Here is a 72,089-nt window from a genome sequence, read left to right on the forward strand (position 1 = left end):
TTCAAAACATATTCCTCGTTGAAGACAACCCAAATTGGCTAAGAAGCTTGCAGTGTGATTGCTAGTCCACCAAGTATGATACATGATAACATAATTGAGGGATAAAAGTAGTTGCTGAATTCGATAAATCAGATTTATAAGTCTCCAATTCTTGGATTTTCTTTGTACTGAACCACCTTCTATTAAATTTTGGGTAGTTCTAATAACTAATTCAGAGTCTCAAGTCTATTTTCTTTTTTTCCCACAAGCACAATATTTTTTTCCAAAGAAAAGACGCCTGTAATTCTATTCATCTTGAAGAAAAAATAAAATTATATTGTGTGTATGATGTAAGAATTCCATAAATATGCCTCACGAGATTGAGCTAAAGAGGAAAAAACAACTGCAAAAAAACTATACAATAAAAAAAAATGAAAGTTAAGTGTGTACATTCTCACTTAACTTCAATTTTTTTCCTTTCTTTTTTGCCCTTTTTGCCGACCATCCAAGTTTGGTTCAACAATAACCATTGCCAATTATCTTCTTGTTTCCATTTGTGAAGCTTCTTTGTCTGAGTTTGAGCTCTCAGATGCATGAGCTCTTTTTATGCCCCCATACCCATCTCGTGCCTGAAAGCCATTATATTTAGTACCCTTGTTAATAAGGGTAATGATTACTGATTGTGTCGCAACATCCCCTCCATTTGTCTCCATGTTGATCCAATGCATCCACTTCTATTTGGACAAGATGGATCTCCATCCTATCTTCTTCTTCCTCTTCTGTGAGGTGAGGATCTAAAAACTTCCATCCTTTTAGCCTATTGGCCTGCTTCTTTTTCTTTTTTGGGTTCTTTTTAGCCTTAGGCCATGTGTGTTTTCAAATGTCCCACTTGGAAACAGATTTGGCATCGAAATATCATGTTCCCATAATCTAACACTTGGGACCAATGCAATTTTTTGTGTTTCAATATTATGTGATATGGTAGGCCTTTGCTAATGTCTATCACCATTCATATTATCAAAAAAGTAAAAATGCATTTCTTTATTCTTACAAGGTCCATTTCTTGAATTTGCCTAGAGTATTTCGAATATCATCTAGTACCTTATAATGCCAAAAAGGAAGAGGAAGGTTTGGAAGTATGACCCATATCATCATAGTTGAGACCACCATATTTTTTGCATGAAACTTAGGGAACCATGGAGTAATGAAGAACCGAACTCTACCCCAAAACCAAGACCCTTCATTTAGAACATACTCCAAATCTTTATGTGCATCAAATTGGACAATGGAAAAACCTTTGGAATATAAATAAATGTCACACTTGAGTGTCCAAGAAGGGAAAACCCACTAGTGTAAAGCTTGAGGTTTTGGGAAAAAAAACCATTAAAGCTGCAAATAATAGCCTTGGAATGGAGGACAGAGAAGAGGGAGTTACCTCTAGAAGATTAACTTCCAAGACTATCACTTCATCCATTTTTTCTACAATGTATGGTCATGGAATGTTTTTAATTTGTTCTGCTAGGATAGAAGAATTCCCCTTCAATGCATCCTTGAAAGAGACAAATGTTCCATTATCTATCCTAGTTCTTAGATCTCCTCCACGCAACCTTGAGTTCATGACTATGGTTGAGTTACTTTTGATGTTATAATCTTTGATTTGGGAGGAATCTTGGAGAAACTTCTCTTCATATTGCGAACTTTTGAGATTTGTAGGTATGCCCCATTTATACTCTATGCTCTACTTTAGAACAGTGACAGGGTTTTTTCTCCTTCTCTAAAGAGTAGAGATATTTCCACTAAAATCTTGATAAAAAATTGAAAGGTGTTATGATCCTTCTCTGCCATAGGGGCATACTGATCAGACCATGAAGAGTGGATGGGTTCTCTTAAAGGATAATGCACCCATCTATGCATAGGGAATGGAGCCACCGTTGACTCCACTAGTCATGAGACAAATCACGCTACAACAGTCAGGGTAGAGGGAACATCGAACTCGAAATAAATACCCGTAATGCACACCCGTCACACTAATATATGACCAAATAGAACCCAACCCAAGATGACAATGTTTGAGATCTTGGTCATACTTCAGACCTTGACGCAACAAAGGAGGGACCATTCTGCTGCAAACCTAGAACTATGCCCCCGTCTCTTGACTCTTAGGATAAAATAAGAGGTAAATCACCGCGATGCGGCCCACCCTCAAAGGTAAAAATGCAACCCTAGCCAATGGTGGTAGTTTGGAAACATACACAACTTGCAAAAACCCTAGCAAACAACATGAAATCCATTTTTTCCTTCACTGCCCAATTCTATGATTTCCAACTTGTGATGCATTCACATGTTCAATGTTGTATATAAATACTTTCAATACCATCAACATTTATCATGTCACTTGCGAGAATTGAACTTAGGTGGGAAGGATTCGATTATTTTCACCCAACCATGTGGGATAACCTCAATTCACAAATTTAATATATAAAAAGTTTACATATATATAGAGTTCTAAAAATAATATTAAGATGTATGAAATTGTTGAGATGTTAAAAAGTTTTAGCATAATATATTATTATTATTATTATTAATGAACAATATGATAAGAAAAATAATAAACACATTTTTTAAAAATTAAAGATTTTTCGTGTAGAATTGGATTTATGTATCTTTCTTAAAACAATTAGGTTTATTTATGTCAGTAATTATGAATATATGGAACATGTTATGTTAGTTTCTTAATAGAATACATAGGAGAAAAAACATTGAATTTGTAATAATTTGTGTATTTCATAGGTCTAAAAACATTGAATTTGTAATAGTGTATGTATTTCATATGTCTAAGTTAGAAGTAGACATAGCATAAATAAGATGTATATTTGTAATAGTTTAAATTTACATAGATTTTTGAATATGATATCATAAAAATGTGTATACTTTTAAGCCATAGTATTTTGTGTGCATTCTTAGTTATTTAAAATAATTATAATGAATAAGAACATGTGCAAATCTATAGTGACATTAAATATTAATACATATACCCATTACACTTGACCTAAACTCAATAATAATATCATTATGTACTCAATGTATAATATAAAATAAATACACTTAAAATAATTATATTGAATAAGAACATTGCACATTTCTAATGATTTTAAACATTAAATTTATTCCCATTGCACTTGACCTAAACTCAATAACAATTGTGTTATGCACCCAATGTATAACCTAAAATAAATGGACATAAAATGTTGATTAATTTTGAGATAGTCAATAAGTAATTAGTTATATTAATTTGTTATGTGTAGGATTGGAGTTTTAAAACTAAGGTATGGAAAGGTAGTTAGACTTGCTTAAAACTAGACATGTTGATATTTATAAATTTATTATTATTCAAATTTAAGGACTTAAACATGTTTAGGGAATTAAAATTAGGCCTTAGGTTCTGAATGATGCTTCTAAGCATACAAGGACAAGAGCATGCCTTAGACCACACATGATCTATCAAGTCTTATCCATGGCCTTCAATTCATGATATGGGTGTTGTTTAGATGATTTGACTAGTAGGCATGTGCCTCAAGGCTTTAGACATGACTAGGGGAGGAACCATAAGGATTAGGTCCTAAATGATGATTCTATGTATCCAAGGAAAGTAAATAGGTTTTGAACCAACATGAAAAATCTCTTGATGGTATCCTAAATCTTTGAGTAGCATTTTTTTTTACTTTTGGATGCTTTGAGAATATTGATCGTTCTTAAGGCCTTGAGAATTGTCATGGGGGGGACTAAAGCCTTGTGACCTAAATTAGTCTTATAACAATCAAAGGACATCAATGATGCTTGAAAATACTAGGCACGACACATTAAGGGCATCCTCAAACTTTGTGTAGAGATATGATAACCATATGAATATTTTAATCACTCAATATATATATCAAGGACCGTGGACATGGTTGGGGGAAGAAACATGGGAATTGGGTCATAAATTATGATTATATGCATCTAAGGAAGGTAAAAAATATTTAAAGAATCATGCATGACCCCTTTAGGGAGTCGTAAGAATCCAACTAGGGATATGGGTTCCATTTGAATTTGATAAATTGCTATTGAGGCCTTGAACATGGTTAGTGGAGGAAACCTAAGGATTATGATTTAAATGGTATCAACCATGGTGCATGAAGCATCAAATTTATTGCCATATACTACTCATATATATGCAATTCCCCCTAGAGAATGTCTATGGTGGTTTATCACCATGTACATTTCCCTTGAGATATAAAATAAAATATTGGGGCCTAAGTACTTAGTTTTCAACACTGAAAGGTGGATTAGGCCATGATAGGCATTTATGCTATGCTAAATTTCAAAATTTTACATGTATCCCACTTGTAGGCCAACAAATCCCTCAATATTTCTTTTAGAGTAGGATGGGATCATGTGCATCAACCACTAGCCATAGTGAAAATTATTAGGGCTTATGTCTCTAGGTATTAGATTTAAGTTATGGCCTACATCACAAAATCCATCCTTGCAACACAAAATGCCAAAATCCTAATCATATCCCAATTGGAGGCTAAATAATGCATCTGTAAGAACTCTTTGAAGGTTTAAGGCCATATGTAGGGCTTTTGATTTATAGAAGAAACTATTAGGGCCTATGTCACTATTTTTGTATCTAAGGATGACCTAAGAAATGAGACTTGACCATGTTTTTCCAAACCTAAATATTGTTCTAATAAGGACATTGTTCTCCCTATACATAATTTTTGGTTTTTTAGGGACTTGAATATGGCCCATGATGATTAGGAATACCTATTAGGATCTAACTATCTAAATTTTAAATTTATACCATACCGTAGCCTATGTGACCCATATATCTTATGAAAACATCAAAATCATTCTCATATATAACTTATAGGGAAAATATCCTCTTTATAGGGAATTCGTATTGGTTTTGGCCCTATCCATGTCCCATGATCCCTAAACCCAATTATTGGAGCCTAAGAAACTAGCCTTCATCCCCAAAACATAGATGTAGACCCATGACACATACATGGTGCACCAATAATCAAAATAAATCCCATATCTCACATAGAAGCCATATATTTATTTTATATAGCCTTTGAGATAATATAAGTCTAATGCATAACCTATGAGTCCTAACAACAAATCTTATTAATAAATTCATTAGTTTCTAGCCTTGAACCATGCTCCAAGGAATGAGACCATTCTTTGTAAAATATCTGAATTATGTCCATCCCCCACATGTACATCAAAGATTACTTCAATAGGATCTTTGTGGTGGTTTGTGACTTGACACATGGCCCACAAAAAATGCATTTATATCCTAATCATAAGCCAAATATTGTCTCTAGAAGGGCTCAATGATGGTTTAATGCCTTGTGGAGGGCTCATGAGCCCTAAATGAAACAATTATGATATACCCCTAGTTTCCATCATGGTAGAATATATTAGGACATTAGACCCATTGATGTCGTGCTACATGTTTTAAATATTCCATTTATAGGAGAAGGATTACCTTTAGAGGGCCAATGACATCATATGTTCCGCATAAATGTCCCATGAAACTTAAAGGGAATTATTCAAGATGATGTCATAATAAAAAATTTAAAACCCACAAAAAAATGTATTCTAAATAATGAATAGATTGAGAGGTAATTAGAATGGTTAATCACTCATAAGTTAACTATTATTCCCTCTAGACAAAAAATTTAGTTGCATAAGAAACAATGTGGTGTTAACTCTACATGAGAAATGATGTATCATTAATGAATGTAACACCTTAGTTTGATCCCCGTGATATTATTTAATGTATAAATGTGAATTAGGCTATGAGTCTAATAGTATGGCCAATGTATAGGAATTGTAAATGATTAAAATTAATGTATTAAATGTTTAAAAATGCATCATTGATTGTGAGATAAGAGGGACTATAATTCCACAAGAGTGGGACAAGAATGGGGCTAAGGGGGTCCAAAGGTGCCATAACTAAGAAATATAATCATTTATCCAAAATCAAAGGCTACATGAGAACTTTCAGCTAAGTTTGGGAATAGGTTTTAAAAGTGGTCCATTTGAGTGCTAAGTGGCATATTCCAATCATGCATAAATAATAATGTTTTTTGGGAAGTTGAGTAGAGACAACTTTAGGGGCTAGTATTAGTAGATGGGCTAGTGTTACATGCTAAGATTCATTAATTTCCAATTTTCCTAAAGTGATTTTTCCCAAATTTTATAAGGGTGCCCTAATGTATAAATAATTGGTGCAACAATGCCTATAGTTGAGAAGAATGCCCCATGCTAACAACAAATTTTGTAACCTTTTTTAAAATATAAGGGTTATGGGTATATATATCTTTTTGCAAATTATTTGTGTTTATATGCTTAATTAGCAATCATAATTCATGAATTGTTTGCATTTATAGATTTTTATGTTATTGTCTACATGGGGTAGTTCAAGTGGCAATGGCCGTGGAAATGAGGTCTCACGGAACCTGAGATCTTGAGTTCGATTCTTGTGCTACCCTTCCCGAAAATTGGGTGAATAACAGACATGTAAAATTGAAAATGAGAGGGTACTACCAAGCTTACAAAAAAAAAAAATAGATTTTTATGTTATTATAAGTAATGGATAAATTGTAGCATGCTTTTTTGTTTGCATATTAGGTCTTATTCAGAGCATTTATATGTGGTGTTAGAGAATTTGTGAGCCAACTTAAGGAATTTTGAGATTATAGAGTGGAAAGAGACATAATTACTATATTGTGTCATAGATTGGTGTTTGTGTATGTTATAATTCACTATTTTGAAAATTTCATAAAAATATGTTAACATTCCGAAAATCTTTTATTTTCTCGTCATTTTGGATTTACTCAAAATATATGATTAACTAAGAAAAATAGTATTTTTGTTTCTTTGAATAAGCTATTTTAAAAAATCTTATAATTAGAACATGTTAGATAGCCTTTATAAGAGAACACATCAAAACAATTTTACAGAAGAGTAAATCCAATACCCCACCTGAATGAACACTATGAATGCCATGAAAGAACCAAATGAACACAATGAGTACCATGAAAGAACCATTTTAACAAGCTAGGTTAAATTTCTTACATGTAAGAATGAAAATCATCTCATATGCAATTCCCAGTAAAGTCAAATCATATGACATGTCAATCTTTTGGAAAAAAACTATGGCAATCTGTTGGGTCCCTATAATACTAGTGATTACCCCATTACTATTGTAGTTATACCCCTTATTTATATTGTTGTGCCCCCATTACCCCCATATTGTTATTAATGTGCCCATAGAATCCCTCTATTGTTATTTTTGTGGCTTTATATTATTATTGTTAGGTCGGCTGGATTATATTGTGACTCCATAGACTCCTATATATAGAAAGGAGGTTTTGTCATTTGAATCATCCAAGAATTGTTCATTTATGTAATGTAAAGGAGGTTGCCCCCTCGAAGAGGCTGAATTCTAAGGCGTGTATCTCTCTTTTCTATCTTTTTGTGAGCTGGTTTCATAACTTACGTTATATATTTTAGAAGATATTTTTGGTTTAAATTTGATTGTATTTATGTATATAATTAATCTTTCGAGATACCTGATATAAGAAATTGCTTATATGATACAAATTTGTGTTTATAGAAAAATAATATGAAAATATAATGACTTCAGGCTCAATTATTTTATAATATTTTGAATATTATTTTTTTAAAAGAATGTTCTAGATATCGGTGGCTATTCATTGGAATAGATACATGAATTGAATATATTTTGAATGCAAAAAGATACAATTAATTTGTAGAGCAATCGTTGAAGTTATATCATCCGTTTATGTTTTTCTTTAATCCATAAACGAATATTGTTTTAGGCAGTGGGATGATGTGGATTTCATTAAATAATTTAAAATGATTTTTTGGAGAGCTTTATTTATTTTTTTTACTTAAATTATGCGATGATTGAGAATTTTTATTTATTTATTTTCTTTTCTTAATGACTTGTTCGATTTATGTTGTGTTTTTTAATGATAAATAAAGGATAAATATTATATTAATACAACGTTTAATTTTATCCTTAATTAATTGATGAAAAAAATTCAAAGAGTTCTACTTTTGTTCTTATGCAAAGCTAAAATTGTAGCTACAAGGAGAATAAACTTGAAAAATCTGATATTATCTAATGCTTTTATTATATTTATAGAGAGTAAACTTGAAAAATCTGATATTATCTAATGCTTTTATTATATTTATAGAGAGGATTTATTTTGCAGGGTTACCTTCCAATTCAAAGATCCCTGGTGTAGTTTGGTATCTCATTTCGACATCCTATCATGATTATAGTTTTCTTCATATAAATATAGTCATGGAATACATATGCTAATCCATTGTCACATATAAGAACAAAAGTAATTAGTACGGGAAGGTTTTAGGAATATATTTTTATGAATAATTGCTAAAGAGGATGGTAGATGATAAAAACAATTAGAAATGAAGTTATATATATGAATGAGGATTAAGGTTACGATAATTATTTAGAATTTCTAAAAGTAATTGTTAAAGTAATGATGATGCATTTACCAATAATAATATTTATATTTAATTTAATTATAAGAAAATAAGAAAATAGTTTATTAATTTTGATGTCTATATTATAAGAAAAAAAATTCCGTAATAATGACATCAAGGAATATTTATCGATATGTTTCGAACTAACAAGTATGGTTCATCGTCAAGATAAGATGAAGAATCAGATCATGGCTTGCACGTCTCCAAGTTGAAATCAGATCTTACATCCTTTAAAAGATGTAGAAATTCTTACCACATTCCTGTGTTCGCCCGAATTAAACATCCCCTCAATATTCTCAAAAACCATCAAGTTTTTCTGAAGGCAAGTATTGCCTTGTTATGGTCTGAGATTTGCATAATAAGAAGTGGTCTTGATCGACTCTCTCAACATCTTCTCTCTTTGCATTTGGAGCCCTCTTGTATAATTTCCACCACCCTGTGGGCAAAGATCGATGCATGCTTAGCTCTTAAATCTCCACGGATGGAGAATATATGGAAGAAAAAACAATCTATGAAATTTCTCAAGCTATCAGGCACCGCTGCTCATAATGGTCTTTCTAACCACTCTGAACATTCTTCCAACAACAGGATTAATTTCGATCAAATTGACGCGCTTCGTTCATGGATCAATTATTGTAAGGACCTGCAGTCCTAAACGCGTTTTCCCAAAGTGCGACCATGACCTACGGAGGGCGCGTGGTTGGAATAGCATGAAACAATAGTGGAGCGAGCTTAGACTTATGCGATGGCGTATAATGTGTATGTATAAAAGGAGGGCAAGTTGTTTATAGGCTTGGGAGCATGGAGGAGCACCCACGGGCTGACCACACTTGGAGACAAAGCTGACGGGGTGAATTGTGGAGAAGTGTGGGTGCGTAAGGCGTGGAGGACGAGTTGGCCGGGTAGGCTAACTCGCCCTGCCACCTGTATAAACAAGTGATGCGTTGGAGTCATTTGAACCATTATCCATCGCTCGTCGCTCAAACATGTGAAGAAGGCGCAAAACAAGAGTGTGGACGTAGCTAAGGAGAAAGGTGCAGATTTGGGTGATGCGCCCGTTCTTGGGCAAGGCCGCACGAAGGTGAACTGCTTGTCCTGGTTTTGGGTGAAGGGCACGAGCAGGGTCGCCCGCCGGTTGGAGAAAGGCATGCACAGTGTGTGTGGGCACCTGGTTTGTGCAACGACTTGGCATAGGTTCTTGGGTGGCTCGGGTGAGCGCCCGCCCATCATGCAAGTGTGCACAATGTGACTTTTGGAGAAGTGTCGAGATTGTGAACAGAGGTTTGTCTCATGCAAGAGGCACCCATGTGTGGCGACTTGGAGGGGCGCCCAAGTTGGGAAAAAACCACGATAGTGCGACAAGGTGAACGAAGGGTTGATAAGTCGTGCGGCGACCGTGCAGAAGCATCGACAAGCTAGGCAACCGAGTTTGCCGAAGATTGTAAAATTGGCTAAGTATGAAACTAGGTGTTTCCCAAGTATACTTGTAAAGCTTTGTAACTGATGTAAAAGACTGTATAATATATTATTCGGGCAGACTCATTGTTCGGGGAGTTGCCCCTCCCTTTATACTGTGCAATTGTGTTCTTGATTTATAATTGCTGATGATAATGAATGTGTATGGGTGTTCATTGGTATAAATGAAACATTAATAATTACTTGGTTGAGAAACATAAACTAAGTAGGATAAGTGTTTAGGCGTAGTCCACGAACATAAGTATTGGTGAAAAGAAAGTGTTTGGTGGTGCTGCACCTCGCCTAGCACGGTTGGAAGACTACTGCAGGCTTGGGGGCATGACAATTGGTATCAAAGCTAGTCTGAAGACTTGGAGGAGTCTTGCAGGAAGCTAGGTGAAGCAGGTGTGTAAACACTTGACAGTTGGTGATTCAGCAGGTTTGCTCGTGACAGCTACTTGCAGGTGAAGGAAGTTGATTTCACATACAAGTGGAACAAGAGCTAGTTCATGTCTTGTAGGGAACTTGGAGAAGACTGAAAGGCAAACATGGTGGATGAACCTATGGCAGGTGAATCTAGCCATGATGCAGGTGAAGTCTTTCGGTACAAAGTGTTGGAACAAATGGGTCGATGGAGTTCTAACTGGGTTTCGATGAAGGTTGAGAACATGAAGATTCGGGAAAGCTATTCGGAACTAAGGAGGGAACTTGAAGAACTCAAGAGCCAATGTGGAAGTACGACAAATGTTGAACTCAAGGAAGTTGATGAGGAGATCCGATGAAGTGGTCTTAGTCTTCAAGAGCTCTTGGATGAAAGAGCCCGGTTAAGGAAGAAAAGAGCCATGGTGGAAGCCGAAATCAAGTAAATTGAGGAGAAGATAAAAAAGAAGATTCTTGGTAAGAAGATCATTGTAATTGAGTAGGAAGAGCTCGACTACATTGACAGGCTGGGAACTCACTACTGAGACAATCCAGAGGATGTTTGGAAGCTTAGTTCTATGGAAGTAGTCAATGGCTACTTGGTTGGTGCACTTGAGTAGAACACGATGGAGGACAAGCTTGAAGGGAGTCAAGCTAGGCCAGGATCGAGTTGCTTAGAAGAGACAAGAAAGGAGGTGAAGTACCTTAGGAGGAATGTCAAGTTGGAGCACAAGCCAATTGACACTTCTGAGGCCGAATTCTTGAAGAAGGTCACTGATGTGAGACACAGGATAAATCCGACAGAAGGAGGTGATGCCTTGAAGCTGAGTTTTGTGCAGGTGACCGTGAAGGGCAAGAGATTTGTAGCGTTCGTGGATACAGGAGCTAGTCATAGCTTCTTAAGCAGGAAATCAACAAAGTCTTTTGGGAAGAAAGCTGAAATGGAGAGGGAATGGAGTGCTTTCAAAGCAGTCAACTCTACTATGAAGGCTATTATTGGTGTGATGGATAACACTCAGGTGAGAGTGGGATCGTGGCTTGGAAAGTTGGACTTGAGGATCGTGGACATGGATGATCATTCTATGGTGCTGGGGCAAGATCTCATGAGGCTTGCACAAGCCATACCAATGGTGGACTAGGAAATTCTCTTGATCACAGCTGAGGGAAGAACAATGATGGTTCCGATGAATAGAAGGAGTTGCTTGGGGTATAGACAGAGGATGAATTCTATGATTTTGTATCCCAAAGATTCGAATGTGAAGCATGAGGATGTGGAGCAAAGAGGACTTGGGAGTATGACTCAAACAACGAAGGAAGGGAAGGTGATTGACTTCATTGCAAGAGCGAGGAAGAAGGAAGTAAGTGAGAGGGAAATCTCATGAACCTTGAAGCACTTGATAGAGACATCTTCTACTGATGATCTTCACAATGGAGTTCCAGATGAAGGGAGTCCGAGTACTACTTCAGAGGCAGTGATTGATGAGGATTATGAAGGTAGAGATCCTACTGGTATAGTGGACTTTTGCAAGTATGCTATGGGGATATATGACTTTCAATTGACAAAAGCCAAGCTTGGGGAGCTTGGGTGTGCATGTGAGGAGATTGAGGCTGTGCACAGATACTTGAGGGCACAACATCAATTTTATACATGGGTGGATGAGAGTCAGGGAGGAAACTTCCTGGCTCTCCTTTCCCTATAGACAACCTTGGAGATGGGTTAGTGCAGGGACCTTGATTGGAAGGGGCTGCACCAACTTAGCAAAGGGCCTTGGGAGGAGGCTTCTTTATGACAGATTTGCAGACTTGGATGCGGATGACCAGATGTTGGGATGGAGTCTACATGGGCTGGACATCATGGAAAACTAGAGTCATGGACATCAGGTTGAAGATATGGAGCATGACAGTTATGTAGGGACATTATGCAAGAGCATGTGTAGAGGTGTCATTCATGGACATTCTATGGGGAGTGCCGAAGCAAAGGATGTTGTGTAGATGCTATTGTGACATGGAGATGTATGAGCCAGTGGAGAGGTTGTACACTCTTGTGCAACAAGGCCATGGGCTGAACATGTTGCAGATGGGACGGAGTTTCCATGGACCTGAACATGGGATTGAGAGCAAACTTTGATGAATCCAAGATGTAGTAGAAGTCAGGGAAAGACTCATGGTGGCATAAGGATGTGCATTCTTATGGTTTTGGCGTATGGTTGGATTAGCTACCCAACTAGTTGAGTCATGAGGGGTACCAGTGTGCAGAGGTATGTTGGCATTAGTCGAGACGCGTCAATGTAGGGAAAAGATGTGTCAGTATTGGTTCTACACTTGACAGGCAGACTACAGGATGAGGACGAGACAAGATGGAGATGTGGTTCTACATATGTTGCAGGGATGTTACAGTATGTGGAGGAGTTGAAATCATGGATAAGACTGTTCGGATATAGAAATCTTGATCTTGGTGGATGGCTACCAGGATGGTATGTTGTTGAGGACGACAACGAATTCAGGTGGAGGAGGATGTAAGGACCTGCAATCCTGAACACGTTCGCCTGAAGTGCGACCGCGACCGACGGAGGGAGCGCTGTTGGAACAACATGAAACGATAGTGGAGCGAGCTCAGACTTATCCGATGGCATATAATGCGTATGTATAAAAGGAGGGTGAGCTGTTTATAGGCATGGGAGCGTGGAGGAGCACCCACGGGCTGACCACACCTAGAGACAAAGCCAACGAGGTGAATTGTGGAGAAGTGTGGGTGCGTAAGACATGGAGGATGAGTCGGCTGGGTAGGCTAACTCGCCCTGGCACCCGTATAAACAAGTGATGCGTTGGAGTCATTTGAACCATCATCCATCGCTCATCACTCAAACATGTGAAGAAGGCGCAGAACAAGAGTGTGGACGCATCTAAGGTGAAAGGCGCAGATTTGGGTGATGCACCCATTCTTGGACAAGACCGCATGAAGGTGAATCGCTTGTCTTGGTTTTGGGTGAAGGGCGCGGGCAGGGTCACCCGCCAGTTGGAGAAAGGCATGCACAGTGTGTGTGGGCACCTGGTTTGTGCAACGACTTGGCATGGGTTCTTGGGTGGCTCGGGTGAGCACCCGCCCATCATGCAAGTGTGCACGATGTGACTTTTGGAGAAGTGTTGAGATTGTGAACGGAGGTGTGTCTCGTGCAAGAGGTTCCCATGTGTGGCGACTTGGAGGTGCACCCAAGTTGGGCAAACAACACGATCGTGCGACAAGGTGAACGAAGGGTTGATAAGTCGTGCAACGACTGTGCAGAGGCACTGACGAGCTGGGCAACCGAGTTTGCCGAAGATTGTAAAATTGGCTAAGTATGAAACTTGGTGTTTCCCAAGTATACCTGTAAAACTTTGTAACTGTTGTAAAAGAATGTATAATATATTATTTGGGCAAACTCATTGTTCAAGGAGTTGCCCCTCCCTTTATACTATGCAATTGTGTTCTTTATTTATAATTGCTGATGATAATGAATGTGTATGGGTGTTCATTGATATAAAGGAAACATTAATAATTACTTGGTTGAGAAACACAAAATAATTAGGATAAGTGGTTAGGCGTAGTCCACGAACATAAGTATTGGTGAAGAGAAAGTATTCGGTGGTGCCGCACCTCGCCTAGCACAGTTGGAAGACTACCGCGGGCTTGGGGGCGCGACAATTATGGTTCTCATCTCGTTTCAAACGTGGTTTCCTCCCCAGCTAGAGTTTTTGATTCACCTAGATCTCCATTTCAACAGATTTCAAGTAATGTTGACAGATCCTAGAGTAAATGCATGGCTCATGGAAATCCGCTTCAGGTTCAATCGATTAAAGTTGGTCTGACCTCCTCATCCTGCACTATAGGCGATTAACATTGTTTTTCTCCCCCTCTAGAGTTTTCGTTCCTGGTTGACAACTCATCCCTCGTGACTGGTGTTAGTCCAGGTAGTTATTCGTAGGCTGCAAACCATCCTTCAAAGGTCGCGGTTACCCCCGAATTCATTCATTTTGTTAACCCTCTCCCTTCGTGTTCAACCCATTTCCCTTCTCATTCCTCGGTTCTCTACTCCTGTCCCTGCTCCTCATCTTCTTCGAGCATCCTCCCATCCTATGCAGGTTTCTGTTCCTCCCCTACCTAAGGTGATCCTTTATTTTCTATTCTCTTAGTTAACAAGAATGTTCACCCTACTGGTGATCTCCATTTTGGGAGGTCGTTGGATTTTGATTCTAATTGCTCCTCGTTTACCTTTAGCACCCCATGTAACATTTTGAATGAGGGTCATTCTTTGGAGTTCGATAATAGGGTTAATATGATGATGATGAGGGTCATTCTTTGGAGTTTAAAAATAGGGTGATGATGATTATGATGATGATGATCCTCTTTCTCATAATAATAAGGTAATCACCTTGTCGATTTTTTCCTTTGCCCTTCCGGTCTTTAGACTTTTGGAGAAGGGATTAAATTTTTCCCTTGCTCCTAAGAAAATCCCAGTGGATGATATTATGTGTGACATCGAGTTTGGGATCAAAGCTTACCAGGTAATACTAAAGATATCATTTAGCAAGACTATGCTATTATCCTTAGGAAAGTAAAGCCCCATAAGAATAACATTAGCAAGGATGAGTTTGACGCCCTTAAATCTTTGAACAGGAACTAGGACATTGTTGTCTTGAGAGTCAATAAAGGTGGGACCATTGTAATCCTTGATAAAGGGAATTATCAGGAGAATATGTTGGATCACCTGTATAATAGCGGAAGCTACAGAAAGCTTGACAAGAATCCCTTGAAGAGGATCTCCAAAGTGGTTTCTCTAGCTATAAAGTCCAGTAGCACTATTGGCTCCTTTAGCCACAAGCTTATTGAGAGTATCCCTATCACTCCTAGGATCTATGGGCTTCCAAAAATCCATAAGGAGGGGCCCCCCCTTAGACCCATTGTCAAAACCATAGGTGGGACAACCTACCTTCTAGCTAAATATTTAGCCATGAAGCTTAAGCCCCTTGTTGGCCTTACAGAGTCCTTTTGTCAAAGACTCCTCGTCATTTGTCAATGAGTTAAGGGACATGAAATTTGATCCTGGAGACAATATTGTCAGTTTCGATGTAGTCTCCCTTTACACTAACATCCCCATTAAGGAAGCCATTGAGGTCATCTATCGCCTCATTGATCCCGACACTACTAAATTAGTTGAGATATTCCTTCTAATTTTTTTTATGTTTTGAAGGGGAGTTCTATGAACAAAACTGTGGTGTGGCCATGGGCTCCCCACTGTCCCCTATTGTTGCTAATTTGTTTATGGAAGACTTTGAATCCAAAGCTCTCACCTTAGCTCAATTTAAGCTGAGGATTTGGAAAATATTTGTGGATGACACCTGTGCCATATGGCCACATAGTCTAGAAAAGTTAGATCTCTTTTTCCAGCATCTTAATAATCAATCTAACTCCATAAAGTTTACCATGGAGCAGGAAGTTAATGGTTGCCTACCTTTCCTTGATGTCCTCATTTCGAGGAAGGATGATGGATCTTTCTCCCACCAAGTGTTTCAAAAGAAAAATCATACTAAGAATTATCCTCATGCAAAGTCCTGTCATTTCCTTGCTCAAAAGCTAGGTGTTCTCAACACGTTAGCTACTCGTACATTGAGAATTTATGACAAAGACTACCTTTCCAAAGAGAAAATCCGTCTCCTTAATGTTTTTGTTAATAATGGATATTGTAGGTAATAAGGTCTTAAAGCTTTCCTCAAATCTAACAAAGGTCCCAAGGTTAAGAAAGACCCCAATGATCGTAATTCAGGGGTGCATCTCCCTTTCATCCAAGGGGCCACAAACATGACTGTGAGAATATTGAGGAAGCATAATTTTCCATCAACCTTTAGACCCCTCAACACCATTAGAAGTTCCTCAAAGTCCGTTAAAGACCCAGTGGATCCCATGGATATGAAATGTTTTTATGTTATCCCGTGTTCTTGTGGAACCTCATACATTGGTGAAACTCGCTGGTCTATAAATCAGAGGATTAAGGAACACACAGTCGACCTGAAGCATGGAAGGACTCGCTCTTCAGTTTTGGCTGAACATACTGAGAAGACTATGCATCACATATGCATTGAGGAGGCTAAGGTTATTGCGAAAATTTAACATTTTCATCACCGTAAGTTTAGGGAAGCCATTGAAATTGAGAGGAGATCGAGTAATCTAAACACAGACGACAAATGAAAAATTAGTAGCTATTGGATCCCTACCCTTTCCTCTTATTTTTTCTCCTTCTTGGTCTAGTGGTTTTGATGATTTCCTATATTTCCCCTTTTTATCTCCTTGATTTTAGTTTCTTCCTATTTCTCCCCCTTGGGTTTATTGATTCCTCTTTGTTTCCATTTGTCGATTTATTTTCCTTTTTATATTTTATATTTTTATATATTATATTTTTTATATTGATCGTAATTTATTTTTATATTCTACCTTTCTCTTCAGTAGTTCATTATTTAGTTGATTTCTTATTTATTAAGCTTTGTAATTAGAATAATGTTTCCAATTATTTTAATAATAAACCCTTGGCCTCATTTTACGGAGTGTGTTATAATATTCCATCCACACACACACACATATATATATATATGAAAGGAAATTAATTTTCTCCTGATTCTTAATCAAATCAAAATTTATTTTGGAATCTAGTATATATATATATATATATATATATATATATATATATATATATATATCATTAAAAGATTAATTTATTTAGTTTAGTCAAATATATTTTCAAATTTATGTAAAAAATAATATTAATATTTATTTATATACATCTCTCTTAATTATTTAAATTATGATTAAATTAATTTTTCACTTATTTTTTGACCCAGTCAAAAGCAGTTTTTTTTATAGTCGTTTCTAGTTAGATGTTGGAAGGATCCATCTATCTATTTAACGCGTTGCCATGATCTGATTCTTATCTTGTCTTGACGATGAACCACACTAGTTGGTTCAAAATGCATTGACAAATATTTATTGATGTGATTATTACAATTTTTTTTCTTATAATGTAGATATAGATCACACAAGCCTAAACTTGATAATTTTGATGTCATTCAACTACACAACATATTAAGGGAGATATTCAAAACTTTGACACATTTAATGTTATCAAAAAGTAAAATGTTCTAGAAGAAATCATTACTATAAGGTTATTAATAAATCTCATTAAAGAAATCTGAAGTTGATATAGTTTTATCCTTATAATTATGATTGAATTACTGATAAAATTAATAAAAGTAATATTCATAGCATATAAACACATAATATGTATGAAATCCTTCTCTACATGCCATGATATATGTGTATGAAAGTGGTAACATTAGGTTTCACCATTGTTTATAAACTAAAATAAAGTCATATTTTTTTAAATGGATTAGATAAGTATCATTCAAAGAATTTTATTGCAATAATCAAATAATGGTTTTAATTACTATAATGTAATATAATAGCATTGCATCATACTTATAATTCTTTACGATATGTTCATGGGGCAAAGAGAGAATAGTGATAATATGTTAGGTTGATGTACTCTATAGTATAAAGGTTACTAATTCGAAATTTTATGGAAAAAATGTTATTTATGTTAAATGTTAGTGTATTTAAATTAAATATAATTTTTGAGTAATTTTAATGATTTATATGCCCTTGAATTATAGCTATTCAAACCATAGATTAATCATGCTAATCAAATCAAAAGCTATATAAACTAACTAACAAACAAAAATACACACATTTTTAGTCAACATTGCATTACTCTTATCTAAACATGCTTCTTTAAGAGCATCTTTTATGTAAGCACATTTAACACATCCTTCATTTTGTATATCTAATTTACATTTTTTTTAAACAAGAAAACAATGCTTCCTTGGCATATTCGTGTCTTGTCAAAAAAAAAATTCCATATTTTTTTTTTCCTAGAGGAATCATGACTTGAAGACAAAATTAAGACCATAGGACAAATATTGTGATGCATTTTTCATGGCTGAAGGTGTTGGCATGCTGGTGAGTGTTGGCATTATGATTTCTGGTTTGGCTCTATGGTTCATGTGTTGTACTTGATGGCAACTCATACAGGTGGAAAAACTCTGATCAGGCTCTCAAAATGATAAAAATTAAGAGGTCTGCATGTGCTCAGTAAAAAGCGTGCATACCCGCAGGTACGCCGTGCAGGAAATGCGGTCATACCCGCAGGTTACCCGTTCAGAAGGTGCGGTCCCCCAATTCACTCACTTCAAGGCAGAGAAGCGCGCTCATATGGGGTTTCTTATGTATGGCCCGTGGTATTTAGCCCGTCGTTCATGATCCTATGGTTTTGGCCCGTGGTATAGGATCTAATTTAGCCCCGGTTTGGATCCCTTTTTTTTGTTATTTGATGGTTTTGTTCCATGGTGTGAATGAGGGCTTGACTATAAATAGGGAAGGAGATCACTTGGCCAAGGTATCTTTTTGCAAATTGAATATCTTAAGATCTGAAATATTGGGTTATCGGTTTAAAAGCTTGATCTATATAAAAGTGAAGTTGAAAGTGAATCTATGAAGTGTGATCTCTCACGCACATGATCAGATCTGGGCATCTGACTATCTGTGGCACACTGGTGGAATGCCAATTTGGCCCTAATCAGAGGTTCGCAGGTGATTAACGGTGCAAGTGCGGGGGTACGCAGAGCAGAAGAAGGCGCAGTGCATGGGTACGTAGCACGACAGAAGTCCAGGTGCGGTGGTTCGCAGTGAAGAGAAAGCAGAAGCGCGGAGGTACGCTGTGCGTCAGAAGCCGCAGGTGCGGGGACACAGTGAAAGTACGCGGCGCGATAGAAGAAGTAACTGCGGAGGCACAGTGAAAGTACGCGGCGCGATAGAAGCAGTGGGTGCGGGGGCACAGTAGAGGTACGCGGTGCATTTAAAGGCACAGTGCGTAGATACGCAGTTCAGTTCAAGGCTCTCTGCGGGGATACACAGAGGTGCAGAAGGTGAAGTGCGTAGCAACGCATGCCAGATAAAGAAAAATTGCGGATCTGTATTAAGGCATTTATTTGACTGACTTTTCTCTGTTGATAAGGTGTTCTGGGTTTAGTTTACTGTTACTATTGATCTGGTTACTGCAGTTGACTGGGTGATTTACTTGTACTTGATGATCATTTGATGTTTATGGATCCAGTTTGAAAATTTATGAAAAGTGATCCTTGAAAGAAAAGAAGTAGGGGGTTGTAGCTCCCTTCCAGGAGAGACTGGAAAATGAGAGAGAGTTGTAGCTCTCTGCAGGTTGCAGCCTACGTACTGGTAGAGGACTGCACCAGTACAAAATCATTGTAAAAGGAGTTTCTAATTTGAAAGAAGATAGAGACATATTGCAGCAGGTGGTTTTCACCCACATTGGGTTTCCACCTTATATCTGGTGTTCTTTGGTGTGACTATCTATTTTTCTTGTTCATGCTCATTATTTTATGGTACTGACATACAAAAATAATTGAAAGTATAAATAAGGAAGATTTATTAAAAGAACTTGATAATACTGACCTCTCAGTATTATTTCCAACAATTGGTATCAGAGCAGGTTCTTCAGAGAAGCTTGATCGCTTGAAGGAAGATCATTCATCATGAGCAACTACGAGAAGGAAGCATCAATCAGGCCACCAATTTTTGATGGGACAAACTTCAATTATTGGAAGGTAAGAGTTACTGCCTATCTTCAATCTCTTGGTACAGAAGTTTGGGATATCATAGATACAGTCTACACTTTTCCTTCAGCTACTCCTACAAATCCGGCTGAAAAGAAGAAATATGAAACAAATGCTAAAGCAATCAATACTCTGCTGGGATGCTTATCTCAAACAGAATTCGTGAAGGTTATTCAATATAAATCCGCAAAAGAAATATGGGACAAGACTCTCTTGAGCTACGAAGGAGATGAACAAGTAAAGCGCGCTAAACTTCAAACCCTCAGGATTCAGTATGAGAATCTCAGAATGTATAATGATGAAAGTGTGGCTAACTATTTCCTTCGGGTAGACGAGATTGTAAATTTCATGAAAAACTTGGGTGAAGAAATAAAAGCGGCTATTGTGGTTGAAAAAGTTCTAAGATCATTGGCCCCCAAGTTTGAATCTAAAGTGTTTGCAATAGAAGAAAAGGAAAATCTACGAACTCTTACTATATCTCAGCTACACAGAATTCTAACTGCTTATGAAATGAGAAAGGGAGGTCCATCAGACAGGAGAGAAGATGCTTTCAAGGCCTCAGGCAAAGGAGACTACTATGAAGGAAGTCACGTGCCAGAAGAAGAAGAAGAATCAAATTTTGTCAGAAATCTTCAATGGGGTACTGGAAGGTTCAGAGGTAAGTTACCTTTTAAATGTTTTTCTTGTGGAAGAGTAGGTCATTATGATGCGAAATGTCCTCATAAGGATAAGATTGACAAAGGAAAGGAACCTGCTAGATGGAACAAGAAACAGAATGCAAATAAGAAAAGCTACTACACTCATGAAGATAGTGATGGTCTATCAAATAGTGATGAAGATGAACGAGGTAATGACTATAAACTTTTAATGGCATTTGAAGATGATGACTACGTGGATGTTATAGATGTGGATAGTTTTTATGAAGAAATTTCTAGACTCAAGACATGTATAAAAGAAAAGAATATGATCATTGATACTCTACAATTTCAAATTGATGAAAAAGAAAAATATCTTGAAACGTTAGAAGGTGAAATTGTTGGTCTTAGAAAAGAGATTGAGAAAAAAAAGGCTATTAATCTTAAGTTTGTCAAAGGATCTGAAACTCTGGATGAGATCATCAATGTACAACGTTCTCCTCTAAACAAGACAGGTCTGGGGTATAATGGAGAAACTTCTCAACCATCCACCTCAAAGAGTTATCTTGATGCAGCAAGAAGGAATGAGCAAAAGCACAATGGAGATCACCAGGTAAAATAGGGACGAATTACATCAAGAACAAACAAAGACTATCAGGTAAACCAGGGGCAATCCGTCTTAAGGATGAACAAAAGCTACAACCAGCCATAGGTAAAATCCTCTCAATTTGCTTCAAGAATGGATGACAATAGAAATTACAATCATTTGGCTGGAAGATTTGATAACCGCAGAAGTTTCTTCAATGGACAATGCTTCTCTTGCCATAACTTTGGTCACAAAGCAGCTCAATGTGTTGCATATAAAACAATCATGACTAGAGAAGCTCAAAAACAAAGAAGTATGTCCGGGATTACAAAAAGGACCTATAACAACTTTTCGGCTCTTGAAAATGAAGTTGAATGTTCTATTTGCAATAACTTTGGTGATGAAGATTTTGAATGCAGGAGCAGGTTCCAGCAGACAAAGGAAAAAGCCTCAAGCACCAAAACATGGAGAATAAAGGAACCAAAAACAGAAAGATGTGGGATAGCATTTTATGCAGAGGGACAGGAAAATCTATGGTACATTGACAGTGGATGTTCGAAGCATATGACAGGTGATAAAGAAAAGCTTGAACCATATTCTGCTTTAGAAAAGGGAAAGAAAGTTTCTTTTGGAAATGATACTCCTGCAGCTATAAAAGGAAAAGGCACTGCTCAGTTAAAAGAAAAGGTCAAAGCTGGAAATGTTTTGTATGTTGATGGTTTGAAGCATAATCTTCTGAGTGTCAGCCAGATGTGTGATCAAGGAACCGAGGTGAGATTTAGATCAAATGGATGTCTTTTTCATGATCTTGATACAGGTGAAACAGTGATCAAAGGTAAAAGAACTCCAAATAATCTATACATATTTGAAGAAGGACAACAACAACGCTATTTGAGCAAGGATGATGAACACTGGTTATGGCACCGAAGGTTGGGGCATCTAATATTTTCGCAAATAAGGAAAGCATGCAAATATCAGGCAGTTCGCGGTCTTCCAGATATCAAAATTCCAGACAACACCATATGCAAATCATGTCAGTTTGGAAAGAAAACCAGAACTAACTTTCCGGAGAAGGAAGGATCAGCTAGCATGCCTCTTGAGCTAGTACATACAGATGTATGTGGTCCATTCAAGAAAAGGACACCTCGAGGAGAAGAATACTTGATATTATTCATTGACGATTTCTCCAGGTTTGTCTGGTTAGGACTTATGAAGCACAAAGATGAAGCATTCGAAAAATTCAAATCCTTTAAAGCCTTGGTTGAAAATGAATCAGGATACAAAATTAAGTGTCTCAGGTCCGACAGAGGTGGGGAGTTTACCTCAAATGAATTTTTCGATTTCTGTGAAGAACATGGGATAAGAAGAGAATTCTCTACAGCTAGAACTCCTCAGCAAAATGGAGTGGTGGAAAGAATGAACAGAACAGTCCAAAAAATGGCTCATGCTATGCTTGATCAGTCTGGAACTCCTGCAACTTTCTCGGGTGAAGCTGCATATGCTGTGGTTGTTATTCTCAACAAAACAAATGTCCGGGTGAACAACACTCAAACCCCTCATGAGCTCTGGTATGGTGAGACTCCTTCGGTAAAGCACTTCAAAATATTTGGGAGCAAATGCTATATTAAGAATACTGATGAGCAACTTGGCGAACTTGAACCTAGAGCAGATGAAGGCATTCTTCTTGGTTATTCTCCACACAGCAAAGCATATAAGTGCTACAATAAAAGACTTGGAAGAATTGTTGACAGCATTGATGTAGTAGTTGATGAGAAAGGATACATTCCTAGGCAAGTAAATCATGAAAATATCGAAGAAGATGAAGACTACCCTCAAAGACAGAATGATGAAGAAGAAGAACCTCAAGAAGAACCAGAGGAGCAGATAAGGATAGAAGAGAAGACTCCATCCAGGTATGTTCAAAAGAATCATCCAGAATCTCAGATTTTGGGGCAGAAAGAAGCAGGTGTACAAACAAGAAGAACAATTGTAGAAGCTTCAAGCTATTTGGCATTACTCTCTTCCACTGAACCACAAAATGTGAAAGAGGCATGCAAAGATGAATGTTGGGTCAAAGCAATGGATGAAGAACTTGAGCAGATCGAAAAGAACAACACTTGGGAGTTGGTTCCTAGACCAAAGGATAAGAATGTTATAGGGACAAAATGGGTCTTCAAAAATAAATTGAATGAAAATGGAGAAGTAATTAGAAACAAGGCCAGACTTGTTTGTAAAGGGTATGCGCAGCAAGAAGGAATAGATTTTGAAGAAACTTTTGCTCCTGTTGCAAGACTTGAGGCCATCCAAATGTTCCTTGCTCTCTCAAGCTTTCAAAACTTCAAAGTATTTCAAATGGACGTGAAATCAGCCTTTCTGAATGGAGACTTGGAAGAAGAAGTATACATTGAGCAGCCAGATGGTTTCATTCTTGGAAATGATCCAAATCTTGTATGCAGATTGAAAAAGGCTCTCTATGGTCTCAAACAAGTTCCAAGGGCTTGGTACTATCGTTTGGACAAATATCTTCATCAACAAGGCTTTTCAAAAGGATCAGCAGATAACAGTCTTTATATAAAAGTTGAAAATGACAAATTGCTAATACTTGTTGTGTATGTAGATGACATTATCTTTGGCAGCAATGAAGAAGCTATGAGTCAAAGCTTTGCCTTGGTAATGCAGAAAGAATTCGAAATGTCCTTGCTGGGAGAACTGACATATTTTCTTGGTTTGCAAATCCAACAAAAAGAAGGAGGGATATTTTTGTCTCAAACCAAGTATCTCAAGCAGATTTTGAAGAAATATGGCATGGAAGATGCAAAACCAGTATGTACACCCATGGTCATAGGATGTAGCCTCAGTGCAAATGATGAATCAGCAGCAGTGCATCAACCAACCTACAGATCTATGATTGGAAGTCTACTTTATTTGACAGGTACCCGACCAGACATCATGCATGCAGTGGGAATAGTTGGAAGATTTCAGGCAAATCCAAAGGAAACTCATCTTCAGGCAGTAAAGAGAATCTTCAAATATCTTCAAGGAACTCAAAACTATGGCTTATGGTATCCTAGAGATACAGATCTCACACTTCATGTTTATACAGATGCAGATTGGGCCGGAAGCGTGGATGACAGGAAGAGCACAAGTGGTAGTGCATTCTTTATGGGTTCCATATTAGTATCTTGGTTCAGCAAGAAACAAAGTTCGATTGCCTTGTCTACAGCTGAAGCGGAATATGTTGCTGCTGCATCTTGTTGCACTCAACTCCTTTGGATGATGCAGACCTTGCAGGATTTTCAAATCACTTGTACACCACCTATCTCCATCTTATGTGACAATACAAGTGCAATCAGCATTTCAAAGAACCCAGTCATGCATTCAAAGACCAAGCACATACCAATCAAGTATCACTTTCTCCAGGAACAAGTGCTTGAACAAAAGGTCAAGTTGGAGTATGTTCCTTCTAAGGAACATGTTGCTGATATACTCACCAAACCATTGCCCAGGGAGGCCTTTGAATACCTCAGGCAAAAGCTGGGGGTTGTTGATGCATCATCTTGTTGTTGAATCTCATCTGTTGTTGTATGTGAGGATCATATGGGGTATACATTTGATGGCACAGGTTCAGGGGGAGCATATAATGCATTGTTGGCATTATGGTAGAGGTACAAAAGGAGATCCAAATATCGCTGCAATATGTCTCTATTCATGTTCATTTATGGTGTTTGGTGATCATTCTTTTGAAGATCTGGTCTATAATCAGGGGGAGCATGTTCTCAGGGGGAGTATAACCCTTTGCCCTTGATGTCAAAGGGGGAGAATGACATGGAGAATCTTGAGGTTGCCATCAAGTCCAAAGGGGGAGATTGTTGGCATTATGATTTCTGGTTTGGCTCTATGGTTCATGTGTTGTACTTGATGGCAACTCATACAGGTGGAAAAACTCTAATCAGGCTCTCAAAATGATAAAAATTAAGAGGTCCGCATGTGCTCAGTAAAAAGCGTGCGTACCCGCAGGTACGCCGTGCAGGAAATGCAGTCATACCCACAGGTTACCCATTCAGAAGGTGCGGTCCCCTAATTCACTCACTTCAAGGTAGAGAAGCGCGCTCATATGGGGTTTCTTATGTATGGCCCGTGGTATTTAGCCCGTCGTTCATGATCCTATGGTTTTGGCCCATGGTATAGGATCTAATTTAGCCCTGGTTTGGATCCCTTGTTTTGGTTATTTGATGGTTTTGTCCCATGGTGTGAATGAGGGCTTGACTATAAATAGGGAAGGAGATCACTTGGCCAAGGTATCTTTTTGCAAATTGAATATCTTAATATCTGAAATATTGGGTTATCGGTTTAAAAGCTTGATCTATATAAAAGTGAAGTTGAAAGTAAATCTATGAAGTGTGATCTCTCGGGCGCATGATTAGATCTGGGCATCTGACTATCTGTGGCACACTGGTGGACTGCCAATTTGGCCCTAATTAGAGGTTCGCAGGTGATTAACGGTGCAAGTGCAGGGGTACACAGAGCAGAAGAAGGCGCAGTGCGTGGGTAAGCAGCACGACAGAAGTCCAGGTGTGGTGGTTCGCAGTGAAGAGAAAGAAGAAGCGCGGAGGTACGCTGTGCATCAGAAGCCGCAGGTGCGGGGACAAAGTGAAAGTACGCGGCGCGATAGAAGAAGTAAGTGCGGAGGCACAGTGAAAGTACTCGGCGCGATAGAAGCAGTGGGTGCGGGGGCACAGTAGAGGTACGCGGTGCATTTAAAGGCACAGTGCGTAGATACGCAGTTCAGTTCAAGGCTCTCTGCAGGGATACACAGAGGTGCAGAAGGTGAACTGCGTAGCAACGCATGCCAGATAAAGAAAAATTCCGGATCTGTATTAAGGCATTTATTTGACTGACTTTTCTCTGTTGATAAGGTGTTCTGGGTTTAGTTTACTGTTGCTATTGATCTGGTTACTGCAGTTGACTGGGTGATTTACATGTACTTGATGATCACTTGATGTTTATGGATCCAGTTTGAAAATTTATGAAAATTGATCCTTGAAAGAAAAGAAGTAGGGGGTCGTAGCTCCCTTCCAGGAGAGACTGGAAAACGAGAGAGAGTTGTAGCTCTCTGCAGGTTGCAGCCTGCGTACTGGTAAAGGACTGCACCAATACAAAATCATTGTAAAAGGAGTTTCTAATTTGAAAGAAGATAGAGACATATTGCAGCAGGTGGTTTTCACCCACATTGGGTTTCCACCTTATATATGGTGTTCTTTGGTGTGACTATCTATTTTTCTTGTTCATGCTCATTATTTTATGGTACTAACATACAAAAACAATTCAAAGTATAAATAAGGAAGATTTATTAAAAGAACTTGATAATACTGATTCACCCCCCCTCTGAGTATTATTTCCAACAGTGAGCTTAAGAAGAACTCAACAATTATGCATTTTTCTTCTATGTTACTGTTTGCAGAAAGTATAAGATTTTGTTAGAAATAATATTGAGAGGGGGGGTGAATCAGTATTATCAGATCAATAATTTAATTTTCAAAAACTGATTTTTATATGCTACTTAACTTCAGTGAACTAGCGTGTATACGCGACTGTACTTAATACAACCAGCGTATATGCATATATCTTTTGATTTACCCAAATTATCATGTCCTGAACTTTAATCAGTATATCAGGAATTCATTAGACAATGCAGTAAAAATAGATTAAAGTATCACTCATAAGCAACACACATGGACACCGAGATATAAGGTGGAAACCTAATGTGGGTGAAAACCACCTGCTGCAATCGTCTTTGTCTTCTTTTAATAAGAAAATTATGTTTACAGATTTTGTACTGGTGCAGTCTTATACCAGTACGCAGGCTTCTACCTACAGAAGGCTACAACCTTCTCTCATTCTCCAGCTTCTACTGGAAGGGAGCTACAACTCCCTAGCTCTTGTACTAGCTGACTAGTATGTAGGTGCCAGCCTACAGAAGGCTACAACCTTCTCCTTTCTTCCAAGGACCACATTTCATAAATTTTCAGACTGGATCCATCAACAACATCATTCAATCATCAAATATATCTCCATCAACCAATCTCTTATTTAACCAACCATAACCAAATCAATTAATCACTTTGACAACCCATCAATCTGATCTTTTAGAATGCTGTCAACATAATACAGTAACCAGAACCCAAGCCAGAACCAAAAACACTGCAACAACAAACAAAAACAACAACTAAAACATTGATTATAAGGTATACACTAATTTCTTGTGCCGAACCTGTGTGTATATGCACTTTCCTCAAAGCCAACCAGCATATACATGTGAAAATATTAATTCATAATTCTGCAACTATACCAGACTTCAGTTATACCCAGATCATATCAATTTACAGAATAATATATGTGTCAGTATTCAGATCTAGAATATTCATGAGAAAAAACACATAATGATAGTTCACTTTACACCTTAAGATCCCGATCCATCATTAGATCTTATCCTCCATCAACCGCTAAGGTTCCTCCTTGGTTCAGATCCATCAATGCACCATAACCAAATAACCTGCATACCAGATCTCATACTTCATCAGATATTCAATGTTTTTGTGTACTGGCCTAATGATATTCTCCTCTTTATATAGTTTTAGGCCATTCTCAATACCATGGACCAAAACCATTTAGGACCAATACCTTGGATCAAATACCTAGGGTCAATACCTCAGACCAAATACCATGGACCATTACCATGGATCAAAACACCATGGACCAAAAACTTAGTTTCCCAAGGTATACACTCTTTCCTTTCTGTGAAAGTGCATGTGTATGTTATACGCTCCTTTTGTTCTATTAACTTATGTGAATACGCGACTTGGTCAATGGTGAACTTGTGTATACCTCTCTTTCTTCATTTTGTGAAGATTGATATGTCATTCTTTGTTGTTTACCTGCTATATTGTGATCTTTCATTTGAGTGAGTTGCCTTATAAACTGATTCCTTGAAGTTGCCCTACATTTCATCACATCTGTAAACACTATTATCATGCATTCTGTCACATCTGATATCTCTTTTGTAGATTCATCTAGTTACCATATACAAGTGAGTTGTTCTGCTATAAGTGGGTTTCTATTAAGTACAACACATACATCATAATGACAACAATCTCCCCCTTTGGACTTGATGGTAGCAACAACCACACCAAGTCACTCTCCCCCTTTGACATCAAGGGCAAAGGGTCCTGCTCCCCCTGAGTGCATGTTGAATTTTCTGATATGATGAAATGTGTTGATTGAGCTCCCATGATCGAGTCCATGATCTCCCTGAGCATAAGCAAGGTCTGCAAAAAGATGTTCTAAAAGAAGAACATGACTCTATACATACATCACAAATGACCTTCCTATCACCAATGACTCATACATATATCCATCTGCCAACCAATTGGGGATATACCAAATTTCACTCATCCACCCAACCAAGTGGGGATATACCAATTGTTTATACATGTCAAAACAAAAACATTACATCATGCATCCCATGCATAGTGGGGTTACAAATTAGGTCTTTTCATGACCTTTACATTAAAAGATGTACATGACATATATAATAGAGACCAAATATCTTAAACAAGACCATGATAGTCATCAGAAACTATCATATGATCTACACCATCAGCAACATCTGTCAATCAACATCCAGACCAATAACTTGTATATGTCCATCATTAGTTCGCAAACTATCATTAACCATGTTCTCCCCTGAATCTATTCCACCTATTCATTATCAGATTTGATCATTGCATATGTCAGTAAGAGATATCAAAGCATCATCATCAATCAGATATACATCAAGTTATCAACAACTTTATGAGAACCAATATATTTCCATATGTTATCAGCAGAGTGAAACCAACGTCAAACAGAGTAGATAATTGACAGAACCATGGCAAACCCCTTTTTCTTGAGTCTGGCCCACTGCTTTCCTTCAAACCAATATATACGTGTTTGTGCCCATCGAAACCCGCGTATGTACGCGACTACACTTTATGAAACTCGCATATAACCACCTTTCTTTGAAGAAAATAGGATTTAACAACAGGATGATGCAACTACTCCCAGCTTTTGTCTGAGATATTCAAATGTCTCTCTGGGTAGTGGTTTAGTGAATATATCAACAACCTGTTCTTTGGAGGGAACATATTCCAGTTTGAATTTTTGTTCAAGCACTTGTTCACATAGGAAATGATATTTGATGGGTATGTTCTTGCTCTTGGAGTGCATGACTGGATTCTTTGAAATACTGATGGCACTTATATTATCACATAGAATGGAGATAGGTGGAGTACATGTGATCTAAATGTCTTGCAAGGTTTGCATCATCCAAAGTAGTTGTGTGTAGCAAGATGCAACGGCCACGTATTCTGCTTCAGCTGTAGATAATGCAATTGAACTTTGTTTCTTGCTGAACTAAGAAACTAACCTGGAAACCATATAGAATGCACCACCACTAGTGCTTTTTCTGTCATCAACACTTCCTGCCCAATCTGCATCTGTATATGCATGAAGTGTAAGATCGGCATCTCTAGGATACCATAAACAAAAGTTCTGTGTTCCTTGAAGATATTTGAAAATCCTTTTAACTACCTGAAAGTGTGTTTCCTTAGGATTTGCTTGGAATCTTCCAACTATTCCCACTGCATGCATGATGTCCGATCAGGTACCTATTAGATAAAGCAGACTGCCAATCATGGATCTGTAAGTTGGTTGATGTACTGCTATTGATTCATCATTTGAGCTAAGATTGCATCCTGTTACCTTTGGGGTACATACTGGTTTAGAATCTTCCATGCCATACTTTTTCAGGATCTGTTTGAGATATTTGGTTTGTGAGATAAAAATACCATATTTCTTCTATTGAACTTGTAGAGCAAAAAAGTAGGTGAGCTCACCAAGAAAGGACATTTCAAATTCTTGCTCCATTACTGACGCAAAATTTTGACTCATGGATTCTTCATTGCTACCAAAAATGATATCATCAACATACACAAAAATTATTAGCAATTTATTAGTGTCCATCTTTGTATATATATTGCTATCTGTTGACCCCTTTGAAAAACCTTGTTGGTGGAGATATTTGTCAAGATGGTAATACCATGCTCTTGGAGCCTGTTTTAGACCATAGAGAGTTTTTCTAAGTTTGCATACAAGTTTTGCATCATTTCCAAGAATGAATCCTTCTGGTTGTTCAATATAGACTTCCTCTTCTAAGTCTCCATTAAGAAAGGCAAATTTTACATCCATTTGGTATACTTTGAGTTCCTGAAAAGTAGAAAGAGCAAGAAACATTCTTATGGCTTCAAGTCTAGCAACAGGTGCAAAAGTTTCTTCAAAATCTATACCTTCTTGTTGAGCATATCCTTTGCAAACAAGTTTGACCTTGTTTCTAATAACTTCTCCATTTTCGTTCAGCTTATTTTTGAATATCCATTTAGTTCCTATGATATTCTTATCATGAGGTCTTGGAACTAATTCCCAAGTATTATTCTTTTCAATTTGCTCAAGTTCTTCATTCATGGCCTTGACCATACATTCATCTCTGCATGCTGCATTCACATTTTGAGGTTCAGTGGAAGATAGTAATGCTATATAGCTTGAGGTTTCGGCAATAGTTCTTCTTGTCCACACACCTGCCCCATTTCACCCAAAATTTGAGTTTCTGGATGATTTTTCTGAACATACCTAGACGAAGTCTTTTCTTCTATCGTTATCTCTTCTTCTAGTGCTTCATTGGTTTCTTCTTCAGAATCAATGTGATTTGATGTGGGAAAGTGATCCTCATCTTCTTCATTGTCATGATCTTCGGTTTTTAGCTGTTTTGGATTTTTGCATGCATCATCAACTACAACATCAATACTTTCAATAATTTTCCCAAGTATTTTGTTATAACATTTATATCCTTTACTTCAAGAAGAGTAGCCAAGAAGAATACCTTCATCTTCTCTAGGTTCAAACTTACCAAGTTTTTCATCAGTCCTTTTGATGTAACATTTTCTTCCAAAAACTTTGAAGTACTTTACCGTAGGAGTTTTACCATACCAAAGTTCATGCAGAGTTTGAGTGTTGTTTACCTGAACATTTGCTAGGTTGAGAATAGTGACGGTAGTGAATGTAGCTTCACCCCAGAAGGTTGCAGGAGTTCCAGATTCATCTAGCATAGCACGACTATTTGTTGAACAGTTCTGTTCATCCTTTCTACCACTCCATTTTGCTGAAGAGTCCTTGCGATGGAGAACTGCCTTTTTATTCCATGTTGTTCACAGAAGTCAAAGAATTCATCCGAGGTAAATTCCCCTCCTCGATTAGATTTGAGGCATTTGATTTTGCGATCTGATTCATTTTCAACCAAAGCTTTGAAGGCTTTGAACTTTTCAAATGCTTCATCTTTATGATTTAGAAGACCTATCCAACACATTCAGGAAAAATCATCAATGAACAATATAAAGTATTCTTCTCCACGAGGTGAATTTTTCCTTGATGGTCCACATAAATCAGTATGAACAAGTTCAAGAGGCTTACTAGCTGATCCTTCCTTTTTGATGAATTGAGATCTAGATTGCTTACCGAATTGACATGATTTTCATATAGTATTTTCAGGAATGTTGATATCTGGAAGATCTTGAACAACCTAGAATCTGCATGCTTTTCTTATTTGAGAAAAGCTTAGATGTCCCAATCTTCTGTGCCATAGCCTGTTTTCATCATTTCTTCTTAGATAACACTGTTTTTGTCCTCCCTTGAGTATTTATAGGTTGTTTGGAGTTCTTGTACCTTTAATCACGGTTTCTCCTATATCAAGCTCGCGAAAACCACATCCATTTGATCGAAACACTACTTCATTTCCTTGATCACACATTTGACTCACACTCAACAGGTTATGTTTTAAGCCATCAACATACATGACATTTCCAGCTTTAAATTTTTCTGTCAAGAAAATAGAGCCTTTACCTTTTATGACAGCAGAAGTGTTGTTTCCAAACTTGACACTCTTTTACTTTTCTAAGGCATTATATGAGTGTAATTTTTCTCTGTCACCTGTCATGTGTTTTGAGCATCCATTGTCGGTGTACCACTGGCTTTCTTGTCCTTTTGCATACAAGGTTATACCACATCTTTCTGTTTGTGGTTCTTTCTTTCTCCATATTTTGGGATTTAATGGATTTTTCTCCTTTTGAGATATTTTCCGAAATTTGCTCCTGTATTCAGATTCTTCATTTTCAAGCAAAGAAAAGTTATTATAGGAACTTTTTTTTATCCTTCTCACATTCATTCGATTTCGTGCTTCTCTAGTCATGATGGTTTTTTAAGCAACACATTGAGCATCTTTGTGTCCAAAATTATGACATGAGAAACATTGACCATTAGGGAAGTTCCTACGATTATCGAATCTACTGACCTGGTGATTGTAGTTTCTATTGAAATTCATCTTTGAGGCAGATTGAGTACGATTTACTTGAGGTTGGTTGTGGCTTCTTTTCATCTTTGAAGTAAATTGAGCCTGATTTACTTGGTGATCTGCTTTATGCCTTTGCTGACGATTGTCAAAATGTTCACTGCTCTTTGCTGCATCAAGATAGCTTTTAGTGGAGGTTGATGGCTTCTGTGATTGAGATGCTTCTTCAATATATCCAAGACCTGTCTCTATCATAAGAGAATGCTGCACTTTGATAATTTCATTTAAGGTTTCTGATCCTTTAGCAAGTCTAAGATTGAGAGCTTTTGGTTTCTCAAGATCCTTTCTTAGACCCACAATTTCACATTCTAGTTTTTCATTGTGCTTTTCTCTTTTTGAAAGTTGGTATGTCAAGGTATCTATAACCATATTATTTTCTTATAAACATATTTTGAGTTTAGAGATTTCTTCATAAAGGTCATCTTCATCTAAAGCATCCAAAAAAATCATCATCTTCATAAGCCATCAGAAGTCTATAGTCATTACTATTTTCATCTTCATCACTATTTGATAAACCATCGCTATCTTGATGAGTATAGTAGCTCTTTTTACTTACACTTTGTTTTCTATTCCATTTTGCAGGTTCCTTCCCTCTATCATATTTATCTTTATGAGGACATTTGGCAACATAATGACTGACTCTACCACAGGCAAAACATTTGAAAGTTGGTTTATCTCTGAATCTTCCGGAACCCTGTTGAAGGTTCTTGACGAAGTTTAACTCTTCTTCTTTTTTTGAAATATGTCTTGATTCATTGAGTTCTTCTTTTCCTTTTGCTGAAGCTTTAAATGCAACTTCTCTCATATCTGATGGACCTCCTTTTCTCATATCGAAGGCAGTTAAGATTCCATGAATATGTGTCATAGTAATAGTCTGTAGGTCCTACTTTCCTTCTATGGCAGATACTTTTGATTCAAATTCAGCAGACAAGGATCTTAAAATAATTTCAACTAAGGTAACTTCCTGTATCTCTTCACCCAGATTCTTCATGCAATTAAAAACCTCATCTATACGTAAGAAGTAACTAGCTATGCTTTCATCATTGTGCATATTGAGAGTTTCATATTCAATTATGAGAGTTTGCAGTTTAGCACGTTTTACCTGAGAGTCTCCTTTGTAGCTTAGAATGATTTTGTCCCATATTTCTTTGGCGGATTTGAGCTGCATAACTTTGACAAACTCTGATTGTGACAGAATTCCCAATAATGTATTGACAGCCTTGGCATTGGTTTCATATTTCTTTTTACCTACAGTATCTGTAGGAATTGCTGATGGAAATGTATATCCTCCTTCCACGATTTCCCAGACATCTGTTCCAAGTGATTGAAGATAGGCTGTGGTTCTTACCTTTCAATAAACAAAGTTTCTCCTGTCAAAGATTGGGGGTCTAATGGATCCCTCGCTTTCTTGATTACTCATGATGATGGATCTTCCTTCAAGCGATCAAGCTTCTTCTGGAGGACCTGCTCTGATACCAATTGTTGGAAATAATACTGAGAGGGGGGGGTGAATCAGTATTATCAGATCAATAATTTAATTTTCAAAAACTAATTTGTATATGCTAGTTAAGTTCAATGAACTAGCGTGTATAAACGACTGTACTTAATGCAACCAGCGTATATGTAAAGATCTTTTGATTTACCCAAATTATCATGTATTGAACTTTAATCAATATATCAAGAATTCATTAGATAGTGCAGTAAAAATAGATTAAACTATCACACATAAGCAAGACACATGAACACCAAGATATAAGTTGGAAACCCAATGTGGGTCAAAACCACCTACTACAATCATCTCTATCTTCTTTTAATGAGAAAATATTGTTTACAGTTTTTGTACTGGTGCAATCTTATACCACTACACAGGCTTCTACCTGCAGAAGGATATAACCTTCTCTCGTTCTCCAACTTCCACTGGAAGGGAGCTACAACCCCCTAGCTCTTTTCCTAGCTGATATGATTACTAGTACATAGGTGCTGGCCTATAGAAGGCTAAAACCTTCTCCTTTCTTCCAGGGACCACGTTTCATAAATTTTCAGACTGGATCCATCAACAACATTATTCAATCATCAAATATATCTGCATCAACCAATCTCCTATTGAACCAACCACACACAAATCAATCAATCACTTTGACAACCCATCAATCTGATCTTTCAGAATGCTATCACCAGAATACAGTAACCAGAACCCAGGCAAAAACCCAGAATCTTACAACAACAAACAGCAGCAACTAAAACATTGATTATAAGGTATATGCTACTTTCTTGTGCCAAACCTGCATGTATATGCACTTTCCTCAAAGGAAACCAGCGTACACATCTACAAATATTAATTCATAATTCTGCAACTATACCAGACTTCAGTTATACCTAGATCATATCAATTTACAGAATAATATATGCGCCAGTATTCAAATCTAGAATATTCATGAGCAAACACACAAATGACAGTTCACTTTACACCTTAAGATCTCGATCCATCATTGGATCTTATCCTCCATCAACTGCTAAGGTTCCTCCTTGGTTCAGATCCAACAATGCACCATAACCCAATAACCTGCATACAAGATCTCACACTTCATCAAATATTCAATGTTTGTGTGTACTACCCTAATGATCTTCTCCTCTTTATATAGTTTTAGGCCTTTCTCAATACCATGGAACAAAACCATTTAGGACCAATACCTTGGATCAAATACCTAGGGTCAATACCTCGGACCAAATACCATGGACCAATACCATGGATCAAAATACCATGGACCAAAAACTTAGTTTCCCAAGGTATACACACCTTCCTTTCTGTGATAGTGCGTGTGTACGTTATACGCTCCTTTTGTTCTGTTAACCTGTGTGTATATGAGGCTTGGTCAATGGTGAACCTGTGTATACCTCTCTTTCTTCATTCTGTGAAGAATAATCTGTCATTCTTTGCTATTTACCTGCTATACTGTGATCTTTCATCTGAGTGAGTTGCCTTCTAAACTGATTCCTTGAAGCTTCCCTACATTTCATCACATCTGTAAACAATATTTTCATGCATTCTGTCACATATGATATCTCTTCTGTAGATTCATCTAGTTACTATATACAAGTGAGTTGTTCTGCTATAAGTGGCTTGCCATCAAGTATAACACATACATCATAATGCCAATAGATTTGCAATACTAATCACAGTGAAGCCTCAGATTTACAATGAACTATTATCCTGGTCATTGATCCCACTGACTAATTTGAATGACCTAGCGTGTCAGGATAAAGGTGTTAACAATGATTTTCGTTTCTAGGGATTATCTACATGGCATAGCCCATTTTATGAATAACTTTTTCAAATGTCATTTTTTATGGAAAAATTGGATTTGATTTAGATACAAATGATATTTAATGTATGAGTTCATACTTTGAACAATTCACACTATAATAACATGGGATTTTCTCCAAAACTAGGTTATGGAAAGTCTTGAACATGCAATAAATCGAGGAGCTCCCATAGTAGCTATGTACCTTGGTAGGGAAATCACTTATGATGCTTTCCACATGACCGATCAACACTTTGATGGACTTGGAGTTTCAATATTCATTCAGAAGGCTCTGGAAGATGTAAATGGATAGTTTGGGTTTCATGATAAATTTAGCGTCTAATTGACATTTATATGTGGTTTGTGACTAATTCCTAATGCAAGGTAGGGGTGGGAAAAAACTATCAATTCTACAACAATACCAACAAAAAGTTGGGTATTACGTGTGTGCATGTGTTTAGAAGAATGGAGAGAACGTACAAAGAACATTAGCTTTGTTTGTCTTGACATTGATTTGTCTTCATGAATACATTATACACCTATGCTTTATCTTGATAACAAGTCACAAAGTAGATTAAAGGTGTGTTTCTTTGTATTCAGGTGGATTTTTGTACTGGTAGAAATGGAACAAATTTATGCATGTTGTGACAAGTGCCTCGTTCCTGTTGACAATCTACTATGATTATTTGTCTTCTACTGGCAAGCAATTGCAATGTCCTAGTAAGAATAAACCTAAGAAGCAGAATAATAGTGTGGAAGATGACTGAAAAAATGTGAAAAGTAAATTCAACAATTGAAGATAAGGGTGATAGAACAAGAAGTAGAATTAAGATAATTAAGAGAAAAATTGTCTCAGATCAGGAAGCGGTTGGAGATTAAAAAAGGAGAGAAGCATGGAGGACAACAATGGATTATTATTGAATGATGAAGCTCCTTATCAAAATTCTAATCCATCTTTTAAAATGTTGAAACATGAAATAGTATAGTGAAGCAAGACACTACATAAGGAACCACGCTACCCTTTTAGACACCCTGCTGCCCAGAAAGGAACCACTTGCCATCCTTTTTGTCATTTTGATCTATAGGATGATATCTAATAATAGTTTATGCATTCTATATTTACAATGTAAATGGGAATGTTATATAAATATTGCAACACAATCTACCAACTTCAGATAAACTGGCAAGAATTATGTTTATCATTCTTAGATGGAAGTAGTCAAGAATAGAGAATATAGAAATATTGTATATACATATAAAGAATAATTGTGAGGACAAATCATAAAGAACATTGTAAGTCGTCTCTAAAATATCTCAGGGTGCACAAGGAAATCCATCGAAATTGTTTCCATTTGTTAACTCAAAGGTATAGACCAATGATCGCCTAAATCTTATCTAAGAACCCATTTCTTCTTGGTGAGTTATGATTATTCACTATGATAATTCAGTTAGTCTAAGAGATAGAAATACTGAAATTTTTTCTAGTCTATTGGCTAAAACCTTTCTTGCAGGTTGATTATACATTGGGCGACAATCCAAGGGCCACAAGTTACATGGTAGGATATGGACTTAATTATCCTCGTTGGGTCCACCACGAGGATTCATCCATTGTATCATACAAAGAGGATTCAACCTTTCTTAGTTGCAAAGGAGGATATTCTATATGGTTCAGTTTCTAGTGAAATGAACCTAATGTTTTATTTGGTGTTGTTTTTGGAGGACCTAATAACAATGATAACTTTGCAAATGAAAGAGATCACTATCAGCATGCAGAACCTACAACCTACAATAGTAGCCTTATGGTGGGAGTTTTTGCCAGAATTCAGGGGGGAATTGCTGGAAATGAGCAGAGTCTTCCAAGTATCCTTCTCTTATAGGACACAATTAACTTGGTTTTAGTTTGTTTTAGTGATAATGTTGTTAGTGGTGTTCTAATGGTTTCTTCTTGCAATTATTGTTCCTAAGCTTGGATCAGGTTCAGGATCCCCTGCTCCAACTCATGATGTAACTCAAAATCCAAAGCCAAAGCCAAATCCCTCTCCAAGAAGTAGGAGTTATACACAGATTGATTTCTAACGGTTATGTTTACAGAGAGAGGGTTTAATTTCTAGTGGAATACCATAGTGAGAAGCATAGTTCCTCCTAACTATGCTCTTACCTTATTGCAAAAATAAAATAGAGGACGCACACTCTGCATTGGAAATTCTTGCATTATCCACGCCCTTGAAGATTTCAAAAATTAGGTCAACATTCAAAGCCATGATCCCTAAAATTCTTGAGAATTCAATCAAAAGGCCAATGTAACCTAAACTTAACAACCATGTATTTTTCTTCTATGTTATTGTTTGCAGAACGTATAATATAAGAAATATTAATCATGGTGGAGCCTCAAATTTACAATGAACTTCTACCCTGGTCATTGATCCCACTCACTAATCTGAATGATCTAGCCTGTAAGGATAAAAGTGTTAACAATGATTTCAGTTTCAGGGGACTATCTACATTGAATAGCCCATTTTATGAAATAAATTTTTCAAATGTCATTTGTTATGGAAAATTGGGTTTTATCTAGATAAAAATGATATTTAAAATATCAATACAGAATCTGAACAATTCAGATTAGAAGAACATGGGATTTTCTCCAGAACCAGGTTATGGAAAGTCTTGAACATGTAATAAAGCGAGGAGGTCCCATAGTAGTCGAGTACCTTGGTGGCGATGTCACTTGTGATGCTTTCCACATGACCTATCCACACTCTAATGGACTTGGAGTTTCAATGTGAATTCAAAAAGCTTTGGAAGATGTAGGAATTTTACGAGAGGAGGTAAATGGACGGTTTGGCATGCATGATAAATTTAGCAGACAATGAAATTTATATTTGGTTTGTGATCAGCTCCTCATGGAAGGTAGGGGTGGGAAAAACATAGCAGTTCTGCAACAATACCAATAAAAAGTTGGGTATTGCATGTGTGCATGTGTTTAGAATAATGGATACAATATACGAAGAACACTAGTTTTGTTTGTACAAAGAACACCCATGGTTTATCTTGATAACAAGTCACAATGTGGACTAAAGGAGTGTTTCTCTGTATTCAGGTGGATTTTTGTACTGGCATAAATGGAACAATATTCATGTTGTGACAATTGCCTCCTTCCTACTCACAATCTACTTTGATTATATGTCTTCTGTTGGAAAGCAATTGCAACGTCCTGGTAAGAATAACCTTGAGAAGGGGAAAAATATTGTGGAAGCTCTCTCAAAAAATTTGAAAAGTGAATTCCACAATATGAAGATAAGCATGATAGAACAAGAAGTATAATGAAGATAATTAAGAGAAAATGTTCTTATATTAGGAAGCGGTTGGGGATAACAAAAGGAGAGCAAGACAATCAATAAGGATCCAGGTTACCCTTTTAGACCCTCGTTGCCTAGAAAGGCACCACCTATCATCATTTTTGTCATTTTGACCTATATGACGATATATAATAGTAATTTATGCATTCTATATTTCCAATGTAAATGGAAATGTTATATAAATATTGCAACACAATCAACCAACTTTAGGTAACTTACCAGAATTTTGTTTATTAGTCTTAGATGGCAGTACTCAAGAATCAAGAATATAAAACGATTGTATATACATATAAAGAATAATTGCGAGGACAAATGAGAAAGCACATTGTAAGTCATGTCTAAACTATCTCAGGGTGCACAAGTAAATCCATCTGAACTATTAACATTTGTTAAGTCACAGGTATAGACCAATAAGTTTGTATCAGAATGGGAGTTTCCTAGACTCTTTGAAACTAATGACATTCAGTTTTCGATCACCGGGGACTGATTCTTATTCTCATAGGATATACAAGTTACAAGTAACCCCTTACAATATATTTCAAAGTTCTGCATAGTCAAGGGTCCTTTACTTCTCCAAATTTGGTTTGTCTTCAAAACATCTAATTTCACTACCAATCCTTGGCTCATATTTAGAAATCCTAGTTGGAAGTGTGCACATGTTTCTTAGCATCCTATGTACTCTTGTGTAGGTAGACTATGTAGACACAATGTGATTTGGTTGACATATGACAATTTTCCATTTCAATTTAGTTTGATTGATAAACCAAGCATGTAAGCAGGGATACTTGTCACCAACAATCTGATGATGATAACATGGATGAAGTGAATATGATATGAGGCATAGAATTAGATATTCTAACACAAATATCATATATGACACCAAGAAAATCAAGGTCAATGCTAGTTCAACAACCTCAGTGAGGCACCTAGCCTAATACAAAAGAGCACAAGTTGAAAGTTGAACCCATGAGACACATGAAAAAGAGAGAAAAAATATTCAAATGAATGTAAGCCATTTACCCTACTATTAAAAGCTCCACATCGATGAATTCTTAGGGCACAAAGAATCTGCAGTTCTCTCTAGATTTGAAACAGGTCATAGAACACTAGAATCAACCATTTATTTCTTAAAGAACATTGAAACAACTAATGGAAAATGCAGTAATTCCACCTAGAACACAAATTGTAATAATCAATCTTTCATTATTCATCTTCTCAACCTTCAACTCTCTATCCTTTCAAAAATTGATGATAATATGTTAAAACGTTTTTGTAATTCATTGTTCTATGGCAACTTAGAGCTCTTTTAAGGATGAGCAGATCGTTCCTTCCATTCACATGTGCACCTCCCACGTCTTCCAACCATATGCCAAGCTCAGTTAGCTTCAGAGTTGTATGAGAACCATCTCCAACACCATCATCTGGAATTCTGCACTTCATCATAAGAGTACCTTGAACAACCCCAAAAGGCAGAATTTTATGAGCAGGAAGTATGGAACCGAATAACAAAAGGAAATCATTGTTAGTAGGCCAATGTTTTTGTCCTCCTAAAGGACTCTAGCTTGAAAGGTTTACTGCTTATTTTACCATTCTATCCACAAGGATCCAACTAATATTATGTTTTTCCAAATCTCTCTCCAAAGTTTCCCCATCTCTCCTTTCCCTCTCAAGAGATCTCATTGGTCGCAACCCTTCTGCCAAGGAGATATTAGCCCGACTCTCTCCATTCTTGGCTTTATCAAAACTATGTAGACATAATGTGATTTGGTTGATATACATGACAATTCATCTCATATCAGTCAAGTAATTCTCTAATTCTTGAAAATAAGGTGCGACATGAACATAATAATAGCAATGCAAGAATGAAACCCAAACATAAGAAATACTAAAGATGTATTGTATAGTTGTACATAAGATATATTCTTTGGAAGAACATGATAGGAGCATGTGGCTGAGAGTCAACACATCAGTATTAATGAATGGAGATTACTAGCCATGGTGAGAATAAGGGTGTTCAATAAATATGAAGTTACATTTCACCAACTCAAATAAAGAAAAACCTGACATCAAAATTTGAAGAAAATAATCATAATCAAAATTAATGATTATAATTAAGCTTGAATTAAGGAAGCCATTCTTGCTGACCATTCAAATATTCTTTTGATGGAATCTCAAAACTGAAACTATATTTAATCTCTAAATTTGATCTAACATCCATTACTACATCGAAATTTCACACCACTACTGCCAAAACAAAATCTAGTCTTTAGGGATAAGATGCAAGGGAACTCAGACATTAATTTTTGGTGTCCTTATTTATTGGTAGTTCTCTTTTTAAAGTTCCATAGATAAGTTCTAAAACAAAGTTTCAGATAGCAAAATTCAAATCCTTTTACTCACTCTCATTAATAAATTCCAAATCTTTGACTTGTGACTCTAAGGAATGTGGCCTTCATCAAGACTTAAAAGACCTAGACTCCTTGTAAGGTACCTTCCTATCTGCTTTGTCTCCTCAGACATTTTTGAATTTTCTCCATGGGTGAAAGTGTAAAAAAAAAGAGTAGCTTAGTATCAACACACTTTCCTTCTTATGCGACTCATGTAGCAATTTTATGATGTAAATATTACAAACATGTCTGATGGGTGTTTTACATGAAAGAGACATTACAAATCCTCTAAAAGGGGACTCCCTTATTGTGAAGTCTCTTAATGGGCTCATAATATAAACAAGAATTTTAACATTCCACTTTTTAAACTCCCTTTGCTATGTATGGAGTATGCTTTTGGGGTCAATGATTAATGGTTTGCAACTCGAAACAAACTCAGATAACTTTGTAGGAAACTTATAATCGTGAGTGATTTTATTGTCCTAGGAGCATGAGTAATAATGAAACCTCCAACACAATAAATGCATGATGATGCCTCGATTCCATCCAGGATTAATGAACTAATAATGTTTCTCCACAGGAATTCAAATCCCTATTTTTGGTGAGCATTCATTTTCTCTTCCAACTCTGAATTATTTTCCATACAAAATTGGGCTTCTCAGAAAAATAATGAGATTAGAAGGATGGGAATCCTTTAAGGAATCCAAAATAGGAATTTCCATGTCTATATAGAATTTCCCTGAAACATAACATATGATAAAAAAGAAATTCCAGTAAAGAAAAAAAATTGCATAATTTTTTTACTTTCTTCTTCTATGCTATTGTTTCATATGCTACCATCTTATGATGTTTCCTTTGCAACATGTGGTGCAATTTCTAGTTATTAGGTGGATGGTAGAGACTGAATCTCTGTGAGATATTATAGAACATTCTTAGTAGTATACAAAAATAAAAAATGAGATCTATCTCTAAAGTAGTTATGCCCTTTTGTTCTTTTAATTAAATTGATTAATTAACTAAAATCAATATGATTAAGTGTTATATGAAGCGAGTTATGGTTTTTTGGGCTTGTGATATTGATAAGCCATCATATTGCCCCATGTTATTGTAAGAAAGCCTACATATATATCGAGAATGTTTATGGTAAAATGGGGATAAATCGCCATGGATATATATGCTTAACTTATATATTAATACTAATTTAAAATAAAGTTACAATTTACTTATTTTTTATGAATTTTTTAAATTTAGCAACCTGAAATGAACTATGAAGTGTTTTCATGCTTATTGTGGATTGATGTTTGTCAACATTTACTAGCCATTTAATTTATATCATTGCACTAGTTATTGGATGGATGGTAGGAATTTAATATTCACATAATATTCTAGAATATTCTTAGTAGTATACACAAATCAAAGTTTGAGATTTGTCTCCAAAGTAGTTATGTTGTTTTTCCCTTTTAATTTAATCGATTAATAAAAATAAATAGCATATGAACAAGTGTCATATGAAGTGAGATATTTTTTTTTGGGAATGTGGTATTAATAAGCCATGGCATTGTAACAAAGTCTATTTACATATTAAGAATCTCCATGGTAAAGTGAGGATAAATATCCATGGATAAGAAAGTTGTTTTATATGTTTTCAAAGGTGTATATGTCTAACTTATATATTAATTCTTTGTATAATTCAGAATAATAATAATTTAAAACAAAGATATAGTTTAGTTATTTTTTTATGATTTTTTTTAGTGATATGAGATGGATTATGACATAAGTGTTTTGAATCTTCTTATAGATTGATTCCTATGGGAATTTACTAACCATTTAATTCAATTATCGATATGTAAAATATATTGTACTAATATCTCATAGCAAGGCACATTAAGATGGGAAAAAACATTTAATTTGTTATAGTTTATGTACACCATATCTATAAGTTAGAATCTAAGTTAAAAGTAGACACATAATGATACATGACACATAGAATGAGACAAGATGCATATCATGTCACACATGGGTGATATCACTATTATGCAATGTGAGCATAAGTTTGAGGTTTTGAGATTGTGAAGTCCTTATCTAACTAGAGTATCTTGTAGGTAAAAACTCATATAAACAGTTAGTTGTGGTAGACATTGGCATACATTAGCAATGTTAAACAAAATAAAATTACCATAACTGTAAAGAAAAGATCATAACAAGCAGAATGTTCGTCATCAACATAGGTTGGTCATTATCATTATCTGAGTAGAAGGAAATATTGGCTAATCTCTTGGCTATAATGATCAACTTGCAGTCTATACTTTCAATTTCTTCCTCCAGCTTTGTAAACTTAATAGAATTCTCCTATTGAGTGTGTACACAATTGGTGAGGACTCTTACAATGAAAATTCTGGTGAGCCAGTAAATTTTGACTTCCTGCATATACTAGGAACAACTCGACTAAGTAGAATTCAATGTATAATGGATCTAGTCGCAAGTAGCAACATCAAAATGGGGATAAATAATAAAAAATCATTGCACAAGAGACGGGGAGAAGGTAGGAGGATAGTGCAAAGGATAACAAGAGTTAGGGATGACATGATAGGGTGGTCAGGAGGGGGATTTGTTGATGAAAGATAGTGAAAACATAGGATAGGTGGTTGAGTACTCACCAAGAGAGTGACGTAGCAAAGCAAAATTGGGAGAATTGGCAGCGCAGATGCAAAGGTAATCGAAGGTCCAGAGAGAGAGGGAAAAAACAAATAGAAGAACAAAGAAGACAAGGGAGAATAACTTGGGAAAGGTTGAGGGTAAAAAAAAGAATGTGAGGAACCATAAATGCAGCCTTGCCATAAATCCCAAGACGGAAATCAAGCCCAGTAACTAGTAAAACCATAATTTAGAAAACCTGAGAAAAAATAAATAGATAAATAATAGAGCAGAATTGAGAGAGTTTTTACTAAAAGTCGAGAGATTTCCATAGAGAGGTCGAGTCCATGATCTTTGATGGATACTAGTGAGGAGTAGTTGGTGTACAAAAGCACAAATACAACAATTATCCGTGTGGGCAACCTTGAGTGTAGTGCATGCTTTGAATTTTGTAATATTGACAATGCCAAGGATTTGAGCACCATTAGGATGATGATTTGAAGGGAAAAGGTAGTAAATGCATTTGTATAAAATACCCCAAGATAGAAATTGGAGCCGATAATGCTAGAGGGATTGGACTTTACTTAAATCTTGAATACCATATAACAACGTAGTGGAAGTTCTTATGATTAACGTCCTGCGTGCAGAGTTATAGCTCAAATCCAAAGCCACTACCACGTCAAATATCATTTTTTTGGTAAGGAGCCACTGTGAGTGCCAATTGAGAGCTCTTGTACTTTCCTATATCGCTTACAGTGCTCAAGTGGCATTTAACCTAGCATCAACTTCATGCCATGATCAATGCATTATTAAGGAATTTACTAAAGTGCATGCAATGCACCACGTATAGTGGGAGCCACAACCACATTTTGTTTGAGTTGTATTCATATCAAAGCAGGGGGAAATGTCTGCTCATAAGCACCTTCCTTGGTGTAGATCTAACAATATAATATTAATATAATTGAAATTGTTAAGGTATTAAAACGTTCAACTACAGTATATTAAATATTTATTTTTTTAATTAATAAAATATATGACCAAAAAAACAAACAAATTCTAAAAAAAAATTTCTAATTTATAGAATTATATCTATGTACCTTTCCTTAGAAAATCATGTTTACGGACTTGTTTTCATCAACTATTATTTATATCATAGACATGTATATTTTGGAATGGTGCTTTAAGAGTTTTAATTTAACTATCAATAATTATTAGGTGGATGGTAGAGATTTAACCTCCATTGAATATTCTAGAATATTCTTCATAGTTTACAAAAATACAACAATGAGATCTATATCCAAAGTATTTATGCCCTTTTGTTCTTTTAATTAAATTGATTAATTAAACAAAATCCATATGATTAAGTGTTATATGAAGTGAGTTATGATTTTTTGCACTTGTGGTATTGATAAGCCATTATATTGGCCCATGGTATTGTAACAAATCCTACTTATATATTAAGAATCTCCATGGAAAAATGGGGACAATTCTACATGGATATATATGTTTAATTTATATATTAATTCCTTTTATAATTAGTAATACCAATAATAATAATTTAAAATAAAGTTACAATTTAGTTAGTTTTTATGAATTTTTTAAATTTAGCAACCTAAAATGTACTATGAAGTGTTTTGATGTTTATTGTAGATTGATGTCTCTTAGCATTTACTAGCCATTTAATTTATATGGTTGCACTAGTTATTCAGTGGATGGTAGGGATTTAACATTCACATAATATTATAGAATATTCTTAGTAGTATACACAAATCAAACCGTGGATATTTGTCTACAAAATAGTTATGTTGTTTTTTCCTTTTTAATTAAATTAATTAATTAAAAGAAATGTCATATGAACAAGTGTCGTATGAATTGAATTATATTTTTTTGGTAATGTGGTATTAAGAAGCCATGGTATTGTAACAAAGCCTATTTACATATTAAGAATATCCATGGTAAAGTGAGGGTAAATCTCCATTGATAAGAATCTTGTTCTATATGTTCTCAAAGGTGTATATGTTTAACTTATATATTAATTCTTTTTATAATTAATAATAATAATAATAATAATTTAAAATGAAGATATAATCTAGTTAATTTTTATGTTTTTTTTTTTTAAATTTTAGCAATTTGAGATGCATTGTGACATAAGTGTTTTGATGATTATTATGGATTGATTCCTATGGGAATTTACCTACCATTCATTTAAACTATTAATATGGAAAACATATTGCACATTAAAATGAGAAAAAACATTGAATTTGTTATATTGTATGCACTCCATATCCGTAAGTTAGAAAATAAGTTAAAAGTAGAGACATAATGATACACGACACACAAAATGAGACATAACACATATCATTTCACATGTGTGAGATCACTATTATACAATGTGAATATATTATTGTATCATAAAAGTGTGTGTGCCTTTTAAACTGTGGTATTTCTACATTCCTAATAGCTTAAAATAATTATATTGAATAAAAACGTGTGAATCTTCATAATGACTTTAATCATAAAATATGCATCTATTGCACTTGATCTAAACTCAATAATAATAATGTTATGCACTCAATGCATAATTTAAAATAAATACACATAAAGAATTTATTGATCTTTGAATAGTTATTAAGTAAATAGTTTTAGGCTTGGAGTTTGACAACTAAGGTATGGAAGGGTAGTTAGACTTTCTTACATAACTCAATGTGAAATTGAAACAAGTGAGGCTTATGTTGATAAATTCATTATTCTTCAAATTCAAGAACTTGAACATGATCTGGAAATGAAACTTGGGCCTTAGGCTCTGAATGAGGCTTCTAAGCACATAATGACAAGAACAATGCCCTAGATCACCACACATGATCCTTTCAAGTCAATATATGGGTGTTGTTTAGATGATTTGAATAGTAGGCATGGGCCTCAAGGAACTAAAAATGATTATGGGATGAAACATAAGGCTTAAGCCCTAAATGAAGCTTCTTGGCATCTAAGGAAAGTAATGACCTATTGAACCAATATGGAAAAACTCTCAAGGGTATCCTTGACCTCTAAGTAGGAATTTTTGCACTTTTGGATGTTTTGAGCACTAGTTATGGTCCTTAAGGCATTCAACATGCTCATGAGAGGAAAGTTACGCCTTAGTACCTAAATGAGGCTTTTATGCATTTGAGGACATTAATTGCACTTCAAACTACTATACAAGGCACCCTAATGGTATCCTTAGCCTTATGTAGAGATATGATAAGAATTTGAATATTTTATGCATTGAATATAGGTGTCAAGTACCATGGAGATGGTTGGGGAGGAAACATGGGCCTTAGGTCCTAAATGGTGCTTCTAGGCATCTAGGGAAAGTAAACACTGTTTGGATCATAATACATGACCTCCTAAGGGAGTCCTTATCATCCAACTATGAATGTGGGTACAATTTGGATGTTTTGAGAAATTGTTATTGAGTCCTTGGACATGGTTAGGGGAGATGACCCAAGGATTACGACTTAAATGGGGCTTTCTAGAACCCAAGAATAGTGTCAATGCTTTGATGGCCTCATTTTCATATTTTTAGTTTGATTCTTCAAAGTTATTTTTTTTCACAATATATTCCTTTCCTTTTACACAATATGCTATGTTTATGGAACTTTACAAAAAATTATAGCAAATATTCTACATGCATGATATAAGGAAATTTTCCATGGTGGTTTATAATTTTCCATGTTGGGAACAACGCTAATGTCATAGATTTACTTGATTAATCTCTAAAATGCACATAGTTTTATGTTAAAATGCCTTATGAAAATGTTTTTTTCAATTCAAGCAATTGGCCACATCATCAATCAAATGCATGTGAGGAAAATTTGATGATCCAAATCATGTTCTAAAAGCTAATCTAATTTTTACTTTCAATTATCAATAAACTCTTTTGACCTTGTTCTGTGACTCCGCTCCTTAACATGCTACTGTGCTTGAAAAAAAATCCTTATTTCCACAATTCAGGAAGGTACATGTCAAGAGCTTCAAAAGCATATGCCTAGGTCATAGTAGGCATGCCCAAGTCCTAAAATTTGAACTAAAAATATCTCTATGTCTTCCACACCTATATATGGATTCAAATACATGCAATATATCTTACCTATCTAGAGATGATCCTGTATGAACATGTGATGTAGTGAATATGGATTTGCATATTAAATTCATAGAGTGAACGCATAGAAAATCATAAAATTATAACTACAGTGATTTGAAAAGAAAATTCACACACATAGTTTGCAAGTCAAAACAATGACTGTAATGCCCTTCAATAATAATCTTCACAACTTGTGTAAATGTTAGTGCTCTGGGATTCATTACATTCATAAAATATATACAATATGCATTGGATCCTATACCAATATTAAAAATCCCAAATCAAAGGGAGAGCCAAAGGCTCTTTATATATCAGATGTTGCCCTATATTGGATCATAGCCATAACCATCTCTTGTTGTAAAAGGATGCATCGCTTGTTATATATGATTTTTATTCTTATTGACCTTGATATCATCCTCTTAATTCATTGTATCAACATCTCCAAACATCAACCTATTAATGAAGCCCCCTAGTACATATTTCATTAAGTTTGGAATTACGAAGTGGAACTAGAATTTAAAACTTTGAAAAAATGAAAATTTTCGAAATAATAAATTATTAAAATATGCAATTCGCATAATTATATCCACATTTATTTGTTATAAAATTATAATAATAAAAATATTAAAAATCAAATTTACATAAATTTGAAACCTCTTTCAAATCTTGAACTTTGACTCTTATATTATTTTATTATTACTATTTATAATTTGTAGTAAAGATAAATTGATTAAAGTTTATTTCATAAATAGATTAGCTAAAAAATTCCTTATTTATTTAAAAAAATTAACATTAATATTATATATTTTTTTTTCTCTGTAAAAGCTATCTAAGTAATATATTATATGTACAAAAAGATTACAAGCATCATGTCATTCCTTCCAGAGCCAAAAGAATAGCCCTGGGCCTGCAGACTGTAAACCTTATAGCTCCCTCGCAGGGGCAGCTTCTTCCAAAACCAAACTGAGATGTCCAAGAAAACAAAAAACCCACACAGGGGCGACAAAGAGCTAAACTTTCATGACAGTGAACTAGACATATGAATGCCCACGCAGGGGCTATCAGCAGAAATATTTTGACTTGTATAACTGACAGGTGTCAACGTGACTGAGTTACAGATGTCAGCTATGCAATTCAAATTGCCAGTGATGAGGCAAAGCCAAAGACATGACCACAAACTCAGAGTTAAGCAGGACCAAGAGACAGGAGGCGAATGCCAAAAGACCGAAACAGAGGAAGCATTAACCAGAGGATCAAAAGACAAAATCCAGACGTTACCCGCCATGGCTTCAACGAGCTGAAGATTGCTGGATGGAGGCGAAGTGTGCATCTGCCGCTTCAGCCAGGTTCGGATCCTCCACGACATAAGCCCACCCGTCGCCTTCCTCGCGCCCTTCCCACATTTTCCGCCAAGTGTCTTCGTCAACATCTGGAGGAGGTGGCCCCACCGGAGGGAAGCGGTCTTGCCGACTCGTCTCCTCCAAGCTTCCAACAACAGACGTTGGTTGCGCTTCAGCAGCATTCTTTTCCACGGACGATTGTTCCTTTCCAAGACTGATCTCCCTGCCCATGTCTTCCAGTAGTTTTTCCTGCGGGTTCTGGAGATGCTCCTCATCTGGAAGTTTTGTGAACATGATGGAGATATGGGCGTTAACGCCTTCATAATCCTCTGTTCTCGGCAAGGTGAAAACCACAGAACCAAAAGCTGGGAGCTTCGTCTTCCCTTCACAAGATCCCCCAACCTCCACATATTGTCGAATGGGAAGCGGGGTTGCTCTAGCTCTCCGGTGGCAGTAACAGCAGCAACAATGATGGTGCTCATTTGCTGCAGGTGGTCTTGAGGATGATCCTCTGGATGGACCTCGTCTACATGGCTGCCGTTCGCGAAGTTTTGCCATTGTAAGTCTAAAGCTGCCTCTGTGTCTTCGATGTTGAATCTGGAATTGGTAGCCGCAACAGTTTCCTCCCAATTCACTCTCAAATGCCCGGCTTTCCCCTTGTCTTCCTTCGCTCGTTGGCCAACAATTCCGCTGCCAGACTCGATGCTGCAAGGCACCAAATTGCTCTCTCTTCCCCACCCAGCAACCAGAATGGCCGCAAGGACAATTCTCCAGGCTGCAGGGGAATGAACCCGAACTTGGCCAGAGCTTGCTATGCTTCCACGACCGCCAACTTTCCTCAGGCCAGAATGCCTTGATCGAGCCATGAAACTTGTAATATTCTCCCCTAAATTCTCGTTGCAGGTGCACAATAAATCTGCCCTGCTCCTCCATCTACCCCGTCTCTTCTGCATTGAATGCCTTCTCCACTTGGGGTGGCTTAATGGCCATATGACGGCCTTCATTGGGGAGCTTATGGGTTTACACGGGGCAGCCCATGCACTGCATGTGGCATGCCTGTACGTCTGGCTTCGACACCCGCATCCGGGGTTTCATTATCCCTGAGAATGAGAGTCTCACAGTTCTGCTGGAGTTGATTGTTGGGGATAATGTTCAGATTTCCTTCAAGGAGGGGCTGGTTTGAGGCTACCCCTATATTAGCTAGAAGATCGGCTACCTTATTGCCATCTCTCTTAGTATGATGAAAAGAGATGGCATTGTAGCTGCTTATTTCCTCAGCCATGTGGCTAAGCCTAGCCTCCAATCTCTAGCTATTGGCTACCTTCCTGGCTTGTGACCCGTTTTGAATACGAATAGCCATATTTATGAGAATTTGGGAATCTCCTTCTACAATCAACGGTTGAAGATTGTGTCGTCTAGCTGTAAGTAACCCTTGCCACATACCTTCCATTTCAGCAGAGTTGTTGGTGTCCCACCCTAGGTTGCCAAAGTAAATCTGTTGTAGGATTCCTTGGTGATCCCTGATGATTCCGCCAAATCCTGCAGTGCCCGGATTACCTTTTGAGGCCCCATCAAAGTTTAGCTTGTATGAGTGCATAGGTGGGGCTTCCCATCTTCCTTCTTCCTTGCCTTTGCAGTTTGTTGTCTGCTGAGGGGCTGATTGCCGTAGCATTTGCAGTCCCCAGTTGCTTAAGATGTTTTTCTCATTGTCTTCAGTGGGGAAATCCTGTTGAGTCCAAGTTTTTAGTAACATGGTTTCTTGAATGTTGGCATGAACTCTGTTCCAGATGTCCTCCTTACTCAAACTGATGTTTTTGAATATGCGCCTATTCCTTTCCTTCCAAATGTTCCATAGTAGAATACCTGGAATTATATTCCATAGGTGGTTGAGCAGCCCATTGTTGTAGGGGCTTTTCGGCCACTGCCGAATGGTTTTTATTATGCTTCCCGCCTCTCTGCATCGTCTTTGACTCCTGAACTCCACCTTTTCCCAAATTTGAGTTGCTAACGTACAAGTATCCAATAGATGCTGCAGGGTTTCTTCATTCTGATGGCAATTGTGGCATAACGAAGGTCCTTGGAAGCTGCGCTTCTGCAGTTTGTCCCATGTAAGAATCTTTTTCTGTCCTACCATCCAGAGGAAGTGAGATATTTTGGGCCACGTCTTGAAGCTCCATATTCTAGCCCATAGAGGATCCGGGTTGGTGGTGGTGCCTTCTAAAAGGTTATAGGCCTCAGAAGTGGAGTAAGAACCTTTGGGAAGATAGCCCCATCTAAGTATGTCCTCCCCATTATTGTACCTGATGCTCCTCTTTTTTAATTCATTATGAAGAGCTACTGCTTCCTGGGTGTTGCTGGCATTAGTTATATGATTACTCGATTGCCATTTTCTGAAGCTCGTGCCCGAGTCCGGACTCCAAAATTGATAAACTTTATCTTGCTGCTGCTCTTGTTGTCCCGGAATTAAAGTAGCTGGAAGAACCGCTGAGAGTTTAGGGAGCTGATTCCAAGCGTCGCTCCAGAATCTGGCACTATGTCCATTTCTTATTTCCCAGAAGCTGTGTTTCTGAACCAGCTGATGATGGAGAGATGCCGCATTCCAAATGAGTGAGCCTGTGCTGGAAGGAGTAAATCTAATAAGCTCTGTTTGAGGCATGCTGTTGGTGTATTTGCCTATCCAAAGTTTGGCCCACGGTTTGTCCGGGTTTGTCAACCATTGCCACCAAATTTTGGCAGTCATGATAAACATTAATATTATATATTAATTACTATAATTAATCTAATTATAACTTGATATTCTATTATTATAATTAACCAATTTCATTATAATTTGATATTATAATTTTCATTATAATTTGATATCATAACTACTATGTGTACATTGAACTACTAGTATAATGAACTACTATACCATGAGGCTACCACGATATTAGAGTGACCTATCTAAATCTATTTAATGACATAATACGCATGTATTTGTTACGAGAACAAATTTAATTGTTTCTATAATAATATTGTTTGCATTGAATACTATAAAAAGTTCACACCATTTTAGAGTAAATAAGAGAAAACATTTTATGAATAAGTTGAGGTTTAATTTGGTAATGAAATATAATTTATTTCTATTATTTTATTTATATTATTGTATTGAAATTTAAGTTGATTGAGGTTTATTTCATAATTAATAAATCAATGTATGAGAATTTTTTACCCATAAATTCGGGTAAAGACATTGATGTTAATAATATTATAGTATTTTTAGTAGCCATTTTAATTATAATATGATACAGTAACCAGACATTGACGTTAATAATATTATAGTATTTTTATAACCATTTTAATTATAATATGATAGAGTGACAACGGTGTTTGTGTTGCGTTACTATACTATTAGGGAGTTAGCACCATTTTATAGTTTGACCAGAAACACTATTTTAGAATATTAAGCGTAGATTTATCATTTTGATGATCCAATTCAATTACAAAGAATAGTAACAATATAATAGTATGATTTTGAAGATAATCATAAATGTGGGTTTGAAACATCTATCATCAAATTATCATGACTGCAATAGATCCGAAAAAATATTTGAAACATAATAATATAACTTAAATACTTACAAATTACAAATTCAAAAAAAAAAAAAACCCATTAAAATAGCTATTGCAGGTGTTTAATATTTATTTATAAAATATTTAAACGTATTATACTGAAATGAACCATTAGTATTCCACTCAAACATCGATTCCTTATATTATTTTTATTATAATTATTAAATGCAATCTTCATTTTGATTTCGATCATGAATAATAGATTGCGTAAGAAATTTATTACGTATAAATTTATTTAATCACATATTAATATTGTCTCTTATTATTAGTAGTTATTTTAATGATGGACACTAATTAACTATGGTGTCTTTGTTGAATATAATTTATAATCACATATTAATATTGGCTCTGTTATTATTATTAACTATTTCAGTTATTGACACTAATTAACTACTGTGTCTTTGTTGAGTATAACTTATTAAGTACAAGGCACTTATTAAGTACAAGGCTAACATTATGTTAGATTGATTTATATCAAAGCTATTTGATGGCATAATATTATGTCTATTATTTTATATATATATATATATATAGTATTTTTTTTGAGTATAAAAGAAAATATCTTATGTCTAATATCATTTAATTATGAAAGTCAAATTATTATGAATTAGAATGCAATGGAGTAGTACATTTTTATATAAGGGGGAAAATTAATTTAGCTATTACAAGTTAATATTTGAATGTATTATATTTGAAAAAAATGTTTGTTAGTCGTGTCAATACAATTTCAATACACGAAATCTAGAATATGTTTATTTATTATTTTTTCTTAGTTCGATATGTGGGGCTACTATGGAATTTGAACTGACGACCTAAAATCAAAAAGTTTCTTCATATTACACCTAATCAACATCTATTCAAAGCATCATAGGCTAAATTTTAAAAATATTTTTTATGTGCATTATTGGATTTTATTATATGCATGTTTAATATAGTGAGAAGTTATGTTGAAACGTTGGAAAGGTAAATATTCAATGATGCCATGTAATTCATATAAAGTATCAGTACATGAACACATAGATGTTGAACTAATTTTCATATACATACTAAACAATATCAAACTCATCAAAAAAACAAATGAAGAGAATATTTGACATACAACAATGATTGACATTTTTTTCTTCATGATATGGTAATTGATCCTCCAAAGAAAGAAATTACAATCATGAATCATCACCATCTAATATCATGGTATTCACTTAAGTATATTAGGTACAACTTTTACAAAACATTTATTTAACATGTTCTTTTCACAAATTTCTTTCTTTCCTAACCATGCACAAAATATGGTATTAATTGGAAGATACCTAAGTTTTGCGTCATACATTTTTGCTAGCTAATATTATTCTAAAAGTTTTCCCTCATATTTTCTTCAACTAGTTTTTCACAAATCAACTTTAATATGAATAAAATACTAGTTTTCCACAAATTACTTTAATATGAATAATGTCATTTTCATCACCCTATAAGATATATAAAGTGGCCTTTTCCATCCAAATAATCTCCCCTTCATCCTCATTTCTTGATCTAATGACCAACATCTTTCCTTTCTCAAGTCGATCATAAGATTGAATTTTGACTTTGAATTGCACTTGGGTCCAACATATATTGGTCCATCAATCACATTATTAGAATCCCCTTACATATACTTAAGACTACATGGAGCACGATATGGTCAACATCAACAATATTCATTTTCTTAGTAGAAATCCTTAGAAGATGAATTACTTCGATCCATTATTGTGTGATATAACAAATTTACTTACTTATGAGAATTATGACCCGGAAATGAGAACTCTAGCCCTTACAATGTATAGTTTTCCATCAAAAACACGAAAATAAACCTATAAATCAAAATTGGTGCTATGAATAGCACCATGTTTTTAGGAATAAAATTACAGCATTTTTTTAGTGTGGCCTTAAAAGCTGATAAATATTTATATCATTAATAAAAAAAAAACCTTAAGAATCAATGCCCAAATCAAAAAATAGTTCTACAAAGAGTAATTATTTTCCTCATTTGTGGTTGAATTATAGTTCATTTGAAATTTTAGACTTAGCAAATGGTACCATCGCAACTAAAACTAAAAATCAACTATCAAATTGAAAAGAATTGTTACCTGTAACACTTATTTTCTTTGAACTTAACATTTTTCAAAGATAAGCCTTAATAATTTGTATAATTGCAATAAAATCATTAGTGCTCCCTTTTCAATGGAGGATTAAAATTGCAACATTTTTTACACTATGGTACATAAATTCTTAATTGGTGTAAAAATAATAATAAAGAAACCCTAAAATATTTTTTTCACTTTTATTAAAAGTATCATACTAATTACATTGAATGAAACAAATTATTTCCCAGAGTTATTATTGAATTGACGATATTAAAAAAAATGATCTAATTTGTTATATTATTCATAACTAAAACATATAATCTAACGAACATATAAATGGTTCATAACTTCATGTAAGATCATATGTAAGTTAAAACATTCATTTTGAGTTACCATGAAAACATCATATTGATAAAAAATATAAAAAATATTTTACACAATTAATTAAATCTACTCATAGATTATTCCACACCATTAGAATTGACATCATCTTCAAATGAATGATCGGATGAAGATATGGATGACCTATATTATTCTCTCTGATCAACAAGTGCGCCATTTGAGGTTACATGTATGCCTAATATTCCACATGTCATAAGACTTCTAGATCTGTCACTACACTTAGTAGACTACCATATTGCTGTTATTTCGTATGGTAGAAATCTCTTGATAATCTCTATGGTCCTAGAGTGAAGAGTTATTTTCTTTGTCAAATTAAATTAATAAACAAGTATGTCAATATCCTCTAACTTTAAGAGGTAAATGTGATGGTGATTTATATCTTGAATCTCTCTTTTTCTCTTTCTGTTGACTTATTTCTCAACTACCATAGATACCATTAAATGTGTATGTATCTATTTCATATCATACTCCAATTTCTATAACATCTTCATTGTAATTAATGACCTTTATAATGTTGGAAAACTATAATTGTTAACCATGCGGATCTCCATCTTCTAACATTGCAATCATACAACCCTCCTTAATACCCTATATAGAACCCCATTAAATGCCTTCCATTACTTCATGTTGTGCATGTAATATTGTAAAACCAATATACATTTATGTTTCCTTTACTTGTGAATACATAATAACACCTTTAGATTGTTGTTCCTCAACAATGTTTTTTTTACTCATATTCATTTGGCATATTTTGTGTCCGAGTAAATGGATTCTTCAAAAATCTATCCCCACTTCTTGACCTTGAAATTATACCACCGTGATTGGTGAAAAAAGGCACCCAACAAACATAATCAACAACATCAAATTATTTGTATATATCTTTAATATATATTTTTTTATTTTTCCAAGCACTCAAAACAATATGAATGTTTATTATGCCTTCATGAATTATGTATTTCAAGAACTATTTTCAATAAGAATAAATTTCGCACAAATATTGGACCATTTGTAATGAACTTCAAAATTGCTAAACTTTATGATGATCCCATTCTACACTAGTTGAATACTTATTTCCTAATATAAATATTTTTGAATCAAATTTTTGATATATTATTGATTTTGGAAGCTAATGACATCAAGTTATTTAATGCACATTTCTTCATCATGCAATCCTACCATAAATATTCACATGTCAACAATTTCTTCCTACATGTGTAAAATAGGCTCTGGAATGTATTATTTCTTACATTCAATCAAGATCACAATGTTCTTCCTCTTCAATGTTACTGGAAAATGGATGAACATTCGATCATTATGGTTATTAGGTTTCCCAACAATAAGGAAATGAAATTTTATCTTTTGAAATATTCCAAGTTCAATAAGCATGCTTATTTATCCAAAGATAATTTATTTTTTGTTTTCATAGTTAGTGTTGTTTGGATGTAAATACAAAACTTCAAACCTGATTACCAGAACAATGAATGATGGTGCTTATATTTGCATCACTATGAATGTTTAAAGTTTTTAAGTAAACCCTTAGACATATTTTTCCATTAAAAACCATACAACCAAGCATGTGAAACTAAATAAAATTATCCTCCAATAAATATTTTTGTATACAAAAAAAATGTAGTGGAATTGTTTTATTCTAGTTTGTACCATCAATTATCAAACCTAAATATTTATTTCGAGCATCATATTACTTCTTTTGATGCTAATGAAAATTTTTCCTTTCACTTGGTTGTTGATTATGACGCTCTTGAAGTGATTTGACAATGGAATTTGCATATAACATAAAACAAAAATATTGAATATATGTTTTCATAGTTGATAACTATCTAATTATAACAAATAATTTTGTAAAAACATACATTTTTCTACCCCTTTATATTTATCCCTTTTTTATTTAAGAGAAGCACATGTAATCCAAACACCTATCCTTGACTTCTTAGGGATACAAAAATTCTTGAATTCTTTATTCCATATTCTTTTATTCTTTATTCCATATTCTTGTGGAAGATTCACCATGTAATAAAATTTCTATTTCCTTCAACACCTTTAGCATGTTGTTTACCCAAGTTTTATATTTTCCACCTCAACGATTTTTTTTGATATGCATTATATCTCTATTTGGCACACATTCTCCATGTTTGGAAAATAAGTCATGCATCCATGACAATGTATTGTTTGTTAATAGTCCATTTTCTCATTTATGATGTGCTTTTGAATGAAATGTAGGATGTTTTTCAAATCTTATTTGGATTCTTGATATATGAAGATTTTTAATTCAGTGAATTTCTTTGAAATCATTTCTACATATTAATCCCAATGTGACAATCATAACCTATCTTTGTACATATCATGCACCCAAATAAATATGAATTTTGCATTCTTTTATCCGTTGAAAAATACATCTTCCTTTTCTCCAAAAAATACATGAATTTTATACCTTTCAAGAAATTTGTTTGAAAACATTCACTTTAAATCAAATAAATAATGGTACTTGATCTCATGAGAAATTATTTCTTAGCCCTTTATCACTAGAATGATTTGGATTGATATAAAAAGTATAATACTAGCCCCAAATACAATACTTTTTTGCAGTCTCGATCATTTCATTTACCCTCTATACAGAATTCACTCATCACTAGGAGGAATGTTATATTCACAATAATCGTACTCTTAATAGTAAAGAGATCCAATAAAAGAATTCCAATCATCTTAAATTTCTACATATGGATTACTTAGAATGTGATCTTCATTGCTAGTCCTATCGTAAACTTCACTAATAATCCCACTAATGAGTTGAATATGAAACTCAAGAGAAAAATGGATACCATCTTCACAACTTACATTAGATCTCCCTTGAAATCATTTCCTTAAACGAAAATAATAATCACTCTTAACATTATCAATTCCATTAAATTGTTCTCTAAGGGGAATGTGTTGATTATTGATTACCAACAAAATCATCGTTAGCTCCTTTACAATTTTCACTTGAATGAAAAGCATCATCATTGCCACTAGTGCCTTTAAATTACCTACTCATAAGAAAGTGTTTCCCTCATCATAATCATATTTATTATTTTTCAAATCATCTTCATCTTCATCATTGTCATAAATACCTTTAAAATAATCTCTTAGAGGAAAATATTCGTTACCCTAATAAGTGCATTTAAAATCCTCATTTAGGGTAAATTCTAAAGGTAACAAGGAAATTATAACACCGGTGTTGACCTAGAGGATGGTATTATCAAAACAATGTAAAATACCATTCAAAATCAAATGAGGAAGAACAACCTAGATGATGGGGGACTACATATTTTAGTTGAATGTGAAGTAGTTTTAAGGGATGAATCTTTTGAGATATTTGAAATGGGCCTGACCATAAATGTTGGAATTTTGAGATTTTCTCTTTTCAACCTCAATGCTTTGTCCCACTTTAGAATTGAATCACCAATGTTGAAATCATTATTATGAACTATTTTTTTTTCAAAATAGGTTTTAATGATATATTGATGTAAATTATTTTTTTCTTGACTATCTCTCTATTCTTCCAATTTTAGTAAAGTTTCAAGTGATATTTACATTGTTGGGTAGGTATCCTCTCTAAAATTTTGATCAAGTTGCAAAGTTGGTAGAAAAACATTACATGGGAGAATTGCTTACTTTCCATAGACAAGAAAAATTGATGAGTTAACAATACTACTTTGGGAGTAATAAAATCTACCAAAAAAAGGATTGGAAAGATATTTATGCAAATTTGATTAATTTTCATCAATAGTATTTTTTAATATTTTATTGAGATTCTTATTGGTTGATTCTGAAAGATCATTTCCTCGTGGATAATAATTAAAATAATACTTTATCTTAATTCGTTTCTTAAGATCAAACTCAGTTAACTTGAATGATGAAAAATAGGATGTGTTATAAAAACAAGATATTCGAGAATTCCACTTCGAGTAATGATATTGTTTTCTAAGAAAGAGATCATCTAATTTTTATTTAGAGTTTTGGGAGGCATCACCTCTATGCATCTCATAAAATAGTCTTTGGCAATGACGAGGTACTTGTGAATTTAGGAAGAATTTGGAGTAATCCTTCTAATAATCCCAAGTCCCCACTATTGAAATGGATTGTCAATGGCCATTCGCTACAAAGGAAAACATGCTTATTTTCACTTGTTGGAGATATTTGAAAAATATTACACTTTCTAGAAAAAAATATTACACTTTCTAGAAAAAAATATGAGCATCCTTAAAAAAACATATGCTAGTCGTAACCAACATGTAATACTTTGTGGGAAGTTGTTTCACCACTGAAACATCTTCCTATTGGACCATTTTGTACTTATGTTAGAACTTCCTTAACTTAATTTTTTATATATATTTTTTTATCAAACAACACCTTATCATTAAGTTGGTATTGAGTAACTTTTAATTTTAAAGCTTTCTTATTTTTAGAGTTCAAATAATATGGGTTGATATCATGACTCAAATAGTATTTTAATAACTGTATTGAGAATTAGTTGAAATATAATCATAATATTCCCATCCTAACCCATCTTTCTATTTGTGATCCTTTATATTTTAGTGTTATCTTGCAAAGAACTTATCCTCACACAATCTTTATGTGCTTAATTTATAAATGATATTTTTGGAGTATAGTCATCTTGTTTTCTCTTTTTATGTAAATTCTTTTGAATTAAGAAGTGATGAATGGATGGATGTTAAACATTTTGAATTAAGAAGTGATGAAGGGATGGATGTTAAACAATTGGGTTGGTACTTTAGGAGATAATGTCTAAAATGTTTTACTACCTTGAAGACAACAAATGCTTATTTATCCACTTCAAGATATCTCATTTCTGTTCCATACATATATAATTGATATCATAAATTAAATAGGCACTTCATTGACTTTGTATTTATTTACTTAGTACTCTCGCAAAGTATGAATTAATGTAAAATACATATAAAATATAAAATGCGTATAAACTAATTTGCTACTAAAATCCTGACTCACAAATGTAGGAGATGTTATAATAACTTGTTTAATTTAATGAGAATATTAATTTTCTTTATTTTCATTTAAAAAAACAAAATATTTATTTTATCATATATTGAAGAGTTTTAATTATTTATGAAAAAATATAAATGTATTTTGTCATAAAATTAACTCTAGAATGCATATTTGCATAGTTTGAATTTATGTTGGAGACAAAATTTATAGAAATTTTGTTTGTGGAAACTGCAATGTTTGATGTTTCAGGGGATAACTTCACTCGTAATTAAGAATCATAAGCTTGAAAATTCATGGTGAAGAGAGTGCAAGATCAATTAATTTAAAGGGGGTAGAGGGTGATTATTCATTGGAAGAAAAAAATAATTAAATAATTAAAATGGGAGTTTTGAAATTTTATTCATAAATAACTTAGTTTTAAATAAATTTAAAGGTTGAAAGTTCAAATAAATTGGAACAAGAAATTGATAATAAAATAAAAAATTAGAAATAAGGGTGGGTAAGATGGAGAAGGGAAAGGTAATAAATAATTATTGAATAATTAAGGAGATTATTATAGTGATAAAAATATATACAACAAAAGCATTAATAATTACTTGTTAGAGGAAAAAATAATTAATTAAAAGGTTTTGAACTTTTACTCGTAAATAGTTTAAATAAATTTAAAGCTTGAGTGTTCAAATAAATTGGAAAAAGGAATTAATAATAAAAAATTTGGACACCTGATCTATAAGCGTTAGTGTGGATGAATGTGAACATCCACATAAGTCCAAGAAACCTCTTGGAATATAAGAATGAACAGTCCTAAGACTGTATTAATATGTACGTCTTGTGAAAAGAAAAGGATTCCACACTTTATCTAATTTGTTGTTTACATTTGTAGGTGTTTAACATGGTGAAAAGGTTTGAAACATTGACACATTGCATTGATAAGCTTGAGCTATTAAGAAAGTGGCTATGATTAATACCATATTAAAGTTATTGAATACTCTGCTACTCTACATTGTTGATGGTATGGTAAAATTCAACAAATCCTCTCTCTTTCTTTGGCATTGGAACCTGTTTGCAATGCATAATACAAGATTGACTTTTTGCAACTTGAATCTCAGTGATAGAAAGATAAGTTACAACAGAGGAATCACCATTATGAACTAGTTCTTGTTCAAAAAAACTCCCTCTTTGAGTCTGAAGTTGTTTCCCATCAATATTCAGAAATTTATCAGAATGATGAGGCCATTTCAGGAGCAATTTTGCATAAAAATGCACAAGTTCATCTTGCACATCCCAGGCCCGTCATTAGACCTTGGGTAGAACCCATCTACAACCACAACATAATTGGTATCAGATATGACAAGGACGTGTCCTTTCATATTCCATGCTACACTAAATCCATCAAGTTTTTAGTGTTGGATTTATTCAAGATTGTTCATCTTTATCACCTGCTCAACATCTTGCTCCTCTTCAACAACCACAACAAATTGTTAGATGTCGACAATATGATTTAGTTGGCCATGTGAAAGATAAGTGTTTTGATCTTCACGCATGCGAGCATTTTCGTCAAAAATATTATCATTCAAACATATGTTTTAGAAACAAGCCTCCTACAAGAATGAAGATTCACCTTAGATGGATTGCTTCTTGGTAATGGGTTTCAACATCCAAGAAGATATTTTGGTCATAATTCAAGGTTCACTCTCGAGTATTAACATGTTTGACAGTTGGTATGTATTCATCTTTTCACCTTGTATCTGATAGGGGTAATTGATGGTCATTTACCATATTCAAATTCAAATCAAGTGAGCCTGAGGCATAGCCTAAACTAGAGCCAACTGCTAAAGCCTAGAGCCATAATCATTCATAGATAGATTCAGAGTTGTAGAAAGAGATAGAGTCATGCCCCATGATAATTTTTTTGGTTGGTGGCCTTCCTTAAACCACTATCGGTAGAAGATACAACAACACCAACTTAGCTTAACAGCATAACAATCCATATTCTTCTAGAATTGGACATTTGTATTTATATAAAATTTCCTAATTTTATACAAATTACAATTGAGGGAATTCCTTCCCTTATTAAAAATTTCATGGCCCTCTTGAATTTAGACAAAAATGAGTTTCCTAAGATTAATGCTTCTGCATCAAATTTATACTTATACTTCAGTGTGACTTAACAAAGTCAAATTCATTTTTTTTATAAGTTTCTGCAAGTGATTTCCATTAATAAGAAAGGGTAATAAATTTATAGAGGTTCATGTTCCCTTGGTCAAAAGAATCACTAGGGAAGCCAGTGTCTCAACCAGTTATACACAAAACCCTCAAAATTACAAGCTAGACAATAAGATACTAAACTTAAACATGAGCACAGATAAAAATTTCCTTATCTGCGATTTGAAAAGTGATAGTAATTGTTCATATAAGGACTTTGACACAGACTCAAAGAAGAAACTACCATGGAAATGACATACCATACAACATCACTCAACATGGGGATTGACTTTGGAGCGACTCTTCTTTCCTTTCATTCTCACGACCTTAGTCTAACCTACAGGGGGCAAATCAGCCAAGGTAATCCATAGATTATTGTTGAGAGTTAAATGTGCTTCCTTGTTTGATTCAAAATAAGTTGATTCATGAACACGCTTCAACATACCTGAAGAAACATCTTTAACAACCAATTCCATGTTTCTTGATGTATATCAATAGTTTGATCATGATCTCCCTGAAGCATATCATCATCAGTGCCCTCATCCTCTTGATTAGAAGGACAAGAATGCTTGTCCTCCATAGGGGTCATTCACAAGGTTTCCAACGTTTTGATTTAAACAATATGTTATGCCACTTCTTGGTGGGGATTGACCTAGGGAAAGAATTCTATAGATGCCCAGTGTAAAGACAAACACAACACCAAAATATTGTATTCTCATAGTCGATGGATTGGGTCCAATGGTAATCACCAATTTTTAAATTGATCTTTTTTTGGAAACCCTTTGCGCATAATGTCAATTTTCATATAGATTCTTTCGTAGGTGCACAAAGCATACTTCCCTCGAGAGGTATTTGTGGTAAGATAACGACCCAAGGTATTACCAATACCCTCAAAAATTGAAAAATGGCATAGATGGGCAAGGAAATTAGGAATCTGAACCTAGGTTGGAATTTTGGTGATGACTACTGAAGAGGGATCAAAATCTAGAAACCAGGGGATAATGAACAAACCCACTTTACCCCAAAACCAAGGTCCAACCATTAAGGCCTTCTGATAATCCATCGATTTAGTGAACAACAGTATAAAGAAACCTTAGAGCAGAAAATAACCCTGCACTTCGAAGTCCATACCTCATGTATCCACTTATAAAGGTTTGTTGAGCATGGCCATAAGCCATTGAAGCTACAAATGATGCCATTCTCAGAGTAGATCTCTAGAAAGTCCTCCAAAGTTGGATGCGAAATTTCAATAGAAGGAACACCCTCAGTGTTGTCTACCTAGAATGGCATAGGAGCTAGAATGGCATAGGAGCTACCTAGGCCTGTTCAGAAGTGGATTTTGACTTAAAGGCATCCTTGAAAGAAAGAGGCTTTGAAGTCGAAGAAGCTCCACCACCCCTTGCACCATCATTCAGGCACACAACTAGATATATGGAGACATTCTTTGCAATGCCATAATTTTGAATACCTAATCTCGATTAGCTGCCTACCATTGTTAACAAGTGTGAATGGGCTGATCTGAATTCCTATAAACGCTTAAATTTTGTCTTGGAGCATGGACACATCATCAATTGCATCAACCAAAGACACAGAGGGATTGTCGAGACATAGATGGTCAAGACGTAGATTGGACAAAAATTGGGAAACTGTGGAAAGAACTATCCCCGATTCCTTCCTCGGGTGATTGAGGAATTTTTTCAAACATATTGTTGTCTTTCTCACTTGTTCCGCCTCCATAGTTGGCATTTCGTTCAAACTTTTCAACAAATAGTTGGCATTCATTCTTCCCTATGATGGCAGTAGAAAGTTGAAACCCATAATTAACACTGAACCTCGTTATTTTTAATCTATGAAGCATTGTAGTGAGATGGGTTAAGGAATTTCTTTGTTAAAGTATAAAGGATAACACTTTATTAGATTATAAGAACACAAGTTAAGTATGTTCATGTCAGAATAGGCGTAGCCCATAAACGTTAGTATTGTTAAAAAGAAGGCGTTCGGTGGTGCCGCACCTCGCTACAAGCGGTTGGAAGATCACCGCAGGTGTAGGGGCGTGACAGTTGGTATCAGAGCTCAGTTGGAGCTGGTGAGCAAAGATTGCTCGTGACGAAGTACAGGTTTGAAGCTGATGAGCTGGGTTGCTCATGACATTGGACAACAAGGCATGGCAAGTTTGGGTAAAGGTGAAAGGAAGCTCTTGCTTACCTTGGACAGGTTGAAAAGGTTGAAGGAAGAGAAGCCCTGGATCCGTGAAGAACTTGAAGCCTTGGAAAAGAATGTTGAGGAAGAGCTTCTTCGACTCGGTTGGACAATGGAGCAAGGTGAAGTTGCAGATTGTGACAACAAGGAAGAGGAAGCCGTGATAGTTGATGATGTTGCAGACATGACTACGATGGAGGATGAGCTTGAGGCTGATCAAGTCGAACCAGGATCGTGCAGTTTGTCAACATGTATGGATGAGGTCATGGAGGAGCCTCATGATGATGAAGTAAGTGATGATACTTGTGTTTCATTGGGGCATTTGGGAGATGGACCGTGTGCAGGAAAGGGCAAAGTCAGTTTGCCAAGGCAAGGGAGCATCTTACCATGGATGTCTATGATGGAACCTTGTATGGGGAAGCAAGGATTGTCGATTGTTGCAGGACTTGTTGGGGTTACTTGTGACCTTGTGATAGAAGGTGCAATGGCCCGTGACAAGGGTGGAACTTGATGATCGTTGTGAAGGATTGGGTCATGCTTTAGCCACATGGAGAATTGGCTAAGTGCCCGGCATGACTCATGGACAGAAAAGGAGGGCACACACTTGTGATGTTTTGGGTGGACTTCTCATGGCCGAGACCAAGAGATAGTCTTGATGGACACTTTGGTGGAGGAGCTATGTTGAAGAGGCTCATGACATGATGATATGATGAGATGGTTGGGTGACCGAGTTCACTAAACCGAAGATCGAAGACTTGGATGAGATGGCCAGATGTTGTGATGTGTCTACTTGGTTGGACTACATGGGCAGCTTAGTCATGGACATCAGGTTGGAGACTTGAAGGCATGGAGCATGGCAGACCTATGCAAGGACATTGTGTGGAAGCACTTGTAGAGATGTAAAGGGACATCCAAAGAGGAGTGCTAGGGTAGGAATGTTATGCAGGAGGAGTTGCTAGTGTGACATGGGGACTTGAGGATGGCACATTGCAAATGATGAAGAGGACTTCATGGACCTGAATGGGGCACATCGAGAGTTGATTGAAGACTTGGATGGACTTGTGAGTAGCTATGGAGCATTCCTACTACATGGGGATGGGTTATGGAGCTCATGAGGACATGAGATTGTTGTGACTTTTAGAGACTTCATGTATGGTGGACTTAAAGGTCTAATGCATTGAGGAGCTGAGGTCAGATGACTTTGATGCAGTATGAGATGCATAGAGTGCATGGACATGGCCTTGGAAGAGTGACTTGATGTAGAGGATCGATAAGAGGCACTTTGAGGTGATGAAGTTATAATGATGATGATGATGCTTTGGTGATACACTTGAGCATGGGTTGCGCTGAGACTCAACGACTTTCTATACATGAGAGCTGATTTGATCGAGGATCATGGGCAGCACATGGATAGGTGAGACAAGTGCATACTTGTTTCTATGAAGACTTGAGGATGGCACATTGCAGATGATGGAGAGGGCTTCATGGACCTGAATGGGGCACATCGAGAGTTGATCTGATGAGATGATCTCTTCACTTTGGAGGAGACACACATATGGACAACATGTTGCAGATGAGATGGATGGAGTTTCCATGGACCTGAGCATGGATTATGGAGATAGATTCTTGATGAGTCAAGGATGTGACAGGATGTTTTGAGAAACAACTGATGTGGGCATCATGTTGGAGTATCATGGCAGCAGTTCACATGAGGACATAAGGTGAGGACAAGAGGTCGGTAATCATGGATCGAGATGACATCTGATGAAGATACATACCTTGGTATGGTGAGCTTAGTGGCAGTGGACACTAGGCCGGGACATAGTGTGGAAAGAGTCTCTACATATGTTGTAGAGATGACTGACTTGTATGGGAAGGTCGACATCGTGGATGAATGATGATCTTGGTGGAGAGCTACCGAGATGGTATGTTGTCGAGGACGACAACGACTTCAGGTGGAGGAGAATGTAAGGGCCTTTGATTGTGGTTGCGATGAGCGCCGGGCGGGCGATCATGCACGGCGCGCGAGCGGGCGCATGAGCGCATGACAAACGAGCTTTGCAACGGACTGCAGTCATATTGCGACAAAACATGCGACGAAAAGGCTGCACAAAAAAAATGGCTAATTGTTATATGTGAACGCATGAAGGTTTATATGCGTTGGACGTGGGCATAGAAATTATAACCAAGCCGACAAACATAGAGCAAACTTGGGGGCATACGTTAATGGATGGTGGGGTCAGCCATGGGTTGACACCCCCATGTGATCTCATGTGAAGAGCGTATAAATAAGGAAGTGTGGAGCTCATAAACGACAACGAATCTTCGCTCAAGACCTTCGCATAAAGAACAAGAAAGTGCGCAGATTTAATAAGTAAATGCGCACACCTCATGCGCATTAGGCTTGAAGGTTTGCGCAGGTAGTCTTGGTGAAAGGTTGGCCTATGCGTTGTAGGTTGGGTGGATTTTGTGTGCGGTTTTCTGCAGGATTTGGTAGGAAGGTTGAGTGGCTCGGGTGAGCACTCCTTCTTATGCAAAGGTGCAGGAAATGTTGTAAAATTATTCTAAGTGTTGGCTTGAAGTCTGTCAAGCACACTTGTATTGTAAATTTGAAGAAGTTGATATAATATATTGATTGGGCAGACTTTCTGGGAGTTGCCCCTCCCTTTGCACTTGATTGTTGTTGACGTTCTCGGTTTATGATATATGGTTAATGATTGAGAATGTTCTTTGTTAAAGTATAAAGGATAACACTTTATTCGGTTATAAGAACACAAGTTAAGTATGTTCATGTCGGAATAGGCGTAGCCCATAAACGTTAGTATTGTTAAAAAGAAGACGTTCGGTGGTGCCGCACCTCGCTACAAGCGGTTGGAAGATCACTGCAGGTGTAGGGGCATGACAAAACCCATCCTATCAACCAATGAATATCTTCTCTGACTTTTCCTTTCTATCATTCAGTTCCAAAGCACTCGAGCTGGTCGGCAAGACGAGAGGCTCATTCAATGGTCACAACTACTATTCAACACAGACTTGGGATTTGCTGGAAAGCAAAGAACTAGTTGAACAATTTAAACACTTTAACGAGGTTGGAAGTAGTCGCTTTTCACCCTTGTTTTACCATATTATGATGAAAAAATGTGTATTCGTATGTGTGATGTTTTTAATATCAAAATTCGATAGTCTGCGAGGCTTCAATTTTCCAGTAAAATTATGGAAATTTTAGTATGACTTTTGACAAAATTTTTGTAAATTGAAGTTATTATTGTGGCGCATTAAGATATTAAGAGATCTTAAGAGATGTTGGGTGGTCAAAAAAATTGGATGGTACTAAATTTATTTTTATCATTAAAAACACTATTCAAATACTACTACTCTTATATTAAAAAAAAAAAATCAAAAATCTACCTAGCATGAAAATTTGCCCTGGTTAACCACCTGTAAAAATTTTGATTGTTTTCCTCAACTAAAATAAGAAATAATACATACCTAGCTATACTTTTATAGGAATTTCTCCTCACGTTGACTTTAGAAGATGGAAATCCACCAGATGTCGAGGGGGTAGCTGCGTGGGTTCAGTAATAAGCTGAAGCCTCACGTGATACCATGAGACCTCACGTCTTGGAGGTGGCCGCGGGGTGCAATGTGAACTAGAGCGCTTGGCGGTTTTTGGGGTGGGAGTTGATCGTCAAATTCCAACAAATTTATTGAAGTTCAATAGTAATAAGAAACTACATAGCCTGTTTATTTTATTTTAGTTTTTAATCTCGCAAAAATACCGAAACTATATGAAAATATAAAAACAGTGGGTTCAATATTTTCAGCTTAAAAAATAATTTTATGATATCATTAGAAAATTATTATTTTTAAATTTTAATATTTTCTATAATAAATGAATTGTTCAAAGTCGTTGAAACAAATTACGATAATCCGGTTCCACGAAGTGATAATACGTAGTGACGTCATAATTGTAATCAATTTATCGGAAGAAGTTGCTCTTCATCACTATTCATTGTGTCGTGATGTCGAGGAACGTTGTAGTTGCAAAATCCATTTATCTCGTCGAACGCTGGAAGGTATTGAATATCTCAATGTAGTGGTGACAACGAAAAATAAAAATGCTTAGACAGTGGAATATAATTGGTTACGTGCAATCGAGAAGCTCAGCAGGTATAAATAGACTCATTGTGTGTGTATTGGAGACGAGAGTGCATATATCCAACTATATATGAGAGGCGTGTTATTAAAAGCCCAAAGATCATCAATACCGAATATTTCACAAACAAAACTTAACGTGATCTATTATTTAAGATGACATACCTTGATTAACAGCGTAAGATGTAATGGCTGCCATCTTCTGTCTTCTGACTCCTGACAATTACTCTTCTTCTCGCAATTCGGTTTCTCTCCTCTTGCCCTCACTTCCTTTATGCGTTTCTTGATGGAGAAGAATACAACTGTTGTGTAAGGGAGAGAGAGGACCCAATCCTTTATATATCATTTAACTCTAATCTGGTACGTCCATCATATACCAATTCAACGCTTAAGATTAATCACAGATTATAGAATGATTTATCGGGTCACATTAAGATTAGAAACTGCATAACATTAAAAGCAGAAACAACATTTGCAGTTTAAGATTAGAAACAGCGATTTGCTATTTCTAATAGCAGATTTCTAACATTCTCCCACTTGACCCGACTATACATAATATTAAGTGTTGAACATCATACTATGATAAATTGCTGAGAGTTATGGCGGTTGTGCACTATTAATTCAATGCATTCCCTTCCATATACTACAATACCAGCAATCCATCAATTCATACTCATAATTTATATAAAATAGCATAATGGTCCACATAATGTCTTATATCATAATGATTAAACATAATATCTTTATAAGACTCTTTCTTGTTTAAAATTACATAAAATACGTACTACTACATTAAAACAAGAGACACATAATTGTATATCAGAAACACATAAAAGAGCTCAGAATGTCACACATCAATTATTACAAATACAACCAAGACCCATTCTTTGAACATGTTCCTTAAATTGTCTTGGTTGTAGCCCTTTCGTCAAAGGGTCTGCAATCATAAGTTCTGTCCTGATGTGCATGATTGACACTCTTTGTTTCTGAACCTCATCTTTCACAACAAGATACTTCAGTTCTATATGTTTGGCACCTTTAGAGTACTTGTCGTTCTTTGAGAAAAATACTGCTGCAGAGTTATCACAATAAATTTTCAGCGGCTTGCTATGGTGTCGACAACCGCAAGTCCTGAAATAAAGTTCCGCAACCATAATGCATGAATTGTGGCTTCAAAACATGCCACAAATTCCGCCTCCATAGTGGATGAAGCAACGATAGTCTGTTTCGCACTTTTCCATGATATGGCACCTTGAGCAAACATAAACAGGTAACCAAAAGTCGATTTTCTAGTATCGATACATCCAGCAAAATCTGAATCGCTATATCCAATCACTCCGATTCGTTGGACCTTCTATACATGAGCATGTAATCTTTCGTGCCTTGTAAGTACCTCAAAACTTTCTTTGCAGCTTGCCAATGTTCCCTTCCTGGATTACTTTGATACCTCCCTAACATACCGACCGCAAAGCTGATATCCGGTCTAGTACAGGTTTGAGCATACATTAGGCTACCAACAACAGATGCATATGGAATTGATTCCATTTCCTTTCGTTCAACATCATTCTTAGGACATTGCATGAGATTGAATTTATCACCTTTCTGTACAGGAACTATTCCAGGTGAACACTTACTCATTCCAAATCTCTCTAGAATCCTTTCGACATATCCTTTCTGAGACAATCCCAATATTCCTTGTGATCGATCACGGAATATTTCTATTCCAATCACATAGGATGCCTCTCCCATATCTTTCATTTCAAAGTTCGTTGAGAGAAATTCCTTAGTCTCATGCAATATACTTAAATTATTTGCAGCAAGCAAGATGTCATCAACATAAAGGACCAGAAAAATAAACTTGCTCCCACTGATCTTTTGGTATATACAGTGATCAACCGTATTTTCCTTAAAACCAAAAGATGTAATAATGGTATTGAACTTAATATACCATTGCCGGGATGCTTGTTTAAGCCCATATATTGACTTCTTAAGTTTACACACCAATTGTTCTTTACCTTCTACAGAAAAACCCTCAGGTTGATCCATATAAACATCCTCATCAAGATCTCCATTCAGAAAGGCTGTTTTCACATCCATTTGATGCAACTCCAAATCATAATGAGCTACTAATGCCATTATTATTCTTAGTGAGTCCTTTTTCGAAACAGGAGAAAATGTCTCCTTGTAATCAACACCATCTTTCTGAGTGTAACCCTTAGCAACAAGTCTAGCTTTATACCGTTCGATATTACCACTAGAGTCGTGTTTGGTTTTAAAAACCCATTTGCATCCGACTCTTTTACAGCCATGTGGTAACTCAACGAGATCCCAAACTTCATTATGTTGCATGGATTTCA

The 72,089-nt window shown here is 35.7% G+C and overlaps 1 pseudogene; it reads right to left on the minus strand.

The window, feature by feature from the left end:
* Positions 1-40,663: 40,663 nt before the first annotated feature.
* Positions 40,664-41,315, minus strand: LOC149220209 (putative F-box protein At2g36090; annotated as a pseudogene).
* Positions 41,316-72,089: the final 30,774 nt, after the last annotated feature.

Source organism: Pinus tabuliformis, chromosome Q (genome assembly GCF_031772625.1).
Source record: "Pinus tabuliformis cultivar Carrire ecotype Pingquan chromosome Q, CPIR1, whole genome shotgun sequence".
Taxonomy (NCBI): Eukaryota; Viridiplantae; Streptophyta; class Pinopsida; order Pinales; family Pinaceae; genus Pinus; species Pinus tabuliformis.